This window comes from Eucalyptus grandis, chromosome 6, assembly GCF_016545825.1.
Source record: "Eucalyptus grandis isolate ANBG69807.140 chromosome 6, ASM1654582v1, whole genome shotgun sequence".
In the NCBI taxonomy this organism is placed as follows: Eukaryota; Viridiplantae; Streptophyta; class Magnoliopsida; order Myrtales; family Myrtaceae; genus Eucalyptus; species Eucalyptus grandis.
The window spans coordinates 44,879,308-44,951,396 of record NC_052617.1 but is presented as its reverse complement, the minus strand read 5'-3'; the positions used below and the strand labels follow the sequence as shown (position 1 = coordinate 44,951,396).

Here is a 72,089-nt window from a genome sequence, read left to right as displayed (position 1 = left end):
ATTCTCTTCTCACGTCTCATAATTCATATGATAATGATGTGAATGTATGGCATGCTAGACTTGGTCATATTGGCTAACAACGTATGAATAGACTAGCCAAAGAGGGCTTGTTGGGCAACATTGAAAAAGTCGATTTGCTCATATGTGAGCATTGCCTTGTAGGGAAAACGATAAGGAAACCATTTGGAAAAGGTAAAATAGCCGAATTTCCTCTGCACTTAATCCATCCTGATGTCTGTGGTCCAATGAATGTGAGAGGAAGGCATGGGGCTGTTTATTTCATCACTTTTATAGATGATTATACTCGATTCAGATATGTCTATTTGATTTCTCATAAATCTGAAGCATTAAGTTGTTTCAAAAGGTTTATGAACTTGGTAGAAAATCAATTAGACAAGAAAATAAAAGTATTAAGATCCGATCGAGGTCGAGAATATTTATCTGATGAGTTCAGAAAATTATGTGATGAGAAAGGAATAGAAAGACAATTGTCTATTCCATATACTCCTCAACAAAATGGTGTTGCGGAAAGAAGAAACAGAACCCTGCTGGAAATGGTTAGATCCATGATGACGCATGCTAACTTACCTATCACTTTTTAGAGTGATGCGTTGTTAACTGCTGCCTATATACTTAACCAGGTGCCTTCCAAATCAGTTACTTCCACTCCATATGAGTTATGGACATGTAGAAAATCAAACTTAAGTTTTCTTAAGCCATGGGGTTGTGCTGCCTATACTCATGAGTCCTCTCACAAGTTTGGGAAATTGGTCCCAGAGGAAAGAAGAGTATTTTCATAAGGTACTCCGAACACTCGAAAGGGTATGTGTTCATAGGTGAGCAGGAAAGTGGGAAGTATAACTGAATTTGAATCACGGGATGTCATATTCTTAGAGGATGAATTTCCTAAGAAGGGCGAAATAGGGGAAGATTACTCCCTATTTGAAACCTTGGATCAAGATAATGATATTAGTGGAGTTCGTCCAAGTTGGAGTAATATGAGAAGTGATGAATTGAATTCAACTTATTCTCAATTGCAACCACATGATGAGACGACATCATTATTATCTAATCCTAGTGGGAGCATAATGGGGAATGATGTGCAAAATGTACAATCTCCCATACGGCGAATAAGTCATCAAAGTATTCCCCGTCGATATTTTGACATTGAAGAGGAAAATTTTATGATTGCTCCGCAAGAAGAGGATGAGCCAAGAAATATTAATGAAGCTCTGAATTGCCCTAGTAAGGAAAAATGGATTCATGCAATGGAAGAGGAGATTGAGTCAATGAAGTCAAATCGAGTTTGGGAACTGGTTGATCTTCCAAAAGGACGCAAAGCTATTGGGAACAAGTGGATTCTCAAAATAAAGCGAAAAGCTGATGGCTCGATAGAAAGGCATAAGGCTCGCCTTGTGGCGAAGGGGTATAATCAACAGGAATGAATTGATTATGAAGAAACATTTTCTCCTGTAGTAAGATTTACCTCGATTCGCATTATTCTGGCATTAGTGGCTAGTATGGATCTTGAGTTACATCAAATGGATGTAAAGACTGCTTTCCTCAATGGAGAATTAGAGGAAGAAATATATATGGAACAACATGCTGGTTTCATTAAAGAAGGCCAAGAAGAAAAGGTATGTCGACTTTTGAGATCGATACATGGCCTTAAGCAGTTGTCAAGACAATGGTATATACGTTTTCATAATGCCATAATGGCATATGATTTTACAATGATAGATGAGGATCATTGTGTATATATCAAAATATCCAAATGTCAATTTGTGATCATATCATTATATGTTGATGATATACTAATTGCTAGAAGTAATATGGAGTTTGTTAATACTGTCAAGAGTTGATTGTCTTCCAACTTTGAGATGAAGGATATGGGTGAGGCTGCATATATTCTTGGAGTTAAGATTTCAAGAGATTGTTCGAAGAGATCATTATCTCTTTCGCAAGAAACATATATAAATAAGGTTCTTGAACGATTTTGTATGTAAGATTGTAAACCCATAGACACTCCTATTGCAAAAGGTGAAGGATTGAGCCATAGATTGTGTCCAAGGACTCCACAAGAGAAGGAACAAATGAAACATGTTCCTTATGCTAGTGCCATTGGGAGCTTGATGTACGCTATGATGTGTACAAGACTTGACATATGTTGTGCAGTTGGAATGGTGAGTAGATACCAATCCAACCCAGGTCAAGCACATTGGAAGGCCGTTAAGAGAATACTGAGGTATCTAAAGGGAACTGCTGATTACAAGTTGAATTACCAAGGAAATGATCTGCGACTTGAAGGCTATTTAGATGCTGATTGGGGAGGAGATTTAGATGAAAGAAAATCTACCTCTGGATTTGCTTTCTTACTGAACAATGGCGCCATATCATGGAGCAGTAAGAAGCAAACATGTATAGCCTTGTCCACGATGGAAGCTAAGTTTGTGGCATTGTCAACAGCGGTACAATAAGGAGTTTGGCTTAAGAGATTTTTGGATCATTTAGGTGTCATTGAGAAAGCTGCAAATCCTTTGTTAGTTAACTGTGATAGCCAAGCAGCTATAGCGTACACCAAAGATCCAAAATATCATGGCAAGACCAAACATATAGATACCAGGTATAACTTTGTTAAAGATATGGTTGCACGAAAGGATGTGAACTTACAGTACATATCTACGCATAGAATGGTAGCAGATCCTATGACAAAGCCAATACCTAGAGATGTGTTTTGTGGTCATGTAAAATCTCTAGGATTGCATAGAGTCTGATGTACTGGACTGTAATTTCCCTAATTTGTTCACATTTATGAACTTTTATTTTTTCATTATTAATGCCTATGAATCTTTGTTTGATCTTTATGCATCTTAATGCTCAGTGCATTACTTTAAGTTGAGAAAGTATGTCGGATAGATAAAAGATTATCCCACTCAAACGGGTAATCGCCTCTATTTACTATGTGATAAATATAGATGAGACTGTTTTTAAGTTTATTATCTATGTGATGATCGAGAGCTCAAGCTTAAAATACGTATGTCACCTTAACTGAGTGTTAAGATGAGGACATAATACTTACTATGTCCGAAAGTAATATACCCCACATATTTTACTTTATCTGTCTAAGATGCCGGATGTGAGTTCTAATAAATTTTGTGAATGAGTAGATACGTGAACTCAAGTTAGACATTGGGTATGTCTAAACTATCATCTGTACGGTATTGAAGGTGTAGACATACGCTCCGTGGGAAATGAGTTAATACCGTAATACGTATTTTATACTACGTATGCATGAGATGACCAATAAGGGTGGCAAAAGTTTGATCTCAACTTTTATGCCGTGTGAGACTCTTGAGGAAAAGAGTTCCTCAATTTTAGTGCCCTCATGACTTTTACTTATTCTCAAGATTTCTATTTAGTGTTTGCTATCTTAGGATGTTGCCAATGGTCATGAGTTGATTTGATCTAATGGGACATTTCTAGAAAAGTAAGCTAAACTGAAATTGAGGGTTTGAAGGAAATAGGAAGATCGAATATGGAGAATCACATTCTAAGTTTTGTATTCACTGGTCGACCAATTATGACTGTCTTTGGGATAATCATAATTGTGAATACAATATATATATATATATCATTGTTTAAAAGAGATCAAGAGAGATATAAATGTGATCGATCGATTTAGGGTACTGCATACTAAATCTACTCAGAGTGTGATGCCCATTATGAGCTGCTATATATTCCTAACAGATGTATAGCAACGAGCTCTCAAAGTATGCTGGTCACACGGATTATTCACCGGTATGAATGTTGAAGAGAGGTAAAGAGAATCCTGTTTCAGCCCACCATGTGTGACTGGGAGATTATGGTTTTATTTAATGTGATGGGCCTAAGTTGGCCCTATTGGAGAAATCTTCCTGGAGTATTTTGAAGCTAACAAAACGTTTCTATCAGTCTAGTATGAAGATTTGCAAACTCTACTATTTAAAGTCTGAAGACCTCCGGACTGCTAGACTCAAGACTCAAAGTCTATTCTTATTGACAGTTTCTAATCCGTCGAAGAAGGGCTATCCAGGACTGGATGTTTCGTTAAGGATTTGACCTTATTGACTGGAGAAGATCTCTTGGCTGGATATGACATAACGGAATCCTTTATTGATTCAAAGATTGAGGATCCGATGATTGACGAAGTATACTTGGAATGTTCTACTTATGAAAACCAAGATCCTGATTGTATGGGCGAGCAGAATTGATGGGCTATCGACATGTTCCTTAAATAGCTCGAATAATCTTCCTAATTGATTCTGTCCAATGGGAAGATTGGAAGAATTCCTTTGCTAAGTGCCAACGGGCATGATGGCATAAAGGAGTATAAAAGGAAGACGTTCCAGTTGTTCGAGTGTATACGTGATAGAAGAATTCCAAAGTCTGAAGCTCTTTGTTCTTAGTCAATTCATTTTCTGAGCGAAATCTTGTACACAAAAGAGAGTTCATATTACTGAGAAACCTTGAGGAAGTGTGATATCTACACTGTGGAATCAAGGGAGAACCTTGTTATAACATCTCTTTTGTTCATAGTGAAATCCAGCCGGTGGGCTGTCAGTGCAAAAGAGTGGACGTAGGCTTGGAATAAGCCGAACCACTATAATTTATGTGTTCATTTTCTCTTCCATACTCTCTGCTTTACTTTGATTATAATTCGCCTTGTTAACGAAAGGAGAACTTCCTATCTATTGTCTGCTTAGTATTGCTCTCTTATCTTGAGAAAATATTTTTACACCTATTCACCCCCCTCTATGTGCTTATACTAGCTATCTCAGGCCCGTCCGCCCATGTTTGGCCTAAAAGCCCGGCCCATAAAATTAAGGCCCATGGATGGAGGGATATGATGAAGGGGTGCGTTTTTTTTTTTTTTGAGGGGACGTATATAAGGAAGAAAATAGAGGGAGGAACGCACCTTTTGGCATTTTAAACGTACGTTCCTCCTTCCTCTCTCCCTCCAAAAGAAAAACAGTGGCAAAAAGGCGACGCCAGCTTCCCTTCAAGGCCAATTGACGTCATCGGATCGAACGGGATTAGTTTCTCTTCCTCATATCGACGTCAGTGTTTAATCTGTGGCTAACAAGGTACATTCAATTATGTGATGTGCCTTAGGATCAGTGATGCATGTGTTTTTCCTAAGCTCGTCTTCCGCATTCGTTTTAGGGGTTCGATTTAGTGTCGAATCCGGTTTTTGGGAATCCGACAACCCCAACAGAATCAATAAACCATTTATCTATTGTCAAGTCAAACCCTACAGATAAAAATAAATTATCTAGCAGAGATTCATCGCTAACGATATTAGCTCCTTGATTATCATCTTGCTGCTTCTTTTTATAGGCTTCACATTGAAACCTCCGGTGTCCGATTTTGTGACAAAATCAACACTCATCTTTTGCAACCTATCTCTTACCCCTTGATTGTGATTTGCCACGCCGCTAAATTTTCCTCTACTTTTACTTCTTCCACAGTCCTCCATTGCGAGTGCCGTTGAAGATGTAGATGCAGAAAAATTATCTCCACCTAAGACTTTCCTTCGCATCCCTTCATCCATGATACTACTCACAGCATCATCAAGAGTTAAATCATCATTCACAGTACTCGAAATTCCATGCACTGCGGTATTGTAGATTTCTAGAAGAAAACATAAAAATAATAAAGCTTGGATATTCATATCTAAATTTATGCCTGAGGATTCTAATTGACCCATGACCTGCGTGAAACTATTAATATGCTCTACCACATAATATCTATCAGATAACTTCATATTAACCAGTTTCTTTAGCAAAAATACATGATTTGATGTGGATAGCTTCTCATAAATATTCGTTACAATATATACATGACTTCTTTTGCAGTTTTTGCTTTCATGATGTGGTACCTTGTCTTTTTCATCAACCTTAGACGAATCGCACCTAATGCCTTTCAATCAAAACTTTTTCATCCGGCGTCTACTGTCGGATCCACTTTCGCCATCTCAAGTTTCCACTCAAGAGGTGCATAGAGATTTTTTTGATAAAGATAATCCTCTATTTGTAGTTTCTACCATCCGAAATCCTGCCCATCGAATTTATCGATTCTGATTTTATCTTCTGCCATACTATTTGCTTTCAATCGAACGTCACCGAAAAACCCTCGATATTCTCGATTAGCCAACCCAGGCTCTAATACCAGTTGTTACGAAATCGCATGTCGATTCCAAAAAAATAACACTTGAAAACAATTCACCAGGCATAATATAATAATAAAATAACAGAATTAGAAAAATACGCCAGAAAATTTGTTATCGAAGTTCACCTAAACCTGGGCTACATCTCCGCACAAAGGCACTATGTGAATCCACTAGATTTCGAAAAAAGTTGAAATACAACGATAATCTTCTCTCAAGATCAAGGCGCAAAGAGATTGAGAACCCTCGTAAAGAAAAAAACCTCACTTTTTTCTTCTCTCTTTTCCTTGCCTCTCTATTTTCTTTTTAAGCGTCTTGATGGCTAGCGTCTTACCATCGCTAATATAAAGATACCACTTTTAACCTAAAAGTAAATCTGATTGAAAAGACAAAAAAACCCTTAAAACAAATATTTTGCTTCATCTATAACACTATCATTCTTTAGCAAATTCAAAAATAGGGTAAGCTATCAAATGTTTTTGTTGTGATTAATGCGGAAACTCCAATGAAAATTAAAATTGAGAATAATAAAAGAGCACACAAAGCTATAGATAGGAGGCCACCTCTCACAGGCCGGAATAGGTCATGAGACCGCTTGAGCTCCACCATCGACATCGACATCGACATCAAGCAGAGAGAGAGAGAGAGAGAGAAGGGGGAGCTTGCTATAGGGGCGGTGACGACAGTGGAGTAGCGGATGTTGACACTAGAGGCTGCAAGACTAGAGCAGCGATGGTGAGAGGGAGAGCCCTTGTGTGAGTGAGAGCAACATAAAATATCCACGTGCTGAAATTTGATGCACAAAGCTATAGATAGGACAAGAGAAGAGGATGGCCGCAGTTGTCTCTCAGAGTCCTGAAGGACCAGAACCAGATATATAGCGCTTTCCTAGCATTCAAGCTTAGCCATAATAAATAGATAATTATGGCGAATTCCATAGGGAAAATGCATATCGATGTCACAAGGAGAGTTCTAAAGGCTAAATTCTTGAAAACGAATAATTCCATTGCCTTTTTTTATGTCAGAATTCCATTGCCTAATTAAATTATGAGTTTAATTACTAGGATTTGTCTCGGGGCCACACGTCTCACATGAGAAGAGAGAGGTGGGAAGTTCGAATCTCCACCTTTTTAGGGGAGCTAGGGTGAAGATAATTTAGTTTTGAGTATAGGTTTCGACTTCCATACTCTACAAAAAAAAAAAAAATTCTAAGAGTGAAAGTTAAAGTAAAAGTAGAATATGGCGGACAAAAAAAAAGTTATGAGTCTATTTGGGAAAAAAAAGTACATGGACATATACAAATATGTATATTTTGAGAAAAAAAGATAAGACATGTCAAACTAGATCAACTATTTTTCAGAGGTGCATTTAAATCACAAACTTGTACATTATCTATGGATGTTTAAGATTCAATCCAAAGAATAGTTGGGTCAGACTGACATGTAATCAATTAAAAGTTCAAAGCATATAAAATTAATAGAGAATCAGCAGTTTTTGGACAATGGAAATTGGACGTAAAAGAAATGGTTGTTTAGCAAGATGACTAGTCAAGTCGGGCTGGGGAACTCGATTTTGACCCGGTCCACTGCAGTCTTTAGTATCAGAGAGAAATTGACACCAAAAAAAAGAAAAAATGCCTCTCTCGTCCTTCATTTGGGCCAATGAACTCCTCATGCACTTGGTATCAGAGAGAAATTGACATATGTTTTTCTCTGTTTATGCGTGGGATAATGGCCATGAGCAGCAGCCGGAACAAGAAATCCAGAAGCTGAAGGACGAGATGAAGAGGTTGCTATACGCTGATGCGGACAAGCCGTCCCTGTAACTAGACATGATTCATCAGATACAACGATTAGGCATTGCATACCACTTTGCAAGCGACATTGATCACGTGTTGAAACAACTTAACGAGACATGTCTTGTTTGCAACAATGGAGAGCGGGATATTGACGACCTCTACACGGCCGTCTCCTCTTCCGATTGTTGTGACAACTGAGAGTGCTAGTATGAACAAAATAAAGGAGTTAGGGAAGAGAATAAGAACACAGAAATTATAGTGGTTCGGCTTAATCCAAGCCTACGTCCACTCTCCCACGATAACAGCCTTCTTGGCTGGATTCCACTATGCAATCAACAAGAGATTACAACTCCGAGTGCAAACACTTAGTAGATCACACTATCTCACTAAGTCACTCTCTTGGTATTTCTCTCACGATTACAAACGTTTAAGCTCTCAAGAGACAAGTATATGATCTAAAGTCGCTTAGACTTTGGAATTATAAATTCTACGCTCTGTCTCTTACTTGCTCATCGGTCCATGATCTCCTTAAATACTCCTCCACTTCCAAACTACCGTTGGACAGCATCCCGGAGAATCGTCTTCCAATATACCCATTGGACAGCTCTGTATCTTAGAAGATTTGGTAGCCGTTGAGTGACAAAGGTAGAATCCCAAATTGATTCCGATCGCCCATACAAACGAAATCTTGGTTTCCATAAGTAAAGCTTCTTCGTATAGAAAGATCTTGTCTTCAATCAAATCAATCTTGATGTGGAATCCAAACCAGATCACTAGCCGTTGTATGATTGGGCTTGAGTTACGATTCATCGAATCTGGATGTAAAGTCTGAGTCTTGAGACTTTACGATATGAGTCTTGAGACTTTACAGCCTGGGTCTTTAGACTTTACAATCTGAGTCTGTAGACTTTACAATCTGAGTATGTAGACTTTACAATCTGAGTCTGTACCCAGTTCAGCTTCAGCATAGAGTCTGTCTTCAGACTTTGAGTCTTGAGTCTGACAGTCTTCAGACTTTGAGTCTCGAGTCCTGGGCAGTCTTCGACTTTGATAATATCCTTTACATGTTCTATTATCTGCATGGTCTATTACTCAACCATTAAACATGTTAGTAGCCTTTGATTTATTTTGTCATCTTCAAAACATCATAAGGGATTTCCCTAACAATCTCCCCCTTTTGATGATGACAAAACAATCTCTGAATATGCAGATTTATAAACATGCTTTTAAAAATTTAAATCAAAGGATATCATAAGATAGCAAATAGATTGAGCATGACAATATATAGAAAAATAATCGCAGCTCAATATTATGCAATAAATAATATCAACCAATTAGCACATATGCATATTCATATCTTCTCCCCCTTTTTGTCATAATCAAAAAGCGATAATGGATTCACGTAGAGAATGATAACAAATATCTTGCATGAATCACAATTTCCACAAATCAGCTTTTATAAAGTAAATCGAATATTAAAGATATGCAATATAGCTCACTTTGATTATATCAGTAAATATCCAATAAAAATCACGGATGCATCATAAAATTCACGTACCATTTTTGTCATAATAAAATGATAATATCAATATGAGATTTGTTAATGACAAAAGGTAATAAGAGATGCACTAACCGGATTTTGTAGAATAAATTCTGACACATTTACCTTTCCTTCCATCCATAATAAGATCACGATCAATCAAAAAAGATTTTTCCATAATTGATCAAAGCTCCCCCTCAATTTGTTGCCTTTTGAGGTGATCACGATTCTTTTCCTTTTCTTTTGGATTTGATTTCTCCTCTGGATTTCCTCATCGAATTCTGAGTCTGGTTCGAATCGACTCGATTCCGAGTCTCTGTACGAGTTAGACTTAGATTCTGAATGTTCCATCAAGCATAAATTTTCTTGCTCATCATCTTCTTCTTTTTGTTCTTTTCTGGCCATTCTGCTTTGTATTTTCTTCCATCGAAATATGGTGGCCTTGTGTTGCTTTGCCCTTCCATAAGACTGGTGCCAACATACTAGTCATAAAAGATCTTTAGCTCAAAAGTAAAAACACTTTTATAAACCGAGCACTTGGCTCGATACCAATTGAGAGTGCTAGTATGAACAAAATAAAGGAGTTAGGGAAGAGAATAAGAACACAGAAATTATAGTGGTTCGGCTTAATCCAAGCCTACGTCCACTCTCCCACGATAACAGCCTTCTTGGCTGGATTCCACTATGCAATCAACAAGAGATTACAACTCCGAGTGCAAACACTTAGTAGATCACACTATCTCACTAAGTCACTCTCTTGGTATTTCTCTCACGATTACAAACGTTTAAGCTCTCAAGAGACAAGTATATGATCTAAAGTCGCTTAGACTTTGGAATTATAAATTCTACGCTCTGTCTCTTACTTGCTCATCGGTCCATGATCTCCTTAAATACTCCTCCACTTCCAAACTACCGTTGGACAGCATCCCGGAGAATCGTCTTCCAATATACCCATTGGACAGCTCTGTATCTTAGAAGATTTGGTAGCCGTTGAGTGACAAAGGTAGAATCCCAAATTGATTCCGATCGCCCATACAAACGAAATCTTGGTTTCCATAAGTAAAGCTTCTTCGTATAGAAAGATCTTGTCTTCAATCAAATCAATCTTGATGTGGAATCCAAACCAGATCACTAGCCGTTGTATGATTGGGCTTGAGTTACGATTCATCGAATCGGATGTAAAGTCCGAGTCTTGAGACTTTACGATATGAGTCTTGAGACTTTACAGCCCCGGGTCTTTAGACTTTACAATCTGAGTCTCAGACTTTACAATCTGAGTATGTAGACTTTACAACCGAGTCCGTACCCGGTTCGGCTTCAAGCATAGAGTCTGTCTTCGACTTTGAGTCTTGAGTCTCGACGGTCTTCAGACTTTGAGTCTCGAGTCGGCGTCTTGAGACTTTGATAATATCCTTTACATGTTCTATTATCTGCATGGTCTATTACTCAACCATTAAACATGTTAGTAGCCTTTGATTTATTTTGTCATCTTCAAAACATCATAAGGGATTTCCCTAACAACAACAAGGCTACCAAATTTCATCTGGTGAGTCGCCCTTTTTTTGTTTTTAATTACTCGGCCACAAAAATGACTATTGATATAGTTTGATCTTTTCCCATAGTCCAAAATCTATCCACTTTGCCTTTCTCTACCGTGGACTGAGGTCATTCGACAATCATTCACTTGAAGTCATAGACAAAGTTTTGACCGTAAGGAACTTCATTAATGTGTTAAACTTGAGGCATACTTCGCGTTCTTGACCATATATACACATATCCCTAGGAAACCCTTGAATACAACTAGTTTGCGACTGTTTCTTTTAGAATAATGCTAGAGACATAGAAAGTGATTCCTAGATATAGACCGACTTAATACACACTAAGGGCGCATTTGGCAATTGACCAAATAGTAAAAGTTTCTATTTTTTTGTTTCTGGAAATATATTTAGAACAGAAATCCGTTTAGTAAAATTTTTATTCTCAAAAACAAATTTTTCTTTCGGGAATAGATTTGAAACATAATCAAGGAGTAGAAAAAAGTTGATTCTTTGTTCCTTGGAACAATTCCAGAATCAAAGCCAACCCATTTTTTCTCTTCTCTTCTTTCATCTTGTTCTTCTTCCCTCTCTCTTCTTCTTCCATTGTCGTCGCCGTCAACTGCCGCCATTCGCCGCCGCTAGTTGCCAGCAACCAGTTGGGTGAGATCTTGTGAGCTTGCCAAAGGCTTGCCTAGCTAGGGCAAGGTCCGACAAACTTGCCAGAGGCTCACCGATGGCCAAGCAGGTCTCCCTCGACCACTGGCAAGGCTTGGTCAAGCCCTAGTTAGGTGAGGCTTAGCCAAGCTCACCCAATCGCTGGTGACGCTCAACCTTGCTGAGCCATCGCGAGGTCAACGTCACCCAACCAAGGCCAGGCCTACCTCACGGTGGCCCGATGAGGCTCGGCCAATGAGGTGTGGCCTTGCCGAGGGTCGACGAGGTCTCCGACCAAAGCTTGAAGAATAAGAAGAGAAAGAAAAGTAATAAAATAAAAAGTAATAAAATAATTTAAAAATTAAAGAAAATGATTTAGATTATAAATTTTGAAAATGGTACCAAACACAATTTTGTCCCCGAAGTAGAAATTTTGGACAGTTACCAATTACCTTAAAATGCTTAGAAATTGTTCCCAAGAATAGAATAAATAAATAAATCATTTATGATTACAAGTTATTCCGGAAATAGAATGGTTACCAAACGCACCATAAATGAAATGTCACAGGGTTTTAATATCATGAGGAACAATTCTTATAAAGATCATCATTGGCAAAAAATTCAAGTGATTATTACTACAAGTGGCTTCAACCATAGTTAATATGTTAGTTTTTATTTTTACTATCTATACTTCTGGTAATCAACACATCACCGGAGTTTAAACCGCTCGTGAAGAATCTCTGTACAATAAAAATCGTTATTTCACCGTGATCTATGAGCAAACATCTTCAACAGGTGCAGGGACACCAATGGAAAGTTCAACAAGAAACATGCAAGTGACGTACGGGTTTGCTAAGACCCTATTTGTTAATGTTTCCATTTCTCCTCATCTATATTCTTTTGTACTCCGTAACAAAGTAGCTTCTTGTTTCCAATAACAATTTCTAAAAATAAGTTATTTTTTCTATTATTTTTTTCTTTTCTTCTTCTTTGCCGACCGCCACCTCTTGCTGTCGCTCGTCGACTAGCCAATAGCCGTTGTCCGCTAACTGCCACCACTGGCTGACTGACGATGGCTTGCCACCACCAATTGCCGTCGCCAACCAACCAATGACCGCCAATGATTGCCACTCGCAGGCTAGCTAATCGCCTCTACCGGCCGATCGCCGACTCTATCAGCCGATCACCATCACCGGCCATCATCGATGACTGCCAACGCTGCCGACCACCAAGACTGCCACTAATCGACAGTCAATTGCAGCAGTCAATGGTGATGGCGTTTAGCTATTGGCAGCAACAGTCGACGGTGGTGATAAGGAAGAATAAGAAAAAAATTAAAAGAAATTCTACACTATAAAAAATTTTGTGAATCGTACCAAAGACTTTCATATTCTTTTTCCATTCTAAAAATATAAATTTTGTGTAGTTATCAAACGCGTTCTTTTACTAAGAAATTGTCCTAGAAAAAAAAAGAAAAAAACTATTTCTAAAAAGAAAAAAACTATTTCTGAAAAGAAATTGTTCCCTGCAATAGAAGTGTTACCAAATGGACCTTTAAGTTTGTACACAGCCAGCCATTTGAGTTTGCATGGAGAAGATGTTCTTGATCAAGCGCTTTCTTTCGGTTAACCCATCTTGAATCCATTAAGGAGCAACTAAGCCCTCCTCTCGCAACACAAGTCCGCCATGCCTTAAAGCAAACCATTCGTCGAGGGGTGCCGAGGCTCGAGGCCAGACGATACATCTCCATGTATGAAGCAGAACCTTCGCATGACGAAGTCCTACTATCACTAGCCAAGTCAGATTTCAACCGCTTGCAAAAGCAACACCACAAGGAGTTATTTGATCTTGTGAAGTTGATTAATTGTGCAATCACATGATTAAATTGTTTTAGTGTTTACACTCTATGGAATTTTTATTTTTTTTAATATGAATTTTGCCATTTTACCTGTAGGCGGTGGACGGGTTTAGACTTCAAGAGGAAATTACCATTTGCAAGAGACAGGCTCGTGGAAGGTACTTTTGGATTTTAGGAGTTCATTTTGAGCCCGAATTAGCAGTTGCTAGAAGAATGATGACCAAAGTGATCGCAGTGACTTCAGTTCTTGATGACCTATGTGATGTCTATGGCACCTATGAAGAGCTAGAGCTCTTTACTCAGGCATTTCAAAGGTTAGATTCGCATTTCTGCCTCTTGGTTTGCAGCACACGCGTCTTATTTTATGGATGTGGTTGGATTTATTCTCATACATTTTTCATTGAAGAATGAAACAAATCATACAATTTCTTTTTCATCCAAAAAGAATAAATCAAGCTTTCGATGATCTATTTTCATTTCGAATTTTGAAGGATGTGATTTAGAATGGTATGGTGATAAAACAAATTGATTTGATCGGTACGGAGTATATGGAAGATGAGAGTGAGATCTATTATTAGCACAGATGGAGATCTATTACTAGCCTTCAATTCTCCGTAATTGACGCCCTTTAACCAGAATTCAATCAAATTTCTAATGAAGTGCTAATATAGCGAATATATATATATTCTAGCCGTAACATTATTGTTATTGTTGCTTATCCATTGTGTTGCCATTCGCCGACCAGCTTCCAGTCAAAATCTATTACATACAAAAAAAAATAAAAAAATTAAAAAAATTAAAAGTTTTGTACGTTCAACGACTAAGAAGTCATGACCTGAGTGTAAAATGATCAAAATTAGAATAATAATTGGAAATGCTTCCATTTAGGAAAAACTAATGTGACGTTGAATCAACTCCTTAGTAGGATAACAATCGTAACCCTGGCCAAATATATGATATATAGGTCATCTTCATGTAAGTGCTCATGGCACACTTGTGTTAAACATAATTATAACAGGAAATAATTCATTTTTTAAAACAGTAATCATACATAACTTGATATTAATTAGAGCATTAAAAATTATAAAGCTTTTCCAATTATTTTATAAGTAGTGTTCCTTAGAGAACTAAAATTCCGTTTGTTTTGGTAGAAAATTAATGATTTGGACAAAATTTTCCAGAAATGATCACTTATATTGTTTAAAATAATTAGTCAATGGAAATTATATTCATTATCACCAATAATTTGTCTAAATATTTTTGTTGGTAGCGAAAAATATTTTCCATTCATTCATTTTTGTAAAAATATAAATAATCAATTTAAAAATATATATATATTTCAAATTATTCATTTTTTTGTGAAATAAACGGAATCTAATTAATGAAACCCCTTTTCCATTTTACTAATCAAACTTTCCTATCCCAAAGCTCATGGAGTAATGAAAGATTTAAGTGGCGGAGCTTGATCGTCCCCACCAACGATTAATAGAAATATGGTTGTTGCGATGTAGACACATGCTGAACGGCCAACGGGCTAAGTGAGTCTCTTTTAATGTACAATTCGTCTGGCCAAAGAGAAAAACCAATGCCGTTCGGAAATTGTTACGTGCAGCATGAATTGAGCTTTCCGTTGGATCTATTCCTCGATGCCATATAAACCACGCCCGAAGGTAGATCATTGGGGTTTTTGGAAACATTCACCGGCCAATGGCTATGTAAGGAGAGGAAATTATCCAAAAAATTATAAACTTATTACATAGTGAGCAATTGAGTAAAAATGTCATAGAAGTCTCAAACCTATTATATTTGTGCTAATTTACTCCTAAAACTTTTAGTGGTATTAATTTAGTCATAAACATTTTAATCTAATGTCAATCGGTTCTAAACTTTTGATAAATTTGCCGATTTAATTATTTCGGTAAGTTTGACCGAAAATCATTAATATAGATGATGTCCATCATATATGGTATTATTGGCGCTAAAATAGATAATTTGTTTTAAAATCTTGACATCTTTGAACGAAATTGTTGTGATCAATTTAATGCATTTGAAAGAGAAAGGATTATAATTACTTGACGAGACTAGCCCCCATATAATTACAGAACACACGTCAGTCATACGGTCAGCTCTTTGATCAAGTACCTTGAAGAAGCGGTTGAAGTGCTAGGCGCTTCCATCTCTACTGCAACACGGAACATTCAACAAACTAGACGTGTGCCACTGTTACGCGGAAATGCCATCAATCCATCCGCGCGATAACTGCGTGAAACTGCCATCAGTACAAGTTCAATAATTTCGAAAGCACCATCGTCGGTCTTCACGTTTGCTTTCGAGTCAGGACACAACATGAGAAACACATATTTCCATGTGTGAATGGGGCCATTGTAGCAAACTGTCACTGTCAGTGAATCATCTCTAAATTAACTCATTCGAAATATTATCCTTATTAATCCGTCCAAAACCGAGTTTTATGTTTTGTCCTTTGGCTTATAGAATGCAATTTCTCGGGAAGCCACTCATCTCGGTAGTGTTCTAATATTAACATGCTTGCCTTTAAACTTCTAAAACGAAGCTTGTCCTTACATAGAAAGTCATCTCCGTGAATAGTTTCGGTTTTCACAAATATATCGCATGCATACTCTTTGTATATTTAGTATACAATTCGATTTATTCATATCACATTTACCATTCCAAAATTGCTTATCCTACTCTTTGGCTCTAGCGACCATTCCCCATCCAAATCGGACGGAGTCATTACAAGTGGAGGTTCCTAGCAGTTCTAGCCAATGAATTAGTTGACCGATGATTATTGATACCTAGATTTTTACGTTAAAAAAATGAGTTAAATTTTACCCCAAAAAAAAATAGAATTAAAATTGCATAACCTATAGTTTTAGGAGTATCTATTTTATTTTATTCAATTTTTGCATTGGACCGACGGTGAGCGTTGATTTTACGGCATGAGATTTTTCACATGTAATATACATCAATAGACATATTTTTGGACAGAAAAAAAAGTTTCAAATGGAATATTTGAAGAATACAAAAGAGAATATTGCGTGGGATGCATATATTTCAACAAGCAATATACTCAAGAGATTATGCACAAGCAAAATTGATTTTTATGTGTAATGAAAAAGGAAATAAAATATATCACGAAGATCAAATTCTTGGCCTATAAAAGGAGTCCCGTATGGACAAAGGGATCGGGGGCTCTTCTCCTACGATTTTTTGAGTTCAAAATTCAAGAGAAAATTTTTTTGTGGGAAAGAAAAAAAGTCAAAAGGTTTGCTGAAGAAGGTCAGCGGAGAAAGTACACCAGCAGAGAGAGAGAGAGAGAGAGTGACGTGCGAGTGGACAGGTGAGGTGAGAGAGAGAGAAAAAAAAAAAAAAAAAAAAGAGCAGCGACCGTTCGTCTTCTCCTCTGCACCCGCCGCCCGTCCGCGCCGTCCACCGCGCCCGCACCGGCCGCCGCGCCAGCACCACCTCGCGCCGGCCACCGCGCTTCCGCCGCCGCCGCCCCGCCGGACTCGCCCGCGACGTGCAGCTCCTTTGCCGACGCCCGCTGCTGCTCCCTCACCGCTCCGCCCGCGCCTCAGCCGACCTCCCTCGACGACGCCTGCAGCGCTTCTCGCCGCTCCGCTTGCAGCCCGCCGACGCTCGCCGCGCCACCTCTGCTTCGCCTGCCGAACCCCCGCCGGTCGCCGTCGCCCCGCCAACGCCCGACGCCTGCTGCAGCCGCGACGACCCCGACGCCTCCGCCGCTGCTACTCTCCCTTCGCCGACGTCTCCGCCCGCCGCCTGCAGGACCTCCGCAGCAGCTCGCCTTCGCCGCGCCTCTGCCTGCCGTCCTCCGCTCGGTTGCCGACCTCCGCGCCCTGCTGCGACGCCGGTTTCCCCCCCCCGGCCTCCTGCAGCAGCCCGCGCCGGACGCCACACCTCCGCCGGTCCCCTCGCCGGAGCTCCGACGCCGGCCACCCTCTATCCCAGCAGCCACACCACCTGCAGCAGACTACGACACCGGCAGTTCCAGCCCCCCTTGTCATTCCCAAGTTTCGAGTGCGAGCCGGTTGTGACCCCGATCGCCTTAGGCCTGGATTTGGAAATTCTCTTCAAATTTAGGTAAAATACTCGCATATAATTTATTCACTGCCTAATATACGTCTATTGGTATATAACGTGCACGTTTATAAGTGATGGACTCCCGATTAGGGTTATTTGCCTAATTCGCAACTGCACACCGATTTTTTATGCCATTTATAAGGCTTTAGACTACAATTTATCGATTTTATTAGCGAGATAATCAAGTTTGATTTAGATATTATTCCTTCATCTGAACAATGTATGATATCTTTAATGATTCTGAATGGCTTAATGCTCGTCTCGTCTTGATTGCTTTGTTTATCCCGAACTCTGTGAATTAGATTTGGTTCATCCTTTAGGGTAATTTGCATATTTAGACTAAGCATTTTATTCATTCTGAATTTTCGAAATGAAAATACCAAAAATATAAATTTAGGACGTTAGATTTTCGTTTTATTAATTTAATTTGCATGTTTAATTATTTGACCATTTTAATTTCGAATTTTATATTTAAAAAAACAAACAAAAAAGGAAAGTCTAGAATTATGGCATTCTTTGCATGTCATTGCATATTATAATAAAATTGCACGTAATTTAATTTATTATAAGCTTAGGTAAATTCTTTAGATAGATTGTATCTTAGGTTATGGATTACCAAGTTAAGATAACATTTTAGTTTAAATTAAGATTCGGCCTAACCTAATTCTTAATATAAGCTGGATAATATCTTAATCTGGATAGATAATTTTTACATTTTTCTAATTTTGAATTTCATGTAAAATACCAAAAATCATCTTAGAATAAGTTAATTTCATTCTCCGGAATAGATTGCATACTTATTAAGAAAACACAAAAAATATTATGCGCGCGTCGTATAGAATTAGGTTCATGAAATGCATGTCATTTAGTAATTGTCGCTAAGTCCATTTAGTTAGAAATTGCCCGCCATTAGAATTAGACCATTTGGTTAGATTACATTGCATATAGATTAGATTTTATTAAACATGAAAAAATCCTTATAAAAGATTGAATGACTGTGTGTTAATTAAGAAAAACTCTAGGGCTTTTGATGTAAATTTTGAGTTAACATTGTTACGAGGTAAGTCCTGTAATTTATTCATTGCTTTTCTTGAATGTTAAATTGGTGGTTTGCGCAATCACCTCAATGTTAGGGAGGTAAATTAAAATCAATTCAAGTTGCCTGCAAAATATTTCTTTTTAAATAAAAGAGAAAGATACCGAAAGGGCGTTAGAAAAATATAGAGTAATCAAGTCCCCGAACTCATAAATCTCTAGTTCATAAGATTAAAGTAAATCTCTCGTTACTTTACTTTGATTTCTAATTGACCTACTGAAAATAGATTAGTGGCGACTCCTAATTAAAGAAATTTGCATATAAAAACTTGAACCTAAGTCGCGAATTAATATGGGTCCGAGTTAAGTTTAGATTTAGTAATCTATTAGCCAAACCCTAAGTGGTGCAATCGAGGTTAGGTCGCAACAATGATTAAGTAGAGAAACTAGTGGATGATCAAGTTCATTTGTTTCAGATTGTCTTTCCCAATGCGCCTTCCTAGGGATGACATTTGTGTTATTCATACTTGGTTTTTATGTGTCTTGGCAAGAGGAAATAGTTCACATTCATGAGCATGTATTAACTTTCGCAGTCAGGAGTTCGACTTATCAATAGTAAATTCCGAAAAGTTTTATTTAATGCAATTCTAATACTAAGCCCCCCAAGGCTGAAAGAAATTGGAAAAGAGCGGGAAAAGACAACTATCGTAACTTTCGCACGACATCTATTTTAACACTATTTTTTTTTTACAAATCGCTTTAGTGCCACATCAAAGCAAAAAAAAAAAAAAAACAATTACTTAAATACTTTCGACTACAAATCTGGTAAAAAGTTCTACGCAGTTTTTTAATAAGATGCTGTTGACTACGTGACTTTTTCTTTATGAAAGAAGAAAGTCACATAGATGATGACATGTATCTCTCTAGCAAAAAACCACCCCCAGTTTCTTCATATGTCATCGTCTCCTCGTCATTATGATTATTCATTAATTTGTTGAATCGCATAGAAAATCAAGACGCCACCTTCGTTGGAGCATCCTCGATTTATCCACCACCTTTGTCATTGCAAGAGCTTTTTCGAGCTATGCTGAAGCATCGACCTTAGGTGCGAGATCATCCTCTTTGGTCAACACGATCACCGCCGGTGCCGGTGCTCTCGGTTGCAGAAAGGCTCTCTCTCTCTCTCTCTACTGATACAGACTCATCATCATCACCAACGTTAGCCACCCTTTGTTGCTACAAAGCGCAGAAGTCTTGATTATACTAATAATCATATCTTTGGTTTCTTTTTCGCTTTCCACTGACGCACGCATGCGCATTCTCCATTCCCGTGGAAGCTAAGTTTTGCTATGCCAAGATTACTTAATCAAAAGGACAAGGAGAAATGGAGATTGCATTTGTAGACAGAGAGGTAAAATGAAAAACTAAAAACGAAAGGGCTTATTCTCTCTCTCTCTCTCTCTCTCTCTCTCTCTCTCTCTCTCTCTCTCTCTCTCTCTCTGTGATCCCCAATACAAAAAAGATTACTAAAAGCGAAAAGGCGAAGCTCAATTACCGCAATAACAACACTTAACAACTGTCTCTTCCGTGAGCAATTAGATAGCTCCAACTATAAGTATAACTCCACAAAACACATAGTTGCATTCGTGTCGTCGTTTTGTCTCCTAATTTCAACAAGTGGGGAAGAAAAAGAAGGGAATCTCGAATAATAAGCTATGAATTCTGGAATGTAGCTCATCCCCAATCACCATCTTAAGATCCAACTCTTAATTTTGCCTCAAGTTGCCTCCATTCGAATTAGGGTTTGAAGATGAGGGGGAAAAGTCTCTATCTGTCCTAATTAGGGCTTAAAACAAAGAAGTCTAGCAACACCATTTAGGACATTCATGCTTGCTCAAAGAACCGATAAGTCACATTAGTAAAAAAAAATGTTAAAATTTTACCACATTAGATCACTCGCGTCCCAAATTGATTGTGTCACTTAAGAGTTTTTTTTTTTTTTTACACCAAAGTAACACGTGTTTTGAAATTGAAGCTTGCTAAACCTATATGAAGCTTGCAATTTAAGGTGTCATGGCAACTCTATCTTGGATGAAGCACTTCCTTTTGCTACATCTCACCTTGAATCGATTGATGAAAGCACAATGAGCACAAGTCTTACAAAACAAGTGAGTCATTCTCTAAAACAGCCACTCCACAAGGGATTGCCAAGGCTCGAGGCAAGGCATTATATTCCACTTTACCAAGAAGAGCCTTCACATGATGAAGTTTTGCTCACCTTGGCTAAACTAGATTTCAACTTACTACAAGAGCAAGACTAGAAGGAACTTTGCAAGATTACTAGGTTCATTATCTTCATGTGATAGCATAATCTAAAATAAGCTTTTAGACTATGTTTTAGCAATGCCGGAACTATCGATTATGTTTTAACAATGCTTGAATTATCAATTTTTTTCTTGTGTTTTCCAAAGATTAACTCATCTAGTTTCTATTTACCCTTCTAGATTGTGGTTTTCATAGTCCTTTATAAGTGAAAAAAATCTATGAAAAGTTATCGGCCTAAAGTACTTTCAGTTATGTTCATGTTCGTTTAATCATAAGTGGTGGAAGAAGATTGATGTTTCAAGGAAGTTCCCATTTGCTAGAGACAAGATTGTGGAGTTGTTCTTCTGGATCTTGGGAATATATTTCGAGCTTAAATTTGCTATGGTAAAAAATATACTAACCAAAGTGATCTCCTTGACTTGAATTCTCGACAATATCTATGACGTCTACGGCACATTGGAAGAACTTGCGCTCCTCACCAAAGCAATCCAGAAGTATGGAATCCGCATTCTCTTTCTCACACTTTTGAAGTTGATCAATCTTGCATAGAGCCAAGTGTGTCATTTTCTGGGACTTGAATTCAAGTGGGAAGTTGATGCCATGGATGGATTGCCAGTGTATATGCAAGCTTATTATAAGGAGCTTCTCTAGCTCTATGAATAGATTGGGAATGAATTGGCCACAAAAGAAAGATCACACCTCCTTGTCTATGCAAAAGAAGTCGTAAGCACCATTGGTACACTTTACATACATCAAAGGCAATCTTTAGTTAGTTAGAAACCCAACGTTCTTGTTTATGTTTCCATCGTCAGATGAAGAAGCTAGTGAAAGCATACTTTCACGAAGCCAAATGGTTCCATACCAACTACGTACCAACACTAGAGGAGGACATGTCCCTTCAACTAATAACGACCGGATATGGAATGTTAGCGACTACATCACTTGTGGGAATGATCGATGTGGTCACTGAACATGCTCTTGAATGGTCAGTTGGTGATTGCAAGATTGTAAAGGCTAAAGGCTGCACAAACCATCTATAGGCTCATGGATGACATTGCCTCTCACCAGGTATAATAAAACATAATTATCCTCCAAAAATATGATACTGTTTGATCGACCACCATTTAATCTAGAAACACCCATGTTGTTTGACATACAGTTTGAGCAAAAGAGGGGGCACATAGTCCGCGGTGGAGTTGCTCATGAAATACCATGGCGCCTCGAAGCAAGAAGCTGGGGAGGAACTCCAGAAAGGAGTCATTGATGCATGGAAGGACATCAATGAAGAGTTTCTTCGTCCAACCGCAATCCCAATGCCGATTCTCACACAAATGCTCAATTTCTCAAGGGTGATGGATGTGTTATATAGTGATGGAGATAATTACACCCATTTTGAAACAAAGCTGAAAGATTATGTGACGTTGCTCTTCGTTAGTCCCTTGCCAATGTGAAGTTTGGACCAAACGTTGTCACACCAATTTGGTCATTGCAAATCAATAGTCTATAGGTTATGCCTTTGAAATCCTATTTTTCCTGATGTATGGGGGACAATATTATTACCATTATGTACTTTTAGATTGCCGTGTGTGATAAAACTCATAAATAAACTATGCATATATTGCTAAGTTTGCAAAGTTTGGTGTATCATGTAATTGAAATATTTTGATAATTCCTAACTCTTGGAAAAATTATCCAAAAAGTCCTTAACTTATTTTACAGTGGACAATTCAGTTATGGAACTTTCAATCGTGCTAATTTAGTACTAAACTTTTTAACAATTTGTCAATTTAGTCATAAACCTTTTAATTATATCAATTTAGTTTCAAACCTAATTTGTCAATTTAGTCCTAAATCTTTTAACAATTTTCCGATTAAGTTTGTCTAGCTAATAGTTGTCGAAAATCAGACGATGTTTGTAATTTTTTTAATGTTTTGATCTTTTCCTTCTTTTCTTTTCTTTTCTTTTCTTTTTCTTTTTCCATTTTCTTCTTTATTTCTTTTTGCCAATTGCTAGCCACAAGCGAGGGTCGCCGTCACCTTCGTGAGGACCCCCACCATATGGGCAAGCTCGCTCCTCACCCAACCCTCGCTAGTGGCCGACAATTGGCAAAGGGAAATAAAGAAAAAAAAAAAGAGAAAAGAAAGAAGGAAAAAAAAAAGAGAAAGGAAAGAAAAAAATCAGAAAATTTTAAAAAATTTACAAAAATCATCCATGTTAGCGCCAATCGTTATCGTCAACCATGCCACATAAGACATCTGATGTTGGCTAGATCGTCAAGTCCACGATTTCCAACCAAATTAACCGGAATGACTAAATTGGCATATCATTAAAAGGTCTAGAACTAAATTAGCAAATTATCTAAAAATTTATGACTAAATTGACACAATTTAAATATTTAAGACTGAATGGGCCATCATACGTGGGATTAAAAAAATTTGGGCAATTTTTCCCTTAACTTTTTTATGTCCAGGTTATGTAAGTCTTCATTTATTTACTTCATGAAGGATACATAAATAATTGAACATAGTTCGTGGTTAAACTTGATTCTTCATTTATTTGTTGTATGTATTCTCATTTCGCAATAATAAGTTGTCCGAGCTTTTCTTGCATGGCAAGATCAAGAGTATCGCTTGATCTCGTTGGCCATGGTTAGGGGTGTGCAAAATACCTGGGAACCGCCCGGACCGCCCGGAACCGGACTGGAACCGCCCGAAACCAGCGGTTCTTGAGGGAACCGGTCCGGTTCTCGATTCCAATTTTTCAGAACCGGTGGGTACCGGTCCGGTTCCTGGGTTCCATGGGCGGATCCGCCCACTGACCGGACCGGAACCTTTTTAATATTAAAAAAAAAAATTACTAAAAAAATCCTAGATTAGATCTCATCTCCTCACTCCCTTCGTCTTCGGTTCTCTCTCTTTGTCTCTTCCTCAGTTACTCCTAATCCTATCACCATTTCGATTCCTCCCAGAGTGTCGACGCCGCCGCCGCCGCTCCTCCGCCACTGCTATTCGCCCCCTCGCGTCAGCTGCCACCTGCCATAGCCGCGGAAAATTGTTTCGCGACCGTTCTATGTTGAAAACCCGACCATAGACCTCCTCCCCTCCTTCCCAACTCATAGACCCGACCATTCTATGTTGAAAACCAAAATTGTTTCTCGTCAAGATCGGTTCCACGGTTCCTAGGTGGATCCATGCAACAAATAGGCGGATCCTAGTTCTAATTTTTCGGAACCGATCCTTAGCGGGCGGTTCCTAGTTCTAGGTCGGGAACCGCCCGCCCGGACCATGCACACCCCTAGCCATGGTCAATCACATTGTCTGATAGAACTTCATTGATTCATGTACAAAATGTGGATTTTTTGCGTGCCTGTAAATTTCGATGTCTTTTTTTTTTTTTTTTTGGCCAACAATTTCAATAAGTTCCAAAGTGGCAAAAAACTATTTGTAAAGAATATGACCTGTGGGACTTCTTTTGCAGGTAACTTACCGATAACTTATTAAAGCATTTATAAAATTGCCAATTTTTATAATGATAATTTGCAAATTAGTAATTTTTGCACTAATTTACTAGTTTTTATTTGCATAATGTACCAAGGCTCTCAATAAGCTAACTTTTACATGAAATTACTAACCTAAATTAAAACGGTTTACCAACTTTTGTCAAATTGAACTACTAACTAGTTTAGAGTGTCAACTTTCATTTGAATTACTTACCAATGTTCGATTTTTTTTTAGTAACTTGTCCATTGAGTTACATACCAATAATTCTCTTTTTCTTAATTGACCAAGCCGAATTTCCTTTGTTATGGATTCAAAAATAAGAAAACGCAGCTTGGTTGTTTTTCCTATCTTTTTTCAGAGAACTACCGTCATCCTTTAGCAAAAATAATGGAAGCCACCAAACGTTCTCTTATCAGGGAACTACCAAAACTCCTTTTTCTTTGTCAGATGAAGACATGAATACCGTTCCCAGTCTTATATATAAGGATCTGCGAATGTATTGTGACACGTTAAATCTCATATCAAATTATAAAGGCCCTATAAAGCGATTGATGAATAAGGTGGGAAAAGTGTTTAAAAAGTGCTAAACTTTTTGCGTTTGTGTTATTCTAGTCATAAACATTTTTTTATGCCAATTTAGTCCTAAACATGTTTACTTAGTGCCAATTTAGTTCTTTCTAGCTAATATTGGCTAGATTTTACTGACTAGGTGCCAATCGACTGATGTGGCACTATTGATGCTGACGTGGCCAACTTTTAATAATATTTTAATATTTATTGAATTTTTCCTTTTTCTTTTTTCTTTTTTATTTGTTCCTTCTCCTCCTCCTTCCTCTAGCCGGTCCCCAGACCTCGGCAATCGGCCAGAGGTGATGACCGGTGAGCCTCATTGGCCACTAGTGAGTGGCCACAAGGGCAGCCTCGCGCTGGGTGGTGAGGCTTGTCCTCGCTGGATCTGGTGAGGGTTGAGCCTCGCCCAAGCACAAGGCCGCCCTCACGTCCGGCGAGGCCAACTCGAGGCCACAAGGGCAGCCTTGCCCATGGCTAACAAGGCTCGACCCTCACCAGATTCGGGGAGGGTGAGCCTCACTGCCTAGCACAAGGTTGCCATCATGGCCACTAGCAAGGGCTCAAGCCTCACTAGCCATCGCCTCTGGCCGGTTGCGGCAAGGTCACCATCGCGGCCATTAGCGAGGGCTTGAACCTCATCGGCTGTCCGGTCAGCGACCAACTAGAGGAAGGAGGAAAATAAGGAAAAAGAAAAAGAAAAAAATTATAAAAAATTAAAATATTACTAAAAGTTGCCCACATCAGCATCAATCGTGCCACATCAATCAACTGGTGCCCAGTCAACAAAATCCAGTCAAAATTAGCCGAAAATGACTGAATTGGCACCAAGTAAAAATGTTTATGACTAAATTGGCATCAAAAAGAGCCTTCACATGACAAAGTCTTGCTCTCCCTTGGCTGAATTAGATTTCAACTTACTACAAGAGCAACACCAAAAGGAACTTGCAAGATTCCAAAGTTCATTAATATCATATAATAACAAAATCTAAAATTAGCTTCAAGAATATATCTTAACAATGCCTGAACTCACAATGTTTTTGTTCTATTTTCCAAAGGTTTACTCGTCTAGTTTCAATTTACCCTACTAAATAGTGTTTTTGAACATTCTTTTCACTTTTACTTGAACTTGGGATAATTTTAGAATAAAGGTTTCCCATTAAAAAAAAAATTATACAGCTCATTGACACAATAACTTGTTAGCTATCTACCAAATAAACCATTTTTTGGTTACCAAAAAAATATATTTTTTTGGAAAAGAGGGACACAAATTTCGTTCCTCGTGGGAGAACAAAAAAGAGAAAACCAACAAAGAAGAAAAAAAATGTAACAAATTATCTTAAATCAAGAATAGGCCCCACATTTGACCTTTATCTTTGATGTTTGGGTCTAACATGGTAGATTTGTCTTTTAGTCAAACATGTTCGAGTCGAACATGATAGAAAATGTTCAAGAAAAAGGACTAAATGGGCAATACTATCTCTAGACAACAGCACCAACCGATCTATAATGGTTATGTACTTCTTTGAGGCATCTTCATTGGGAAGTTTGAAGATAGCTATTTAAGAGAAGATGGGAGAAGTACCAAAATGCCCTAATCAAACATGCAACTTATCCTAGAAAAGTCTCTAATTTACTCTAAAATGATGTTTTTGGTATTTTATTTTAAGGAAGCAATCAGATAATTGAGAAGCACTCATCACAAAATAATACTTATCCAATTTGCATCACCGAATATCCCGTCCATTCAAATTTCAAAACGAATAAACCGACCATCTTCAAAGGGTTATGGATAGGATGGTGGCCATTCCACGTGAACAAGAATCGTATCTCAAGGTTGACAGATCAAATTGTGATCCATGTGCACATTATGAATTATCAAATAATCCTATTTTGAGTTATCATAATCTTTCCGATATGCATTAGATAATGAATCATTCAAATATCTCGAGTTGATACCAATCGTTTAGATTATGCAATAAAATCAGATATTCAACTTTGGATAATGATCATCACCTAATTCGAAGATATGTTCCCAAGTCAAGTGGACGGAGGTGCTTCGGACGACGACCAGCGATGGGGGCACGGCTAGGTAGCCCACGGTAGTTTGGTCGCGGTGGATGTGTTGGGATCGATGAGAGATGTCACCGCAGCAAAGGAGTCATAGCCATTCCTGCCTATAAAAATGCAATAAAAACTGTGACTCGACCTAAGGCAAATGACTTATCGCAAGACTCCCACGATCAACCAAAGGACAAAGCAACCACCGCGTTTCCAATCAATCCTCAGTTCACAAATCCTGCATCGAGTACTCAAGTATTCTCTTTTCAAGGAATAAAAATTTGATCGTGAAGTTTAAGCTCCTAAGTACCTTTATGCACACTGAATATAAACGTTAAAGTCAAATAAGCTTTAAGAAAACAATATTCTGCGCAAATTCCAGATTAGTCGTCTACTGAAACAGCGCTTCAACGAAACGAAGGAATTAATACTATGCAAAATCTGGCAAAACAAGGGATGCCAAGCAAAGGCTGTGAATTGAAACCGCGGATTGGTTTGGCGCGGGGGGATGATGGGTGACGCGGCGATGAATTCTGGTCTCGCTCGAAGCACTTGAAGACTCGCCTGGTTTGAAGCGTGGACGGCGTTAAGCGCGACGACAAGGCTTGGCTAAAGCGGCTGAGCAATCACCAGACTGCGGGTGTTCTTTTTTAACGACCGATCTGGACCTCACACCAAGGCCACTGGACGCGATGGTCTCACCGGGAAAACCTACCAAACGAGAGCAAATCTCTCCAGAATTGCTCTATGAACGCCGGGACTTGCCAAGGCGCCGGTAAGTAGCTGGACACGGCTGAGGTGTAGTGAGGCAGGAGGATGAGCGTGACGACCAGGCCTGCTGGACGACTCGCGGGAGCCGTTGGGCGCAGCCGCGTGTAGGCTGGAGGTGTTGGCTTCGCTACAAGAACTCGCTGGGCGCACTAGAAAGCCAGGAGATTTCCCGGCGTCGTATTTATATTTGGAAGGACACCAGGAGGCCTCAACTCGCCGGGAAATAGCCGGATTCTTTACTGGCGCAGATCAGGTGCGAGGTGAGGAGCGGGCGAAGGAGTTCGGCAGCAAAACCCGAGCTGAACTGCAGGACTGTTTCTAGGAGATCACTGGAGGTTGCTGTTCCGGCGTCGGGACTGCTAGAGTTGCTGCTGGTCGGTGGCTGAAGCGTGCTGATCACTTCACTGGGATTTGCTCGAAGTATTGCTATGGTGAAGAGCGGCGGCGAAGGCGAGTCACGGCCGTAGGGGCAGCTTGGCAGCAGGAGGTTCCAGCCTAGAGCGTTGCTGATGAGGGCGGGGCGTCAGCAGCAGCAGCAGCAGCAGGAGGGATGGCGCGACCCTGGTGGACGGCTCTCGGTGGTCGCGGGCTCGTCGGGGCTGGCTCCTTGGGCTGACGTCAGAGTCGCGGATGCTGGTGCTTCATTGGAGTCAACGGAGAAAAGGAAGGACTTGTCGAGGCTGTTGTTTCGCGATCATCTGTCTCATTTGGAATCGCTGAGGCTGTTAGGCGGGCATGACACCCACATTTTTATCGACGTTTTTAAATATCTATTGATCTTACAAAAATGTATAAAAAGATAAAAAGAAAAATGAAGAATAAAAATGGATGAAATGAAAATATAAAAAAAATAAAAAATAAATAATATATATATATATATAATTTGAAAGCTAAGTCATGTGGGCCGGTATGTCCAGCCCACTAAGCAAAAATTTTGGGCCCTCTAAACCCCTCCCTCTATTGGCCCAGCCTACTTTTTAATTCTTTGGGCCCATCTTTTGTTTCTTTCTCTTAGCCCATTACGGAGCCCATCTGAAGCAATTAAGAAAAAGGAGAAGAGGCGCAGCCCTTTTTGGTAGCCCTTCTTATTCACACGAGGGAGGCGTCTGCGACGCAAAACAAAGGGACGGAGTGACGGGCGGGTGACCGAGTGAGCGTGCGTCTTCGAGGGAGGGATGAGCAACGTGCGAGTGATCGAAGCAGACCCAATGGCAACCTTCTAGAACCGTGAGCCGGCGAGGGATAATAGAAAGATTCCGAGGCGTTCTAGAACCGTGAGCCTCCTCGCCAGAGCTCATCGCCGGCCTTCAAGGCTTCCAATCAAGGGCCAAGCCGTGGACTGTTCTCCACTCATTCTTTGTTGAATATCGGGCCAAAGGTGTAGTTCATCATTGGCAGAAATCCAAATCCAGAACTCTTCATAGTCGTTCAAGGCTGTAGGATCGCAGAGGTAGTTGAACTCTTCAGGTTTATAAGGGAAAAATTCAATGAGATCATGGTCGAATTCCAAAAAAGTTTGAAGATAGAACGTAAAGGAAGAAAATCGAATAAGTGTATCCAAAGGTGAACGATTTAGTAATTGATATACTAAAAGGAAATGATGAGAATGTCTAGAGTTCGCTAAAGAGTAATGTGAAAGATCATAAGAATATTCACTGAATAAAAAAGGAAAATAAAGAGCCAGCCATACTCCCAAAAGCCAAAATGGACCAGATAACGTACCATCTTTGGATTTCGTTGAAAGAGATGCATGAGTAAACCCCTATATAACAAAGCCAAAACAAGTGGACCCAGAGCAAACCATTTACATCCGAGGCAATGTGTAGATGGTCCCTTGAAACTTTAAGAGCTAAAGAATACATATTTCGATAGTCAATAGAGCAAAAAGGCAATATGTTTAGTGGAGTCAATGGGACCAAAAGTGCAGCAGAATCAATCAAGGAATTTCCCATGAGCAAGGACACTCTTAGAAATATAAGGTACTTCCAACGGCTCCAAATTTTCTACAGGAATGCCATTCAGCACAAAGCCAGCTATGGTAAAGATATCTAAAAAGAGTGACAGTTTTGGGTCCCCAAGAGAAAAAGAAGCAATTGGTTGATTGGGATAGAAACATATTGCAAAACCCAATAGTCCCCTGTTCAGATCATGGGACAACATACTAACCTCAAGTGTTGTCTCTATCCTTGCTTTTTTCCAAGCAAGCTTAACTCACAGATAATCCTTCATCCGTAAGTACGATGAGTGGAATTCCACTTCAAACAACGGAAAACCACGAAATCGGGAGGGCGCCGAAGTCCAGATGTCCATCGAGAAGAGTGCTGAATAGGAAGTATCTCTTCGTGTTTCATTGGTAAACAAGGCTTGATAGATGGCGGGATGTGTTGATGGTCTAAAAGGCAAGGCCCAAGGAGTAGGCGTTCGTGATGTTCTTCCATAACACTCCATAGTCCAAAACGACAATTATCAGCGTCCTCACTTTGTTCTAGATCATCAAAATTAGCAATGTAACTATCTGGGTGAAATTCGGAGGTATTGGATGCAACGGAAGGAAGATGCTGAAGTAGACGCAGAAAACGAGATGCAAAAGGTTTTAGGGTTTAAGGAAGAAGACAAAAGTAGTATCAAAAGGGAGTCTCTAATGTGTATAATAGAGTTGAAGACGATGGTTCGAAATCGTAGTAATCAATTATCTACAAAAATTCGAAACGACGCATCAAAATAATACAGGAAGTAATGATCTGTATTGACCATTCACAGGAAAAGAAGCATTTAAAGAAAGAAAGGCATGATTGTCACCAGCAAGAAATCGCACATAAGACAAGATATTATGTTTAAAAGAAATAAATTTCAAATTTACTTCTTTTAAAATGAGACATATGTTAACATTCAATATTGACCGTACTATTACATGTTGATCACGAGGGCAAAAAACATGATGGAAGTCAAATGAAATTACACATGTGCGTCAATAGGATTGTAATATATGGTTAACTATCGATGAGCCAGAGGATGAGGATTCAAGGATCGAGAGCAAAGCGAGAAGCCTCCACGTGGTCAATTGTTAAAACGGTAGTTATTAAGTGGCTACCCGAATGATGCTAGTGGTAAGTTTTGGACAAAAACATTCGAAATATACAAAGAAGCATCAAAGAATTTAGGTGTGAAGTCATTGTTGATAAATTAGGACACGATCAAGACAGTTGTAAAAGGAATGAACGGATTGATTGCGAACAAGAAGGAACGTGCTTAAGGTTGGAAGCCGTTATTAGAAATGAATAACTGAGTGGCGGTTACCAAGCTCCTGTAAAAATACCACCAATCATTCAACAAGAACCCCTTGAACAACACATCAAATGTTAGTTCCTTATTGTATTTTAGTTTCCCTAACTATTGTGTTTAGATTTTCGTCGTCGAATAAATTTCAACGAGTGTCTATATTTTAGCGTAACATTGTTGATTAAATTTCGACATTATATTCCTAGTCCAACGTCATTGATTATATTTCGATATTGTGTCATTTATCCAGGTGCATTGTCATCAATTAAGTTTCGACATTGTATCAAATTATCTTAAAGCTTTTTACCAAAAAAAAAATATATATATATATATTTATCTTAAAGCTGTACTATTTATTAGATTTCATCATATAGTTCAAATTGGGTCTCGGCGTTAGTGTCACGCCCCGAACTTTGAGCGCGCGCACATCCCTCGGCAGTTGACTAAAATTTGCGACGTTCCCAGAACGCATCGCTGACCCTTTTTATTTTATGTACATCCAGAAGCGAATTAAATTAAACAAACCTCAAACAACAATCAAACGTGGGATAGTAAAAGCAGGACAACCAATTTTTCTCAAAACACACATTATAAACACACTGAGTTAAACCTACAGTTTCATATACAAATGTTTGACTCAAAAAGAAACCACTAGGCTATCTACACTCTTGACCCTTTAGCCTCGGGCTCTAGATCCTCCATGCCACGGCCCTAAAAATGGTAACCCATGACGGAGTGAGATAAAAATCTTAGTGAGTTAAACCCTAGGCCCCAACTAGGGCGAGAATTCACTCAAAGGCGTTCTAACTATGCACCATCCAGACCTTACCTTGCTTGGGCGTGTCCCCGCACATTAGTACATCACATTAGTACATCTCATATGCACTCATAAACGCAGCATGCATAAACAATAGTTGGAACACTTCATGTCACTCATCAAACAATTCACAAGAGTCCCGATTATAAGGCCAAATCGTTATGACATGTCACATTCCGTACCACATAATTTCTTCCCATAATCAGGCACAGGTAACTCATATTGATGGTGATCCACACCCGATATTCATTCTCAATATTCAAATTCAATACTCAATCTCAATACTCAATACTCAAGATTCTAGAAGTGCCCCCTAACACGAAGTTCCGATATCATGTGGCACTTAGTCCCTAACCACAATAAGCAATATCTCAAGTTACTAGAGGTGGCTCTCACGAAATCAAGTTGTCGTGTAGCACATAGTTCTTGATTATAATAAACAATAGCTCAAGTTACTAGATGTGGCTCCCACGAAGTCAAGCTGTCGTGTAGCACTTAGTTTTTTATTATAATAAACAATAGCTCAAGTTACTAAAGGTGGCTCCCGCGAAGTTAATCTGTCGTGTAGCACTTAGTTCTTGACTATCATAAACAATAGTACAAGGTTCTATAGGTGGCTCATACGATGGTTTGCTATTGTGCACACTTAGTCCTCTACCTGCTAACAATCAATTGATTTTCTCAACACATCTCACCATCTTTCAATAGTTGCTAGGTAAAGCAATAACAATAAATCACAATCACGGCATAACCATTCGCACCTCATCACGCATAACTTCTAAGCATATCACAAAGCAACCACATCACCAAGTATGCACAAATTAACCATTAATTGCACAAACTAATTGTACTATGACAATCAGCATGAAATTCTAACAACTGGTTATCCCGGTATCATTTCGGAAAATAATAAATAATTAAATAAATTACATAATAATTAAATAAATACAATTAAATAATTAAATAAATTGCGATTAATTAAATTGAACTACTTAATTAACCTAACCATGCAGACACATAATCAATCAGGTCAACCTTATCCTCCTTCGTATAGTCAAAACACCAAAACCTCCTTTTTAAAATAAACTTGGCACCCTTTTGTTTTTGTTCAAACTCTTTGAAATAAATTCGTATAAGGTCCCGTATTTAAAACTAACCCGCCAAACTTTGCACGCACCTCATACAAAACCTCATCATTTTATTGAGCACATAAAACTTGGCGTCCAAACCCAACACCATAATTCTTTTCTAATTTCTTTTCCAACCACCCTCTTTTGAAAACAAATCTTAGTAACCCATTCTTCTTCTTTTTTTTTTTTTTTTTGTTCCCAATGTTTAGAAATAAATTCATAGGTGCTCACGTACTCAAAATTAATCCATCAAATTTTGCATGCACCTAGTTTAAAACCCTTTTTTTTTATTGGATAAATAAGTTTTGGTGTCCGGACCCGACACCTCATTTATTTTCTATTTAAAAGTCCAAAGGGTCATCTTTTGCAATAACAATAAACAACTGACAATGAGTAATCAACCTCATGATCTCTCACATCAATTCTCAACATGCCAAAAATCACCCAAGTCACCAAATAAACATCTTCCAACAAGCAAAACACCAAGAACGACAATACAATCACAATCGGTCCTAACCGGCAGAAACCAGGCCACTCGCGCGTCTCCAAGTTTAAATCCAGAAATCTAATCGAATAAGTTCGGAAAATTCTCAAATTTGAATATGTTGTAAAGGACACATAAACGAACATTTTTCATGAGACACCTTGACCTAGATCCTTCTGGATTAAGCCTCGTAAATCACTCAATCCATCCAGTACAAAAAATTGGGTCCGTTTCCAGAAAATCTGCTTTCCAGCACAGTCTGAGATTCTATTTGCAAATAACAAAGTTGAAATCTCATTCTTTTAAATCTTTAAAAATCTTGAGTAAAATATATTCTATAGTTGAAGATATCTAAAACACTTCTCAAGAAAGAATCAACCTCAAAATCATTGCCCATTTCAATCTACAAAAATGACAACGGCGAGAGTTCAGAAATCATAACTGAAGAAACTCCATCGAATTGGACTAATATAACCTCATTAGTGCTAATCTCACTAATTAGATCAACATTAATCCATATTAAGGCTAATCTAACCATTCTAGATTAAAATTAATCCATCTTAAGACTAATCTCACTTAATACTAATCTAATTAAGCTAATTTATGCTAAACTAACCTCCTAAGCGTAATTAACAACCTAACCAAGGATTAGGGAGTTAACTCACCGGAGTAACGAGTCGACGGGTTCACGGCAACGGCGATGCAAAGGTGGTGAAGACTTGTGTCTACGGCGGCTCCAAGGGAGGCTCGGAAAGCGCTGAAAAGCAACCCACAAGTCTCGCGGTTAAGCTAGAAAAACTGGTTCTGCTTCTGCTTCTGCTTGAGAAAGTTGACCTGGTGTGAAGCTTGCTGGTCGGTGGTTGCTTGCGGGGCTGAGGCGGTGGCACGACGAGACGATGGTGCTGTGGCGTGGAGGTGAGGAGCTGCTCGATGGGTGGTGTTGGCACCGGTGAAGTTAGCGTTGGAATTTTGCGTGGAGATGGGAGCAGGTGGGTTGACCGAGGGGTCGCTGGTGGTGGGGTGTTGCTGCAGTGAGATGGACGAGTGGCATGGAGGCTTGAGGTGTTGCGGTTGAGGGGAACAGGCAGTGGTGTGCTGGCGAGGGGATGGAAACGTGTTGGTGGTAGGGGAAGTGATGGTGGAGAGGTGAAGAGAAAGCATGAGGGAGATGGGCAGAAGAAAAATGGAATCGGCAAAAGGAAGAGGAAGTGTACACACATGAGGGAGGAGAGAGGGAAGTCGGCTGGTGGTGGGGGCTTCATGCATGGATTAGAGAGGAAAGAGAGGGAGGGAAAAGAGAGAGAGAAGGGGGAAGAAAGTCAAGATAAACAATGACTTTTAGGCTGTGTTTGGTCGCCGGGATAATAATCAGGATAAAATAAGATAAAGTAGGATATTAAATCATCTGGATAATAAAAGCGGACATATCTAATCCTATCAAGTGTTTGGCGCACTTCAGGATAAGATTAAAAAATAAATATGATATTCAATTAAATTATAAAATTAAAAAATAGAAAATTCAATTAATTAAAGGCCATGGAAAAGCCCTAGATCTAGGAATTGTGGCCACCTCTGGAGTGGCCACCATTGAAAACGGTGAGATGCGAAGATGGGAGAAGAAGTGGAAGAAGAGAGCTGACAATGAATCGGAGAGGCGGAGGCATCCATTTGACGTTGATGCTTATGATATCTTCTCTTTTTGTTAAGTTCTTTCTTTCCGTAAAAAAAATTCTTATCCAATCCAGGCTTATCCCACCCCCTCCCCGGATTTTTATCCAGCGTTTTATCCGAATGTATCCGGATTTATCCGATCCGATGGACATTCCCAAACATTGAATAGGATAATAAATTATCCTATCCAGACTCAAATTCGGACTACCAAATGCATCTTTATAAGGGATAAATATTCTCATTTTCATCGATGCAAACCTCTCTTGTACCAAATAGTCAAGAGACCACTCAATCCAAAATTAGCTTCACAATTCCACAAATAAGCCATTATTGGGCTGCAAATTCTCACTTTTCCTCTTGATCCGAATTTCACTTTTATTTTTTGATTTGTCCGAAATTCAATTTTTCCGCAAAATTCCCAACTCGATGGAATTTTCCCAAAGATGAGATGAGATCCTAAAAATAAATCGTGACACGCTCGAACATTCGATTCCTGAAACCGAATTTAATTTCGTGGTTAAAATCGATCGGACGCGATTTTAGTCCAATCTAACCTACTGGGTACCGACCAAAAAAAAAAAACTATTGGATAGGGATTTTACCGCGGTTATATCCCTTAACGACTTCATCTAATAAATTAGTTAACTCGTAAATGATCAGTTTAGAGAAAAAAAACAAAAAAGACCATAGGTACGTCGGTGAAAAGCCCATTTCGTTTTATCGAAACGGGTCGAAATTCTGAACGTCACAGTTAATAAGTCAATTATCAGGATTGTATAGTGCTGTTTGAAATTGGAAATTCAATCTTTAAATTGCATTTGATATCTTTGTTCGGAATTAGCACATAACCTCCGTCCTTTTTAAACAAAAGCCGATAATAACATTCCGTGAAAGATATTTCGTCTTGAAATCAAAACCGGCTAAATAGCACTACTGCTGAGGATGCCTAGGGTTGCTAGATGGAGACTGCAGAGGTAGCCAGAGGAGTCGCTGGGACAAGTCTGGCCGCGCAAGAACAGCAGCACGTGGCACAGCGTGGACTAGCGATCAACGGCTGCGAACGCGGTGTCGGTTGGAGCACCGAGAGAGGGCCGCGGTTGCGGCTGGCGTCTGTGGGTCGTTGCCGCAAACCTCACAAAACCTGTACGGCACAACTCAAGATTTTCTCCATTAGCTTTCTTTTCTTTTCTGTTTTCCTTTCTCATGAAAACGTGCGAGCGCCCTTTTTTGGTCCTTTCTTTCTTTTACTTCTTTTGTGAACTGCCCCAGAAAGCTTTTCTCCATTTGCTTTCTCATGAAAACGTGCAGACCCCCTTTCTTTTGCTTCTTTTGTGTAAACGTGGATGGAGACCAAAGAGGGAGAGAGGAACAGACCCCTTGCGTCAGTCCATGGAGAAAAGAGCTTAGCTTCTGTCTTTTTACTTCGACTCCGCTCTTTTTCTCTGCCCTACTCGGAACTGTAGCCGAACCCTCCTTTTCCTTTTGGGTGTATAACGGGCAGGCAAGAGAGAGACCCCTCGTTTGTCTTTTGCGGTCATGGCATGTGATTCAAGAACCATCAGCCCTACATTCAATTAATGGGATGTACATACTAAATGTAATATAAAATGCAAATCACGTGAATGATATTTTTGTCTAAGGATTAGATCAACCTCTAATTTTTTTATGCAATAAAGAATAAAATATGATAGTCAAAATTTAAGTGTCAATACTTCTACAAAACACAAAAACAATCAACATCACAAAAATTGTAAAGGCCAGTCACAATCAAAGGTGGAGAAGAGTTTCTTGATGACATGCTGCTTTCAATTAAATCCACGTTAAATCCTAGTGTAGACCTTATTAAATCATAGGTTTACCACCCTATCGCTAGTTTGTTAGTGTTAGGATAACTAAGAAATTGGTTATATATATAAATACTTCTTTTATCTTCCCTCCGCAATCTTTATAACTGAAAAATAAATCATTCCAAAAATTCTAGAAAGATGTGAAATAAAATGTATAACTTAAAAAATAAATCATGCTCCATAAGAAAGAATTCAAAAAAGTTCAAAGAAAAAAAGGAAAAAGGAAGAGTAAAAAGCAAAGTAAAATCACTGCCCAATCTTTTCGGAAGGAAATTTTTAGAATGTAATTAAAGCCCCGTTTCTTCCCAAGCATCTCATTGCATTAAAATACTTCTATGAAATCACTTGCTAATAAATGTTAATTAATATTTTCAACAATATTCCCGCACCATGATATGGCTTAAAGGAACCGTAAAACGTAGTATTTCATCCAACCTTTTCGAAGTTTTCAATAATTTTAACATTGTTTGCTAGTCTCAATCAATTTTAATTAAACCCTCTTGTTTATAAATTTTAAGAATAACTGTATTTAAGTCCTAAAATTTATTATGAAAGTGTAATTGAATTCTAAAATTTTTAAAAAGTGCAATCAAATTTTAAAACCTGTTAAATTTTTCTAATCAACTCTTTTTGTTAACTTCACCAAATTTGGCTAATGAAAAATACTGACGTGACTTTTTTATTATTTTCACATGGTACCGACGTGGCTAAAACAAAGTCCTTTTTATCCAAATCTGATTTTTTACCCAAATTTTTGAAAATATTAGATTAAAAATGAGTTAAATAAATAAATGAAGAGGAAGGAAGGAAACCAAGCAGGGGCTCGTAGAACCCCTATCACCACCGTCCCACCATCATCGGCCCTTGCAATGGCCGACAGCATGCATCGAGCCTCAACTTGTGGCCAATGACCCTCGCTCACAGCAAGTGAGAGCCATTTGGCCCAAGGTCACCAAACCTAGCTAGCCCTTGCCTAGATCTAGTAGGCCCTTGGCCAAATCTGGCCAAGGCCCTGAGGCCCCCACTCACCATCACCCCACAATTGTCGGCTGTTTTCAATAATGGCAAAGCAGCAAGGTTGCTTCCTTCCTCTTAATTTTTTTTTTTTATATATTTAGCTTATTTTTTAATATAATTAAGTAAAATTTCAGTTAAAAAAATCAAACACGTAATTTTAATCTTATCCTTCATATTTTAATCACGTTGGCGCTACGTGAAAGAGAAAGTAATTAACAAAAAAGTGACGTCAACATTTTCATTTGCCAAATTGGACAAAATTAACGAAACAATTACACTTTTTGAAAGTTCTAACTTAATTACACTTCCATAATAAGTTTTAGAACTTTTGGTACACTTATCTCTAATTCTTATTTTGCAAGATAACGATTCAAGAGACTCATTTTTATCGACGAGTGCATTAACGAAAATGATGTAAAAAATTTGGATGGCCTATGGATTATCTAATTTCGACAGGTGCTCTACTCTCTCCACTTGAAATTCGGTTCACGTATATCTAGCCATTTGATTAATCTAGTAAAGGTGGCTCCCAAATATTTGTACTCTCTAACCCACGTGTCAAATTCAAAGCTGAGGGACTTGTTTAGTTGAATAGTCTCGAAACCAACCAGGCTTTCTCTAGTATTATTAATAAAGAAAAATTCCAAAAATTATCCCGTGATTTTTCTATGTATCCTGGATAAATATTTCAAAGACTAATTAATCGAGTATCTTATCTTTAAATCCCTAAAAGTCTACTTTCACTTTAGTTCCGACCAATACGAAATATATGTGGACTATCTCGTTTATGTCTTTACTGACATGAGTAGCATTACAACTCAATCATTACTACCACCTGCCAGTGATAGCAAGTCCATAATCACTTCTAATTTTGCAGCTTGTTGAGTAAACTAAGCTAAACTTGTAAAATTACATATTAATGATTCTTCTTGCGAAATTAGATATGCCAGACACTTTAACCATATTACAGCTTGTGTGAGCTTGTGAGTCATGTTTGTAACAATATCTATAAGTTGCATAAATACCAATAGTTTTAAATAGACGAAATAGACTAAATGGGAAAAACTGCACAAAAAGAAGATTGAGAAAGAATAAAAATGAAAAGAGGGGATATAGAGTTGTTTGAGAGAAAAAGTAAACAAGTGGAGGGAGAGTTCGTGGAAGGATGACTCAGTCCGTTCATGGAACTCTCCTTTCATATAAGGAGAAAAGACACAAATAGTTCTTAGATTTTGATTGAATGTGCAATATCATTCCTAAATTTTTAATTTGTTCAATATGATTTATGAATAATTAATATATGTCCAGTGTAGTCCTTTCATTTGTTCAAATATACTCTCCATTGGATATTATTAAATGATGAGTCAATATGTTCATATTATTATGTATCTACTTAGAAAAAGAAAAAAGAACATGTTAGGGTGTTCACATGTTCATCATTATTTATTGACAATGATTATTATAACATGACCGAGTTGATATCTTACTTACATGATTCACATATAAACTTTTTTTTTTTTTTTTTTTTTGGTTCCACAATTCAAACTTGACGGATAGAAAAATCATATCAATAAATTTCATTAACTTGAATTAACGAAAAGATGAAATTAAATATTTTCATATAATCTAGGGATTGGATTAAATATTTACTAATATTTCATGGACCATTTTTTTTCTTGATCAGATTTATGGATCACTTTGAATAAATTAAAAGTCTAAGGATGACATTCCATATTGAACTAAAGTTCATAAATTATTTATCTCATTTTCCCTTCAAATAAAGGTATCAACAGATCTCTCTAAGTAATGTTAGTCTAGTCTATTAGTCTATTTTAGGAACCCTATGGTAGGACTTTTTAACCAATGTTTATTCAATGCCAGTTGTTGTTACCAAAAGAAAAATGTCACTCTATAGTTGGTAGGAGCATGGAGCTACTTTAACTAGGCATAGGAATGCCGAACCTCCTTGATTTCAAAAGTATCTTTTCAAGAAGAGTTTGTTCATGAATGTTGACAAAAGTGACCAGTGAGAGGTGGCTCATTAGTTTGGCCTGATAATCTCACCCGTCTATGCTTCATCGAAATGTGATTGGTGAAAGAGCTAATATAAACACCTAGAAGGGGGGTGAATAGGTATAAAAATAAATTTATCTAAAGATGCAGCAAAACTATTTTCTTTTTAAACTGAGTGTGTTAGACAATAGATTTCTAATAAAGATTCAGACTCAAATAAGATGTTTTAAAATATAGCAAAACTCAGAAAAATATCAGAGTAAATAGATTAAAGGAGTTTAGAGAAGAGTAAATAAACACAATATTTATAGTGGTTCGGCTTAGATTAAGCATACATCCACTCTCCCACGCTGATAGCCTTCTGGCTGGATTTCACTATGAATTGAAAAAGAATTATAACAATATAACACTGACTACTCAATAAAGAGTTTCTTTTTCTCTCACTAAGTCACTCCTTAGAGTTTCTCTCTCTTTCGAATACACGTACGAGCAATATTGATGAAGAACAAGTAATTTGAGAAGTTTCAGATTTTGGAATTCTAGCTTTCATGCACACTTGCAAATGACCCGAAAAACCTCTTTAAATACTCATCCATGCTTTTATGACCGTTAGCACTATCCAGAGGAATTCTTCTAATCAACCCGTTGGACGGAATCAATAAAAGATATCTTGAGCCGTTTGAAGATTAAGATGAAAGTCTGATGATCCCAATTGCCCATACAATCAGAATCTTGGTTTTCATAAGTAGATTATTTCCAAAAAAACTTATCTTCCAAATTGATTTTACAGATCCGTGATTAATTTCATCAATAATATCCAAAAAGGTAAGTGAGATTTTCAACTAGAACGCTAGATATATTTTTGTTCGTACTGAGTCCTTGAAGGAAGAACAATAATCCTGAGTCTGATTATTTTTTTTTTCTTCACTTGAGTTTAGTCTGGGACTTCGTCAAGGTGAGGTAGACTTCTAATGTAAGATAGGCTTTGATAAACTTCCACAAAAGTTCGGTATTCCTCATAATGAGAATAAGTCAACTTCAAAATATAATAGGAGTTTTCTCAACAATTGGTTGGTCTAAAAAAAAGTACAAATACTGTGGTCACGAACATGATGTCTATAAACAATACCCTTCAAGTATTGATGTTTTGCAACGCAGACAAAACCTCTCCTCTCTCTTCCGTTTGTGCATTGGGCACACGTAAGAAGAAAGAGAGAATATGTCGCAGGTCTCAGCAACTCCATGCGCTCCCCCGAATAAAGGAACAGGCCATGTGATCGAACGTCGGTCGGCGGGTTATCACCCCAGCGTATGGGGGGACTACTTCCTTAAATATGATTCTCCCTCCAACTCAGTGGTTAGAAATCCTTTTGTTATCTTCTTCTTTTGTTTTCTCGCAATTGCACTTTGTAGACTTACTTCGATTTCCTTCAGTTCCACCACATCTCTTATATGGTAACAATCGGCCTCATATAAATACATGTTCCCTTCTCCACACAAAAAAACAAAGTTGAAAATCATTAATAGATAAAAGAAGGTTGAAAAATAACGATAATCCTTGTAACTTCACCGGCCTCAGTATGTCCTCTGCGACAAGGAACATCTCATCATGGCATTCAACCCCCTCCTCTCATATGGTCGTTGTTCTCATGGGTTCAATTCTGCATGTCATGTGAATGAGCATATAACATCGAAATACCTAATTAGGGTACACAGAGGTGGCCATCGAGATTAAATTTATTTTGTAAAGCCCACGTATTTCATGCTTGCTTTTATTTGAAACACCGTGCAATATATTTGCAGAAGTTCAAATTCCTCGGAAGAGTGGAGGGACAAATTGAGAAACTAAAAGGAGAGGTGAAGAAGATGCTGACTGATATCATGGATAAGCCCTTAAAAAAGCTTCACTTGATCGATCAAATCCAACGCTTGGGAATTGTGTACCATTTTGAACGTGAAATAGATGAGCAATTAGAACAAATTCACAAAAGTTACTCTCGACTTGATCATGAAGATTTTAAGGTGGATGACCTTCACATAGTCGCTCTTATCTTTCGATTGCTGCGACAACATGGTTACAATATTTCATCAGGTACGTCTCATATGTAATGCACCAATCCAATAAGATATCTATTAAAATCCTCCTATTGCTCAATCGCATTTCACAAGTGCAAGAAATATAGAACATTAACCAAGCGTGTATCCCTTCCCTAATTTCTAATCACTTGCATCGTTTTTCCACGTTGGTTGATTCACAGAGGTCTTTGACAAATTCAAAGATAGCAAAGGGAACTTCCGAGAGTCGCTCATAATCGATGTGCGCGGATTGCTGAGCCTTTATGAAGCTTGCCATTTAAGGTGTCATGGCGATTCAATCTTGGACGAAGCACTTCCATTTGCTACAACTCACCTTGAATCGATCAATGAAAGCAAAGTGAGCGCTAATCTTGCGAAACAAGTGAGTCATGCTCTAAAGCAGCCACTTCGCAAGGGATTGCCAAGGCTCGAGGCGAGCTGCTATATTCCACTCTACCAAGAAGAGCCTTCACATGATGAAGTTTTGCTTAGCCTGGCCAAACTAGATTTCAACTTACTGCAAGAGCAACACCAGAAGGAACTTGCCAAGATTACTAGGTTCAGTACCATCATTTAACTATATGATCAAAAATTGGCTTCTACACTATGTTTTTAAAATGACCCAACTATCAATTATGTTTTAGCAATGCCCGAACTATCGATTTTTCTTCTTGTGTTTTTCCAAGATTAACTCATCTATCTTCAATTTACCTTTTTGAATAGTGCTTGTCAAAGTCCTTTATGAGTGAAAAAAAGGAGTATAGCTATGCGAATTTGTTGGGCTAAAGTACTTTCAGTTATGCTCATGTTCATTTAATCATAGGTGGTGGAAGAATATAGATGTTCCAAGAAAGTTCTCATTCGCTAGAGACAGGATTGTGGAGTTGTTCTTCTGGACCACAGGAATATATTTCGAGCCGGAATTTGCCATGGCTAGAGAGATACTCACCAAAGTGATCTCCCTCGCTTCCATTATGGACGATATCTACGATGTCTATGGCACATTGGAAGAACTTGCACTCCTCAATGAAGCAATCCAAAAGTACGGAATCCACATTCTCTTTCTCAAATTTTTGAATTTGATCAACTTTGTATAGAGTTAAGTGTGTCACTTTCTGCAACTTGAATTCAGGTGGGATTTTGATGCCATGGATGGATTACCAGAGTATATGCAAGCTTATTTCAAGGAGTTTTTCCAGCTATATGAATATATTGGGAATCAATTGGCCGCAAAAGGAAGATCGTACCGCCTTATCTACGCAAAAGAAGTGGTAAGCATCATCGATAAACTTTACATGCATCGAAGGCAATCTTTAGTTAGAAATATGAAATTCTTGTGCATGTTTAATTTCTCAGATGAAGAAGCTAGTGGGAGCATACTTTCAGGAAGCCAAATGGTTCCATACCAACTATATACCAACACTAGAAGAGTACATGCCGCTTCAACTAATAACGACTGGCTATGGAATGTTATCGACTACATCACTTGTAGGAATGGGCGATGTGGTCACAGAACATGTTCTTAAATGGTCGGTCAGTGATTGCAAGAGCGTGAAGGCTACACAAACCATCTGTAGGCTCATGGATGATGTTTCCTCTCACGAGGTATAATAAAGACATAATTATCCTCCATCATTCTAATAAAAATTAGATCCCACCACCACTTATTCTAATTACACCAATGTTGTTTGACATACAGTTTGAGCAAAAGAGGGGGCACGTAGTATCCGCGGTGGAGTTGCTCATGAAATACCGTGGCGTCTCAGAACAGGAAGCTGCGGAGGAACTCCAGAAAGGAGTCATTGATGCATGGAAGGACACCAATGAAGAGTTTCTTCGTCCAACCGCAGTCCCAATGTCGGTTCTCACACGAATGCTCAATTTCTCGCGTGTGATAGATGTGTTATATAGCGATGGAGATAATTACACCCATTCTAAAACCAAGCTCAAAGATTATGTGACATCGCTCTTCCTCAATCCCTTGCTGATGTAAAGTTTGGACCAAATGTTATCACACCAATTTGGTCATTGTAAATCAATAGTCTATTGATTATGCCTTTGAAACCCTACTTTAGGAACTCTATGGTAGGACCTTTTAACCAATGTTTATTAAATGCCAGTTGTTGTTACCAAAAGAAAAATGTCACTCTGCAGTTGGTAGCAGCATGGAGCTACTTTAACCAGGCATAGTGCCGAACCTCCTTGATTTAAGAAGTATCTTTTCAAGAAGAGTTTGTCCATGAATGTTGACAAAAGTGACCGGTGAGAGGTGGCTCATTAGTTTGGCCTGATAATCTCACCCTTCTATGCTTCATCGAAATGTGATTGGTTGGTCTCAAAAAAAGTACAAATACTGTGGTCACGAACATGATGTCTATAAATTATACCCTTCAAGTATTGATGTTTTGCAACGCAGACAAAACCTCTCCTCTCTCTTCCGTTTGTGCATTGGGCACACGTAAGAAAAAAGAGAGAATATGTCGCAGGTCTCAGCAACTCCATGCGCTCCTTCGAATAAAGGAACAGGCCATGTGATCGAACGCCGGTCGGCGGGTTATCACCCCAGCGTATGGGGGGATTATTTCCTTAAATATGATTCTCCCTCCAACTCAGTGGTTAGAAATCCTTCTGTTATCTTCTTCTTTTGTTTTCTCACAATTGCATATCGTAGACTTACTTCGATTTCCTTCAGTTCCACCACATCTCTTGTATGATAACAATCGGCCTCATATAAATACATGTTCCCTTCTCCACGCAAAAAAACGAAGTTGAAAATCATAAATAGATACAAGAAGGTTGAAAAACAACGATAATACTTGTAACTTCACCGGCCTCAGTATGTCCTCTGCGACAAGAAACATCTCATCATGGCATTCAACACCCCCTTCTTCTCTCTCGTATTGTCGTTGTTCTCACGGGTGACATTTAACCCCCTCCTCTCATATGGTCGTTGTTCTCATGGGTTAAATTTCGCATGTCATGTGAATGAGCGTATAACATCGAAATACCTATATAGGGTACACAGACTGGGCCATCAAGATTAAATTTATTTTGTGAACTATACGTATTTTATGCTTGCTTTTATTTGAAATACCGTGCAATATATTTGCAGAAGTTCAAATTCCTCGGAAGAGTGGAGGGACAAATTGAGGAACTAAAAGGAGAGGTGAAGAAGATGCTGACTGATATCATGGATAAGCCCTTACAAAAGCTTCACTTGATCGATCAAATCCAACGCTTGGGAATTGAGTACCATTTTGAACGTGAAATAGATGAGCAATTAGAACAAATCCACAAAAGTTACTCTCGACTTGATCATGAAGATTTTAAGGTGGATGACCTTCACATAGTCGCTCTTATCTTTCGATTGCTGCGACAACATGGTTACAATATTTCATCGGGTATGTCTTATATGTAATGCACCAATCCAATAAGATACCTATTATTGCTCAATCGAATTTCACACGTGCAAGAAAATATAGAACATTAACCAAGCGTGTATCCCTTCACTAATTTCTAATCACTTGCATCGTTTTTCCATGTTGGTTGATTCACAGAGGTCTTTGACAAATTCAAAGATAGCGGAGGGAACTTCCGAGAGTCGCTCATAAGCGATCTGCTCGGATTGCTGAGCCTATATGAAGCTTGCCATTTAAGGTGTCATGGCGATTCAATCTTGGATGAAGCACTTCTTTTGCTACAACTCACCTTGAATCGATCAATGAAAGCAAAGTGAGCACTAATCTTGCGAAACAAGTGAGTCATGCTCTAAAGCAGCCACTTCGCAAGGGATTGCCGAGGCTCGAGGCGAGGCACTATATTCCACTCTACCAAGAAGAGCCTTCACATGATGAAGTTTTGCTCACCTTGGCTAAACTAGATTTCAACTTGCTACAAGAGCAACACCAGAAGGAACTTGCCAAGATTACTAGGTTCATTAACTTCATTTGATTGTATATAAAAAATTAGCTTCTACACTATGTTTTTAAAATGCCCCAACTATTGATTATGTTTTAGCAATGCCCGAATTATGGACTTTTCTTGTTGTCTTTTCCAAAGGTTAACTCATCTCGTTTCAATTTACCTTTCTGAATGGTGCTTTTCAAAGTCCTTTACAAGTGAAAAATGGAGTATAACTATGCAAATATGTTGGGCTAAAGTACTTTAAGTTATGCTAAGGTTCATTTAATCATAGGTGGTGGAAGAATATAGATGTCCCGAGAAAGTTCCTATTTGCTAGAGACAGGCTTGTGGAGTTGTTCTTCTGGACCACAGGAGTATATTTTGAGCCAGAATTCGCCATGGCCAGAGACATACTAACCAAAGTGATATCCCTCACTTCCATTATCGATGATGTCTATGATGTCTATGGCACACTGCTTGGAAGAACTTGCACTCTTCAACGAAGCAGTCCAGAAGTACAATATCCGCATTCTCTTTCTCAAACTTTTGAATTTGATCAACTTTGTATAGAGTTAAGTGTGTCACTTTCTAGAACTTGAATTCAGGTGGGATGTTGATGCCATGGATGGATTACCAGAGTATATGCAAGCTCTTTTCAAGGAGTTTCTCCAGCTTTATGAATATATTGGGAATGAATTGGCCACAAAAGGAAGATCATACTACCTTGTCTATGCAAAAGAAGTCGTAAGCATCAGGGCTAAACTTTACTTGCATTGAAGGCAATCTTTAGTTAGAAATCTGAAATTCTTGTGTATGTTTAATTTCTCAGATGAAGAAGCTAGTGAGTGCATACTTTCAAGAAGCCAAATGGTTCCATACCAACTACATACCAACACTAGAAGAGTACATGTCGCTTCAACTAATAACAAGTGGCTATGAAATGTTAGCGACTACGTCACTTATGGGAATGGGCAATGTGGTCACAGAACATGCTCTTAAATGGTCGATCGGTGATTGCAAGATTGGGAAGGCTGCACAAACCATCGGTAGGCTCATGGATGACATTGTCTCTCACGAGGTATAATAAAGACATAATTATCCTCCATCATATCAAATAGAAATTAGATCCCACCACCACTTAATCTAATTACACCAATGTCGTTTGACATACAGTTTGAGCAAAAGAGGGGCCACGTAGTATCTGCAGTGGAGTTGCTCATAAAATATCGTGGTGTCTCGGAGCAGGAAGCTGTGGAGGAACTCCAGAAACGAGTCATTGATGCATGGAAGGACACCAATGAAGAGTTTCTCCGTCCAACTGCGGTCCCAATGCCGATTCTCACGCGAGTGCTCAATTTATCGCGGGTGGTTGATGTGTTATATAGCGATGGGGATAATTACACCCATTCTGAAACCAAGCTCAAAGATTATGTGACATCGCTCTTCGTCAATCCCTTGCCGATGTGAGGTTTGGACCAAACGTTGTCACACTAATTTGGTCATTGTAAAGCAATAGCGTATTAATTATGCCTTTGAAACCTTATTTTTCCTGGATGTATGAGGTAAAATATCATTATCGGTATGTACTTTCAGATTGATGTGCGTAATAAGACCCGTAATTAAAGGGTGCATATGGGTATTGTGTTGCTAAGTTTGCAAGTCTAGCGTATCACGTAATTGTAATATATTAATAATTATAACTGTTTTGTCCAAAATGTTCTAAACCTATTGTATGACGGCTAATTCATTCTAAACATTTCAATTGTGTCGATTTACTACTAAACCTTTTGATGATTATCAATTTAGTCCTAAACGTTCAATCACGGCAATTTAATCCAAATTTTTTTTAACAATTTATCAATTTAGTCATTCGCGGTAATTTTGGCCATAGATCATCGAAAGGTTTAGGACTAAATTGGCAAATCGTCTAAAATTTTAGAACTAAATTGGCATAATTGAAAAGTTTAGAATTAAATTAGCCAATTGTCAAAAAGTTCAAGATTAAATTGACACATTTAAAAATTTTAGGTCAAAATTGACCGCCGTAAAATAGGTTTAGGGCTTTCTGAACAATTTTCCCCCTAACACTTTCACATCAAGATTCATTTATTTGCTTCAAAGAATACACAAATAATTGAACATATTTCGTGGTTAAACTTGATTCTTCATTTCTTTGCCGTATGTATCCTCATTTGGCAATAATAAAAAGATAAAAAGCAAAATGAAGAATAAAAATGGATGAAATGAAAATAAAAAAATAAATAATATATATAATTTGAAAGCGAAGTCATGTGGGCCGGTATGTCCAGCCCACTAAGCAAAATTTTTGGCCCTTTACACCCCTCCCTCTATTAGCCCAGCCTATTTTTTAATTCTTTGGGCCCATCTTTTGTTTCTTTCTCTTAGCCCATTACGGAGCCCATCTGAAACAATTAAGAAAAAGGAGATGAGGCCCAGCCCTTTTTGGTGGCCCTTCTTATTCACACGAGGGAGGTATCTGCGACGCAAAACAAAGGGACAGACCGACGTGCGGGCGACCGAGTGAGCGTGCGTCTGCGAGTGAGGGATAAGCAACGAGCAAGCGACCGAAGCAGACCCAATGGAAACCTTCTAGAACCGTGAGCTGGCGATGGATAACAGAAAGATTCCGAGGCGTTCTGGAACCGTGAGCCTCCTCGCCAGAGCTCATCGCCGGCCTTCAAGGCTTCCGATCAAGGGCCAAGCCATGGACTGTTCTCCGCTCATTCGCTGTTGAATATCAGGCAATCCAAATCCAACTCTTGATAGTTGTTCAAAGAGGTAGGATCACAAAGGTAGTTGAACGCTTCAGGTCTATAAGGGAAAAATTCAATGAGATCACGGTTGAATTCCAAAAGAGTTTGAAGATAGAATGTAAAGGAAGAAAATCGAATAGGTGTATCCGAAGGTGAATGACTTAGTAATCCATATACTAAAGGGAGATGAGAATGTCTAGAGTTCGCTAAAGAGTAATGTGAAATATCATGAGAATATTCCCTGAATAAAAAAGGAAAATAAAGAGCCAGCCATACTTGCAAAAGCCAAAATCGACCAGACAACGTACTATCTTAGGATTTCGTTGAAAGAGATGCATGAGTAAACCCCTATATAACGAAGCCAAAACAAGTGGACCTAGAGCAGACCATTTACATCCGAGGCAATGTTTAGATGGTCCCTTGAAACTTTAAGAGCTAAAGAATACATATTTCGATAGTCAATAGAGCAAAAAGACAATATGTTTAGTGGAGTCAATGGGACCAAAAGTGCAGCAGAATCAATCAAGGTATTTCCCATGAGCAAGGACACTTAGAAATATAAGGTACTTCCAACGGTTCCAAATTTTCTACAGGAATGCCATTCAGCACAAAGCCAGCTACGGTAAAGATATCTAAAAAGAGTGACAGTTTTGGGTCCCCAAGAGAAAAATAAGCAATTGGTTGATTGGGATAAAAACATATTGCAAAACCCAATAGTCCCCTGTTCAGATCATGGGACAACATACTAACCTCAAGTGTTGTCTCTATCCTTGCTTTTTTCCAAGCAAGCTTAACTCACAGATTATCCTTCATCCGTAAGTACGATGAGTGGAATTCCACTTCAAACAACGGAAAACCACGAAATCGGAAGGGCGCCGAAGTCCAGATGTCCATCGAGAAGAGTGCTGAATAGGAAGTATCTCTTCGCGTTTCATTGGTAAACAAGGCTTGAGAGATGGCGGGATGTGTTGATGGTCTAAAAGGCAAGGCCCAAGGAGTAGGCGTTCGTGATGTTCTTCCATAACACTCCAGAGTCAAAAACGACAATTATCAGCGTCCTCACTTTGTTCTAGATCATCAAAATTAGCAATGTAACTATCTGGGTGAAATTTGGAGGTATTGGATGCAATGGAAGGAAGATGCGGAAGTAGACGTAGAATAACGAGATGCAAAAGGTTTTAGGGTTTAAGGAAGAAGACAAAAGTAGTATTAAAAGGGAGTCTCTAATGTGTATAATAGGGTTGAAGACGATGGTTCGAAATCGCAGTAAACAATTATCTACAAAAATTCAAAACGACGCATCAAAATAATACAGGAAGTAATGATCTGTATTGGCCAAGCACAGGAAAAGAAGTGTTTAAAGAAAGAAATGCATGATTGTCACCGCAGGAAATCGCACATAAGACAAGGTATTTTCTTTAAGTAAATAAATTTCAAATTTACTTCTTTTAAAATGGGACATATGTTAACATTCAATATTGACCGTACTATCACCTGTTGATCACGAGGGCGAAAAACATGATGGAAGTCAAATGAAATTACACATGTGCGTCAATAGGATTGTAATATATGGTTAACTATCGATGAGCCAGATGATGAGGATTCAGGGATCGAGAGCAAAGCGAGAAGCCTCCACGTGGTCAATTGTTAAAATAAAACGATAGATATTAAGTGGCTACCCGAATGATGCCAGCAGTAAGTTTTGGACAAAAACATTCGAAATATACAAAGAAGCATCAAAGAAGTTAGGTGTGAAGTCATTGTTGATCAATTAGGACACGAGCAAGACAATTGTAAAAGGAATGAGCGGACTGATTGCGAACAAGAAGGAACATACTTAAGCTTGGAAGCCATTATCATAAATGAATAACTGAGCGGCGGTTACCAAGCTCCTGTAAAAATACCACCAATCATCCAATAAGAACCCCCTGAACAACACATCAAATGTTATTTCCTTATTGTATTTTAGTTTTCCCTAGCTGTTGTGTTTAGATTTCCGTCGTCAATTAAATTTCAGCGAGTGTCTATATCTTAGCACGACATTGTTGATTAAATTTCGACATTGTATTCCTCGTCCAGCGTCGTTGATTATATTTCCACATTGTGTCATCTATCCAAGTGCATTGTCGCCGATTAAGTTCCGACATTGTATCAAATTACCTTAAAGCTGTACTATTGATTAGATTCCTCATATAGTTCAAATTGGGTCTCAGCGTTAGTAAGTCAATTATCAAGATTGTATAGTGCTGTTTAAAAATGGAAATTCAATCTTTAAATTGCATTTGATATCTCTGTTCGGAATTAGCTCATAACCTCCGTCCTTTTTAAACAAAAGCCGAGAATAACACTCGGTGAAATTTTTTTCGTCGCGAAATCAAAACCGGCTAAACAGCACTACTGCTGAAGATGCCTAGGGTTGCTAGATGGAGACTGCAGAGGTAGCCGGAGGAGTCGCTGGGACAAGTCTGGCCGCGCAAGAACAGCAGCACGTGGCACAGCGTGGACTAGCGATCAACGGTTGCGAACGCGGTGTCGGTTGGAGCACCGCGAGAGGGCCGCGGTTGCGGATGGCGTCTGTGGGTCGTTGCCGCAAACCTCACAAAACCTGTACGGCACAACTCAAGATTTTCTCCATTAGCTTTCTTTTCTTTTCTGTTTTCCTTTCTCATGAAAACGTGCGAGCGCCCTTTTTGGTCCTTTCTTTCTTTTACTTCTTTTGTGAACTGCCCCAGAAAGCTTTTCTCCATTTGCTTTCTCATGAAAACGTGCAGACCCCTTTTCTTTTCCTTCCTTTCTTTTGCTTCTTTTGTGTAAACGTGGATGGAGACCAAAGAGGGAGAGAGGAACAGACCCCTTGCGTCAGTCCATGGAGAAAAGAGCTTAGCTTCTGTCTTTTTACTTCGACTCCGCTCTTTTTCTCTGCCCTACTCGGAACTGTAGCCGAACCCTCCTTTTCCTTTTGGGTGTATAACGGGCAGGCAAGAGAGAGACCCCTCGTTTGTCTTTTGCGGTCATGGCATGTGATTCATGAACCATCAGCCCTACATTCAATTAATGGGATGTACATACTAAATGTAATATAAAATGCAAATCATGTGAATGATATTTTTATCTAAGGATTAGATCAACCTCTAATTTTTTTATGCAATAAAGAATAAAATATGATAGTCAAAATTTAAGTGTCAATACTTCTACAAAACACAAAAACAATCAACATCACAGAAATTGTAAAGGCCAGTCACAATCAAAGGTGGAGAAGAGTTTCTTGATGACATGCTGCTTTCAATTAAATCCACATTAAATCCTAGTGTAGACCTTATTAAATCATAGGTTTACCACCCTATCGCTAGTTTGTTAGTGTTAGGATAACTAAGATATTGGTTATATATATATAAAAAAAAATACTTCTTTTATCTTCCCTCCGCAATCTTTATAACTGAAAAAATAAATCATTCCAAAAGATTTTAGAAAGATGTGAAATAAAATGCCGTATAACTTAACATGTTATCATTGGATTTCCTAAGGGTTTCAAGTGCTCCATATTAGATGATAGCCGAACTTTAATTATCACTTTACCAAAAAAAGTTCAAAGAAAAAAAGGAAAAAGGAAGAGTAAAAAGCAAAGTAAAATCACTGCCCAGTGCACCTAGCGTTTCGGAAGGACATTTTTAGAATGTAATTAAAGCCCCGTTTCTTCCCAAGCATCTCATTGCATTAAAATACTTCTATGAAATCACTTGCTAATAAATGTTAATTAATATTTTCAACAATATTCCCGCACCATGATATGGCTTAAAGGAACCGTAAAACGTAGTATTTCATCCAACCTTTTCGAAGTTTTCAATAATTTTAACATTGTTTGCTAGTCTCAATCAATTTTAATTAAACCCTCTTGTTTATAAATTTTAGGAATAACTGTATTTAAGTCCTAAAATTTATTATGAAAGTGTAATTGAATTCTAAAATTTTTAAAAAGTGCAATTAAATTTTAAAACCTGTTAAATTTTTCTAATCAACTCTTTTTGTTAACTTCACCAAATTTGGCTAATGAAAAATACTGACGTGACTTTTTTATTATTTTCACATGGTACTGACGTGGCTAAAACAAAGTCCTTTTTATCCAAATCTGATTTTTTACCCAAATTTTTTGAAAATATTAGATTAAAAATGAGTTAAATAAATAAATGAAGAGGAAGGAAGGAAACCAAGCAGGGGCTCGTAGAACCCCTATCACCACCGTCCCACCATCATCGGCCCTTGCAATGGCCGACAGCATGCATCGAGCCTCAACTTGTGGCCATGACCCTCGCTCACAGCAAGTGAGAGCCATTTGGCCCAAGGTCACCAAACCTAGCTAGCCCTTGCCTAGATCTAGTAGGCCCTTGGCCAAATCTGGCCAAGGCCCTGAGGCCCCCACTCACCATCACCCCACAATTGTCGGCTGTTTTCAATAATGGCAAAGCAGCAAGGTTGCTTCCTTCCTCTTAATTTTTTTAAATATATTTAGCTTATTTTTAATATAATTAAATAAAATTTCAGTTAAAAAAAAATCAAACACGTAATTTTAATCTTATCCTTCATATTTTAATCACGTCGGCGCTACGTGAAAGAGAAAGTAATTAACAAAAAAGTCACGTCAACATTTTCATTTGCCAAATTGGACAAAATTAACGAAACGATTAAATTACACTTTTTGAAAGTTCTAACTTAATTACACTTCCATAATAAGTTTTAGAACTTTTGGTACACTTATCTCTAATTCTTATTTTGCAAGATAACGATTCAAGAGACTCATTTTTATCGATGAGTGCATTAACGAAAATGATGTAAAAAAATTTGGATGGCCTATGGATTATCTAATTTCGACAGGTGCTCTACTCTCTCCACTTGAAATTCGGTTCACGTATATCTAGCCATTTGATTAATCTAGTAAAGGTGGCTCCCAAATATTTGTACTCTCTAACCCACGTGTCAACTTCAAAGCTGAGGGACTTGTTTAGTTGAATTGTCTCGAAACCAACCAGGCTTTCTCTAGTATTATTAATAAAGAAAAATTCCAAAAATTATCCCGTGATTTTTCTATGTATCCTGGATAAATATTTCAAAGACTAATTAATCGAGTATCTTATCTTTAAATCCCTAAAAGTATACTTTCACTTTAGTTCCGACCAATACGAAATATATGTGGACTATCTCGTTTATGTCTTTACTGACATGAGTAGCATTACAGCTCAATCATTACTACCACCTGCCAGTGATAGCAAGTCCATAATCACTTCTAATTTTGCAGCTTGTTGAGTAAACTAAGCTAAACTTGTAAAATTACATATTAATGATTCTTCTTGCGAAATTAGATATGCCAGACACTTTAACCATATTACAGCTTGTGTGAGCTTGTGAGTCATGTTTGTAACAATATCTATAAGTTGCATAAATACCAATAGTTTTAAATAGACGAAATAGACTAAATGGGAAAAACTGCACAAAAAGAAGATTGAGAAAGAATAAAAATGAAAAGAGGGGATATAGAGTTGTTTGAGAGAAAAAGTAAACAGGTGGAGGCAGAGTTCGTGGAAGGATGACTCAGTCCGTCCATGGAACTCTCCTTTCATATAAGGAGAAAAGACACAAATAGTTCTTAGATTTTGATTGAATGTGCAATATCATTCCTAAATTTTTAATTTGTTCAATATGATTTATGAATAATTAATATATGTCCAGTGTAGTCCTTTCATTTGTTCAAATATACTCTCCATTGGATATTATTAAATGATGAGTCAATATGTTCATATTATTATGTATCTACTTAGAAAAAGAAAAAAGAACATGTTAGGGCGTTCGCATGTTCATCATTATTTATTGACAATGATTATTATAACATCACCGAGATTGATATCTTACTTACATGATCCACATATAAACTTTTCTTTTCTTTTTTTGGTTCCACAATTCAAACTTGACAGATAGGAAAATCATATCAACAAATTTCATCAACTTGAATTAACGAAAAGATGAAATTAAATATTTTCATATAATCTAGGGATTGGATTAAATATTTACTAATATTTCATGGATAATTTTTTTTCTTGATCAGATTTATGGATCACTTTGAATAAATTAAAAGTCTTAGGACGACATTCCATATTAAACTAAAGTTCATAAATTATTTATCTCATTTTCCCTTCAAATAAAGGTATCAACAGATCTCTCTAAGTAATGTCAGTCTAGTCTATTAGTCTATTTTAGGAACCCTATGGTAGGACTTTTTAACCAATGTTTATTCAATGCCAGTTGTTGTTACCAAAAGAAAAATGTGATTTTGCTAGTATGAGTACCTAGAGGGGGGTGAATAGGTATATAAAAGATTTTTCTTCAACAATCGCACAATACTAGACAGTTGATGGATTTTAGACAAACGATAATCAAAGTAAGACTGAGAGAAGAGAAAATTGAACACGCGGTTTATAGTGGTTCGGCTTATATCAAGCCTACGTCCACTCTTCTTCACTGACAGCCTATTGGAGCACAGCTTTGCCTTGATTCCACAGTGTAGATGGTCTACCACACCTCCTCAAGATTTCTCACAAATATAGACTCTCTTTTATATACAAGTATTCACTCAAAGGAATTGTCTAAACAAAAAGGAGTTTCAGACTTTGGAATTCTTCTATCGCGCACACCTTGAACAGCTAAGACCGTCTTCCTTATATACTCCTTTATGCCATCATACCCGTTGGCACTTACCAAAGGAATTCCTCCAATCTACCCGTTGGACGGAATCAATTAGGAAGATTGTTCAAGCTATTAAAGGAACGTGTTGATAGCCCATCAATCCTGTTCGCCCATACAATCAGGATCTCGGTTTCCATAAGTAGAACCTTCCAATAATATTTAGACAATCACTGGATCTTTAATTATCGAGTCAATCTTCGATCAATCAAAGGACTTCGTTATGTCTTCTCCAGCCACGAGATCTTCTCCGGTTGATAAGGTTAAATCCTTAACGAAACATCCAGTTCCGGGATAACCTTTCTTCAACGGATTAGAGACTGTCAATGAGGATAGACTTTGAGTCTTGAGTCTGGGGCTGTCCGGAGGTCTTCGACTTTAAATAACGAGTCTACAAGCCTTCGGACTAGATCGATAGAAACGTTTTGTCAACTTCAAAACACTTCAAGAAGATTTCTCCAACAATCTCCCCTTTTTTTTATGGTGACAAAACTTTCCTGCAGATTTGGATAACTTTGACCTGCAAAACATTTCTCAAACACATATGCATATCTTATAGAGATAAATGGCTAAAAGAATAACACTAGAATCTGCAACCACAGAAAATAGGTTAGTCTAGAATATGATAAAGCCATCCATAAGATATCAATACTAGTTAATAGAAGCAGTCAAGTCCAAGTCTAGTTCAGTTCTCATCCAGACACAAAACAAAGTCAAACAGAGTTTAAACAACAAAACAATCCAACAAACAGTTAAAAGTTTAATGATTGAAAGTTTTTGTTCAAATCTTGCATCTCTCCCCCTTTTGTCATCATTAAAAAGGATGAGATGAAGTCAAGATTGCTTGGGAACGCGGACAAGCTGGAAATCTTCCATAGACTGAACGATGCCTTCCAGCCTTTTAAAGTCTTCCTTTAGTTGTGCAATCTCCTCACTCTTGGCATTGGCCTAATTCTGAACAGAGAGGGCTTGCATCTTATCATTCAATGAACAAGAAGAAGCTTGACCTTCATTCTTCAAGCTTTGAACCTCGCATCCCAAGGCATAAATTTGACCTCGCATCTCCAAGAGAATATCCATGATTCTGCGAAAATCTACTCCATTATCAGTCTGAGTACTTGCTTCGACTCGATCTGATGGAGTAAATGCAGACGATGGTAGATCAACATAATCTCACAGGTTTGGCGATGAAACTTCATGACCTTCCTCTGGAAATTGAGATGCATAAACATCCTCTAGGTCTACAGGTGAGCAACTGACTCCTTCACTTGCATCAGGATATGAAGACTTCACTCCTTTCTCCTGATCTCCCCCTATTTTCATGCCTACAGGTGGAGAAGAGTGTTCCTCAAGTTCTCCTTCTTCTCTTCTTTCTTCTTCATGTCTTTCCTCCTCTGCTTCTTTTTCAGCTTCTCTTTCTTCTTCTTCCTTCTCCTCTGCTTCTTTCGTCATTTGTTCCGATTCTTTTTGTGGAACAGGACGACTTAAATTCTTCAAAGCCAATGCAGAGATGGTGATGTCTTCCTCATCATCTTCATCCTCAACGAGGAGAGCTCTTCTTCTCTTGGATGAAACAACCATGGGCTCCTTCCCTTTTCTTTTAGCTGCAAAAGAGATTTGATGAGATTTGGCAGGAGTCTTCTCCTTGAATTTCTCCAACTCCTTGCTCAGTTCCTTCAGACGCATTTTGGTCACCATTTTCAGTCCTACCACCATATGATCACATGGTCGAACACAAAAGATTTGTGGAGGCTGAATATTCAGATATCTGAATAACTTCGTAACAAGGCTTGGGTAAAGGAGTTGACCTCTGTCCTTCATCATTGCTCTATACATGTGAAACATAACAGTGTGAGGGAGAGAAAACCTTTTTCCAAAGAGAATGGCATACATCAGCTTGGCCTCTGAACTTGAAACATCAGTCTTGGAAGTTGATTTCGGTCGGAGGCAATTAATCACAATCTTGTGAAGCAAGATGTTGAATGCACCCATCCTTAAGTAGGTGATCTTTTCATCTGTTCTCCCGTCCTTCACCGGTTCAAGTGTGGCCCGAGCAATGGAAACTTTGATTGGTTGATATCTTCCTATTTCAACTTCTAACACATCTGTCAGCATATTCATATCTACAACATAGTCTTGGTCTTTAACGCTGAAAGAGAATCTATTCGCATCCAAAAAGCTAAGATTTGAATAGAAATATGCAGTTAATTCAGCATAGGCCTCTGTAGTGTCAGAGCAGAACTTTTCAAGTTGAAGATAACTGAACTTTTCCCTTAAGTTCACGTTCACAGCATCCAGAAAGTCAAAATCCACACTCCTAGGGTTTATTACCCCACGCTTCAGCAATTTCGAGTACAGATCCTTTTGCTCCTTCGATCTAAACAAGTCTCCCATTTTTCCTTGATTTTCAACCACAACACCTATTTTTGATTGAAATTGACTGTACAATTTGTCATCATCATTCCCATCTACAGGATTCGACCCCTAGTCACGAGGATCACTTGGGGTATTTGCAAGGGTTTCCTCAGCCACCCCTTTACGAGCAATTCCCAAACTTTCCATTTTTCGCAGAAAGATATATTCGTTCCCATGTCCTTTGTCTTTAAGAAAATCATTAATATAGTTCAAAGGAGTACGAATTCCTTTTAAAGCACGATATAGCTGGTAAATATAAGCGGGCTTTTGAACTCTTACAGGGTATGCATCTTCGATGATTTCTTCCTGTTGTTGATGATCAACGCCTTGAGGACTAGATGGAGGAGAATGACGCCGCCGAGAATGTTGTGGGCTCGCTTGCTGTTCCGGGAGTCACTTCTTCAAGTAAGATCGAAGTGTGTAGGCCCCTCACTCATTCGTCGTGGTCCCCCGCTTGCGATTCTCGAAGACTTTCTTGAAGATGACATCTTTCTCGTTTTGGAAGATTCCTTGCTTGACTTTCCTAGGAAAGATGACAACTTTTGAAGATTAAACAAAGAAGACAAACGGGAATGGAGGATCGATGCTTTCTAGGGTTTTTGAGAGTAAAGTGAAGAGGAATCGACAATGCACGATCGGTTAAAAAGAGGGATAAACGAACCGTCACAAAAGAAATAAAAAATGCCTTTTCAAAATAACTGTCTTTTTCCGCAAAAATAGCCATTTCAAAAATAACTTCCTTTTTGAAAATGAAACGATGCAATATTTATGTCAATTAAATATAGCAACAATTTAAACACAGTCTGACTATCGTACATTTTCAAGATGAGATTAAGGAGAGAAAGACTTACGTTTAATGGGTCGTACCAAGACTATCTTTCGATAAAGTCTTGTAAGTCTCCGAGTCCGAAAGTCTTTAGACTTTGATATCCTCATACCTCAAAATGTTGAGTCCGGAACGTATAGATTCAAATTGATTTTTCTCCAAAGGCTTTGTGAATATATCCGCCGTTGATTCTTTGAGTCAACATATTGAATTGAAACATCTCCATTTTGAACATGGTCTCTAATAAAGTGATGTCGAATCTCTATATGCTTTGCTCTTGAATGGAGAATTGGATTTTGGTGAGGTTGATAGCGCTGGTGTTGTCGCAATTAATCTCCGTGCATGAGTCTTCAATTTCAAAGTCTCTTAGTTGTTGTTTTATCCATAGAATTTGCGAACAGCAGACTTCCAAGGGCTACATACTATGCTTCGTTGTTGAAAGAGACACGTGCTTTGTTTCCTTGAAAACCAAGACACCGTCCCGCTTCCAAGCAACTGGCAAGTTCCCGAAGTGCTCTTTCTATCAACTCTGCAACCGGCCAGATCTGCGTCTGAATATCCCAGAAGATTAAAGTCTCCATTCTTAGGATACCAAAGACCGATGCTTGATGATGAAGCAATGTATTTAATGATGCGTTTCGCAGCACCGAGATGGGATTCTCTAGGATCCGATTGAAACCTAGCACGGATGCAAACACTCAACAAAATGTCGTCTAGAAGCGGTAAGATAAAGAAGTGAACCAATTATGCTCCTCTGCATGCCTTTTGATCAACTTTCTTCTCTTCTTCATCTTTGTCTATCTTTAAAGAACTTGACATTGGTATGTCGGTCTTTTGCACTTTTCCAATCCAAACCTTTTGACAAGATCATTAACATATTTTTCTTGATAAATAAAAGTTCGTTCCTTCAATTGTTTTACTTGAAGACCAAGAAAGAATGTTAACTCTCCCATCATACTCATTTCAAACTCATCCTGCATAGACTTAGAAAATTTCTTGCACAGATTTTCATTAGAGGATCCAAAAATAATGTCATCCACATATATTTGAACAAATAAGAAACTTTTGTTTTCCTTTTTTGATAAATAAAGTCGTATCTACTTTACCTTTGACAAAACCATTTTGTATTAAGAACTTACTTAATCTGTCGTACCAAGCCCGAGATGCTTGCTTTAAACCATACAAAGCCTTTTTTAGTCTGAAGACTGAGTCTGGCTTCTTTGGGTCTTCAAAACCTGGTGGTTGTTCCACATAAACTTCCTCATGGATAAATCCATTTAGGAAGGCGCTTTTGACGTCCATTTGGAATAACTGAAATTCTTATAACAAGCAAACGCAAGTAATAGTCGAATAGCTTCTAACCTTGCTACTTGGAGCGTAAGTCTCATCATAGTCTATTCCTTCTTCTTGCGTATATCCCTTGGCCACGAGTCTTGCTTTGTTTCGTACGACTTTTCCTTTCTCATTCATCTTGTTTCGAACACCCATTTAGCTCTAATAACAGTTTTACCTTTTGGTTTGGATGTCAATTCCCAGACATCATTAATGTTGAACTGTCTGAGCTCTTCTTGCATAGCTTCAATCCATCTTTCATCAGATAAAGCTTCTTCTATGCTCTTTGGTTCAATTTCAGAAACGAGAGCCACAAAGACTAGACTCTTCTCGCCTTTTGGATCTCGGTGCGAATTCCTTCATTAATTTCGCCGATTATAAGATCTTTGGGATGACTGGACTTATGCTTCCAGTTACTTGTTGATTTGTCTGGTTGATGATCTCTCTCTTTGTTTAGATCTTCACGAACAACCTGATGCTGGTTTTCCAGAGTCTGAGATGCTTCTTGAGTTGTAAGCTTTGGAAGGTCTGGAACAGGTTCAGACTCTTCATGATGAGTCGACTTGATTCATCTTGCGTTGAGTCTTGAAATCGACATTCATTGACTCCTCCACGGGATCGACTCTTCTTGTTATAGACTCGAAGGCTTTGCTTGATGTAGAATATCCAAGGAAGATACCTTCATCCGATCTTTCTTCAAACTTACCAACTCGATCTTTTGCATTCTTTAATATAAAACATTTGCAACCGAATACATGAAAGTATGAAACAATAGGCTTCTTATCTTTGAATAACTCATAAGGGGTTTTCTCTAGAATAGGTCTTAAGAAGACTCTATTGATGATATAGCAAGCTGTTGAAACACTTCAGCCCAAAATCGTGAAGAAATCTTACTTTCAATTAAAAGAGTTCTAGCCATTTCTTGAAGAGATCTGTTCTTTCTTTCCACAACTCCATTTTGCTGAGTATATGGAGAGGAGAACACATGCTTAAGGCCAGATTCATCACAAAATTTTGTAAAATCTTGATTTTCAAATTCACCTCCATGATCTGTTCTTATACTAGAGATAATACATCATTTTTCATTTTGAACATTTTTAGCAAATTTTTCAAAATAAGAGAAGGTTTCAGACTTACTTGCAAGGAAATATACCCAAGTAAAACGGGAGTAATCATCTACAATTACTAGGCAATATTTCTTACCTCCAATACTCTGTGTTCTGGTTGGTCCAAAGAGATTCATATGCAGCAACTGTAGTACATGATTAGTAGAGACATGATTTATTGGCTTAAATGAATTTCTTACCTGCTTTCCCAGAATGCATGGAGTGCATGGATCAGTCTTTTGATAAGGTAATTTAGGTAGACCTCGAACAAGCTGCTTTGATGAGATTTTGGCTAATTGCTTCATGTTGACATGACCAAGCTTTTTGTGCCATAAGCTTGCTTCGTCTTGAATTGAGATAAAACATTGCGATTCACATCCAGAAGATAGATGTTTCCATGTCTTCGACCCATGAAAGACTGAGTAGAGTCTTTACTGATTCCAGAACATATTCCTTCTTGAAAGAAGATCTTGAAACCAGTATCACACAATTGACTAATGCCGAGAAGATTGTAATTGAGTCCTTCCACTAAGGAAACATTACTTATTGTGAGATTTCCAATTTTCACAGTTCCAAATCCCACAATACTTCATTTGTTGTTTCCTCCAAATGAAACTTTTCCACCATTTACTTGAGCAAGCTTAATAAAACAATTTGAGTCTCCTGTCATGTGTCTTGAGCATCCGCTGTCAAGATACAACTTTACCTTTATCTTGACGGTGACCTGCATTTAAAATAAAGTCTCAAGCTTTCTTTGGTACCCAAACTTTCTTGGATCCTTTGGTGTTAGTAACATAAGTATTAGCCCATATTTTCTTAAAGGTTTCCAAACCTTAGGACACTCTTTTTCAAAGTGATCCGGACTGTTGCATTTTGAACATCTTAGAGCATTTCTACCTACAGATTTTACAAAAAATTTCTTGAAATGATTTTTATAAGTCTCTCTTGAGAGTCTTTTCTTAATTCTTTCTTTTACTTTAGGAAAATCAATCAGGGAATTGTTTCTCTTGTCATACCTAGACCGGACTTATTGAAGTAAGGTCTTTGAGTTGAAAGAATTTTTTCAAGTTTTTCAGACCCTATTGAAAATTTCTTTGAAATATTTGATAAGTCTGTTTTTAAAAGAGCATTTTCTTTTAAAATATTATCTTTATTTTCTTTAAGAGTGGAAACAGTCAAGTCTAGAATTATAACTCTTTCTACTAAAACATTTTCCTTTTGTTTTAGAGATGAGTTTTCCTTTTCAGTTCGGAAATTCTTTTGAGAGAAGTCTTAAGACTAAAACACAGTTCATCAATGTATTTAGAAACTTTGACAGGAATTTTAAAATTACTTGCCTCAAATTCACTGTCCGAGTCGATCCAGTCTAAGTCCGATTGTGCCATCGACATAGATTGTCATATTCATTGTCACTTTCTTCACACTCTGTATCACTCCCGGTTTCGGCTTTGAGAGCTTTTCGAAATTTTTCAGCTTTTCCTTTCTTCTTCTTCAGAAGAGGATAGTTGGGTCTGATGTGTCCCTTTTTCTTACATTCAAAGCAGACTACATCTTTGTTTGGTTCTCATCATCACCGTAGACTTGGTCTCGCTGTCTTTGAAAGCTTTGTTTCTTTGAGTTGAACCTTCTATTCAGTTTTCTGAATCTTCTTATCATGAGAGTAAGCTCCCCATCGTCCATATCATCTTCAGAATCTGTATCATCAGAATCATCATTTGATTTTAATGCAATGGATTTCTTACCTTTTGGATCTTCATCTTCATTGATCCGTTCCACTTCATAAGAGTGAAGAGTTCCAATCAGCTCGTCGACAGATAGTGGCATAATTCTTTGCGTCTCTCTTATCGAAGTCTTTATGTGATTCCAATCCTTGGAGAGTCCACGCAGTAGCTTGTTTACCTTCATGGGATCATAAATTGGTTGACCTTGATTTCCAAGACCATTCACAATATCTGTAAAACAACTAAACATGTCAGTTATAGATTCTCCTGGTTTCATTCTGAAGGCTTCGTATTGACCGAGAAGAATGTTGATTCTTGTTTCCTTCACTCGATCTGTTCCTTCATAGGTGATATGCAATCTGTCCCAAACTTCTTTTGCTGTAACACAAGAAGATATTCTATTATATTCAGTTGGTGACAAAGCACAATATAAGGAGTAAATTGCTTTTGCATCGAGTGCTTGTCTCTTGATTATCTCTTCCGAGTCATTCCGCTAGTCTCATCGGTTTCTTTCCCTTTTCGTAGACCGATGCAAAGTGGTAGGAGTAATTCTTTTTCTACAACGTCCCATTCCGAGGATCCTTTGATCGTAGGAAAGCTTTCATCTTGTTCTTCCGATGTTGTAATCCTTTCCATCAAAGTAGGGTGGTCTGGTATTGCTTTGCCCTTCCATCGCCACGGTGCTAGCATACTAGCCATGGATCTTTAACTCAAGTAAAACACTTCAAACAAAGTGAGTACACATGTGCTCGATACCAATTGATATTGCTAGTATGAGTACCTAGAGGGGGGTGAATAGGTATATAAAAGATTTTTCTTCAACAATCGCACAATACTAGACAGTTGATGGATTTTAGACAAACGATAATCAAAGTAAGAATGAGAGAAGAGAAAATTGAACACGCGGTTTATAGTGGTTCGGCTTATATCAAGCCTACGTCCACTCTTCTTCACTGACAGCCTATTGGCTGGATTCCACTATGAACAAAAGAGAAGTTACAGCACAGATTTGCCTTGATTCCACAAAGTGTAGATGTTCTACCACACCTCCTCAAGATTTCTCACAAATATAGACTCTCTTTTGTATACAAGTATTCGCTCAAAGGAATTGTCTAAACAAAAAGAGTTTCAGACTTTGGAATTCTTCTATCGCGCACACCTTGAACAACTAAGACCGTCTTCCTTATATACTCCTTTATGCCATCATACCCGTTGGCACTTACCAAAGGAATTCCTCCAATCTACCCGTTAGACGGAATCAATTAGGAAGATTGTTCAAGCTATTAAAGGAACGTGTTGATAGCCCATCAATCTGTTCGCCCATACAATCGGGATCTCGATTTCCATAAGTAGAACCTTCCAATAATATTTAGACAATCACCAGATCTTTAATTATCGAGTCAATCTTCGATCAATCAAAGGACTCCGTTATGTCTTCTCCAGCCACAAGATCTTCTCCAGTTGATAAGGTTAAATCCTTAACGAAACATCCAGTTCTGGATAACCTTTCTTCAACGGATTAGAGACTGTCAATGAGGATAGACTTTGAGTCTTGAGTCTGGCTGTCCGGGAGGTCTTCAGACTTTAAATAACAGAGTCTGCAAGCCTTCAGACTAGACTGATAGAAACGTTTTGTCAACTTCAAAACACTTCAAGAAGATTTCTCCAACAAAATGTCACTCTATAGTTGGTAGGAGCATGGAGCTACTTTAACTAGGCATAGGAATGCCGAACCTGCTTGATTTCAAAAGTATCTTTTCAAGAAGAGTTTGTTCATGAATGTTGACAAAAGTGATAGGTGAGAGGTGGCTCATTAGTTTGGCCGGATAATCTCACCCGTCTATGCTTCATTGAAATGTGATTGGTGAAAGAGCTAGTGTAAACACCTAGAAGGGGGTGAATAGGTATAAAAATAAATTTATCTAAAGATGCAGCAAAACTATTTTCTTTTTTAAAGCGAGTGTGTTAGACAATAGATTTCTAATAAAGATTCAGACTCAAATAAGATGTTTTAAAATATAGCAAAACTCAGAAAAATATCGAGTAAATAGATTAAAGGAGTTTAGAGAAGAGAAAATAAACACAATATTTATAGTGGTTCGGCTTAGATTAAGCATACATCCACTCTCCCACGCTGATAGCCTTCTGGCTGGATTTCACTATGAATTGAAAAAGAATTATAACAATATAACACTGACTACTCAATAAAGAGTTTCTTTTTCTCTCACTAAGTCACTCCTTAGAGTTTCTCTCTCTTTCGAATACACGTATGAGCAATATTGATGAAGAACAAGTAATTTGAGAAGTTTCAGATTTTGGAATTCTAGCTTTCATGCACACTTGCAAATGACCCGAAAAACCTCTTTAAATACTCATCCATGCTTTTATGACCGTTAGCACTATCCAAAGGAATTCTTCCAATCAACCCGTTGGATGGAATCAATAAAAGATATCTTGAGCCGTTTGAAGATTAAGATGAAACTCTGATGATCCCAGTTGCCCATACAATCAGAATCTTGGTTTTCATAAGTAGATTATTTCCAAAAAAACTTATCTTCCAAATTGATTTTACAGATCCGTGAAATAGATGAGCAATTAGAACAAATCCACAAAAGTTACTCTCGACTTGATCATGAAGATTTTAAGGTGGATGACCTTCACATAGTCGCTCTTATCTTTCAATTGCTGCGACAACATGGTTACAATATTTCATCGGGTATGTCTTATATGTAATGCACCAATCCAATAAGATACCTATTATTGCTCAATCGAATTTCACACGTGCAAGAAAATATAGAACATTAACCAAGCGTGTATCCCTTCCTAATTTCTAATCACTTGCATCGTTTTTCCATGTTGGTTGATTCACAGAGGTCTTTGACAAATTCAAAGATAGCGGAGGGAACTTCCGAGAGTCGCTCATAAGCGATCTGCTCGGATTGCTGAGCCTATATGAAGCTTGCCATTTAAGGTGTCATGGCGATTCAATCTTGGATGAAGCACTTCTTTTTGCTACAACTCACCTTGAATCAATCAATGAAAGCAAAGTGAGCACTAATCTTGCGAAACAAGTGAGTCATGCTCTAAAGCAGCCACTTCGCAAGGGATTGCCGAGGCTGGAGGCGAGGCACTATATTCCACTCTACCAAGAAGAGCCTTCACATGATGAAGTTTTACTCACCTTGGCTAAACTAGATTTCAACTTGCTACAAGAGCAACACCAGAAGGAACTTGCCAAGATTACTAGGTTCATTAACTTCATTTGATTGTATATAAAAAATTAGCTTCTACACTATGTTTTTAAAATGCCCCAACTATTGATTATGTTTTAGCAATGCCCGAATTATGGACTTTTCTTGTTGTCTTTTCCAAAGGTTAACTCATCTCGTTTCAATTTACCTTTCGAATGGTGCTTTTCAAAGTCCTTTACAAGTGAAAATGGAGTATAACTATGCAAATATGTTGGGCTAAAGTACTTTAAGTTATGCTAAGGTTCATTTAATCATAGGTGGTGGAAGAATATAGATGTTCCGAGAAAGTTCCTATTTGCTAGAGACAGGCTTGTGGAGTTGTTCTTCTGGACCACGGGAGTATATTTTGAGCCAGAATTCGCCGTGGCCAGAGACATACTAACCAAAGTGATATCCCTCACTTCCATTATCGATGATGTCTATGATGTCTATGGCACACTGGAAGAACTTGCACTCTTCAACGAAGCAGTCCAGAAGTACAATATTCGCATTCTCTTTCTCAAACTTTTGAATTTGATCAACTTTGTATAGAGTTAAGTGTGTCACTTTCTAGAACTTGAATTCAGGTGGGATGTTGATGCCATGGATGGATTACCAGAGTATATGCAAGCTCTTTTCAAGGAGTTTCTCCAGCTTTATGAATATATTGGGAATGAATTGGCCACAAAAGGAAGATCATACTACCTTGTCTATGCAAAAGAAGTCGTAAGCATCATGGCTAAACTTTACTTGCATTGAAGGCAATCTTTAGTTAGAAATCTGAAATTCTTGTGTATGTTTAATTTCTCAGATGAAGAATCTAGTGAGTGCATACTTTCAAGAAGCCAAATGGTTCCATACCAACTACATACCAACACTAGAAGAGTACATGTCGCTTCAACTAATAACAAGTGGCTATGAAATGTTAGCGACTACGTCACTTATGGGAATGGGCAATGTGGTCACAGAACATGCTCTTAAATGGTCGATCAGTGATTGCAAGATTGGGAAGGCTGCACAAACCATCGGTAGGCTCATGGATGACATTGTCTCTCACGAGGTATAATAAAGACATAATTATCCTCCATCATATCAAATAGAAATTAGATCCCACCACCACTTAATCTAATTACACCAATGTCGTTTGACATACAGTTTGAGCAAAAGAGGGGCCATGTAGTATATGCAGTGGAGTTGCTCATAAAATATCGTGGTGTCTCGGAGCAGGAAGCTGTGGAGGAACTCCAGAAACGAGTCATTGATGCATGGAAGGACACCAATGAAGAGTTTCTCCGTCCAACTGCGATCCCAATGCCGATTCTCACGCGAGTGCTCAATTTATCGCGGGTGGTTGATGTGTTATATAGCGATGGGGATAATTACACCCATTCTGGAACCAAGCTTAAAGATTATGTGACATCACTCTTCGTCAATCCCTTGCCGATGTGAGGTTTGGACCAAAGGTTGTCACACTAATTTGGTCATTGTAAAGCAATAACGTATTAATTATGCCTTTGAAACCTTATTTTTCCTGGATGTATGAGGTAAAATATCATTATCGGTATGTACTTTCAGATTGATGTGCGTAATAAGACCCGTAATTAAAGGGTGCATATGGGTATTGTGTTGCTAAGTTTGCAAGTCTAGCGTATCACGTAATTGTAATATATTAATAATTATAACCGTTTTGTCCAAAATGTTCTAAACCTATTGTATGGCGGCTAATTCATTCTAAACATTTCAATTGTGTCAATTTACTACTAAACCTTTTGATGATTATCAATTTAGTCCTAAACGTTCAATCACGGCAATTTAATCCAAATTTTTTTTAACAATTTATCAATTTAGTCATTTGCGGTAATTTTGGCCATAGATCATCGAAAGGTTTAGGACTAAATTTGCAAATCGTCTAAAATTTTAGAACTAAATTGGCATAATTGAAAAGTTTAGAATTAAATTAGCCAATTGTCAAAAAGTTCGAGATTAAATTGACACAGTTAAAAAATTTAGGTCAAAATTGACTGTCGTAAAATAGGTTTAGGGCTTTCTAAACAATTTTCCCCCTAACACTTTCACATCAAGATTCATTTATTTGCTTCAAAGAATACACAAATAATTGAACATATTTCGTGGTTAAACTTGATTCTTCATTTCTTTGCCGTATGTATCCTCATTTGGCAATAATAAAAAGATAAAAAGCAAAATGAAGAATAAAAATGGATGAAATGAAAATATAAAAAAATAAATAATATATATAATTTGAAAGCGAAGTCATGTGGGCCGGTATGTCCAGCCCACTAAGCAAAATTTTTGGCCCTTTACACCCCTCCCTCTATTAGCCCAGCCTATTTTTTAATTCTTTGGGCCCATCTTTTGTTTCTTTCTCTTAGCCCATTACGGAGCCCATCTGAAACAATTAAGAAAAAGGAGAAGAGGCCCAGCCCTTTTTGGTAGCCCTTCTTATTCACACGAGGGAGGTGTCTGCGACGCAAAACAAAGGGACAGACCGACGTGCGGGTGACCGAGTGAGCGTGCGTCTGCGAGTGAGGGATAAGCAACGAGCAAGCGACCGAAGCAGACCCAATGGAAACCTTCTAGAACCGTGAGCTGGCGAGGGATAACAGAAAGATTCCGAGGCGTTCTGGAACCGTGAGCCTCCTCGCCAGAGCTCATCGCCGGCCTTCAAGGCTTCCGATCAAGGGCCAAGCCACGGACTGTTCTGCGCTCATTCGTTGTTGAATATCAGGCAATCCAAATCCAGAACTCTTGATAGTTGTTCAAAGCGGTAGGATCACAAAGGTAGTTGAACTCTTCAGGTCTATAAGGGAAAATTTTGATGAGATCATGGTTGAATTCCAAAAGAGTTTGAAGATAGAATGTAAAGGAAGAAAATCGAATAGGTGTATCCGAAGTAGAATGACTTAGTAATCCATATACTAAAGGGAGATGAGAATGTCTAGAGTTCGCTAAAGAGTAGTGTGAAATATCATGAGAATATTCCCTGAATAAAAAAGGAAAATAAAGAGCCAGCCATACTTGCAAAAGCCAAAATGGACAGGACAACGTACTATCTTTGGATTTCGTTGAGTAAACCCCTACATAACGAAGCCGAAACAAGTGGACTCAGAGCAGACCATTTACATCCGAGGCAATGTTTAGATGGTCCCTTGAAACTTTAAGAGCTAAAGAATACATATTTTGATAGTCAATAGAGCAAAAAGACAATATGTTTAGTGGAGTCAATTGGACCAAAAGTGCAGCAGAATCAATCAAGGTATTTCCCATGAGCAAGGACACTTAGAAATATAAGGTACTTCCAACGGTTCCAAATTTTCTACAGGAATGCCATTCAGCACAAAGCCAGCTACGGTAAAGATATCTAAAAGAGTGACAGTTTTGGGTCCCCAAGAGAAAAATTGGTTGATTGGGATAAAAACATATTGCAAAACCCAATAGTCTCCTGTTCAGATCATGGGACAACATACTAACCTCAAGTGTTGTCTATATCCTTGCTTTTTTCCAAGCAAGCTTAACTCACAGATAATCCTTCATCCGTAAGTACGATGAGTGGAATTCCACTTCAAACAACGGAAAACCACGAAATCGGAAGGGCGCCGAAGTCCAGATGTCCATCGAGAAGAGTGATGAATAGGAAGTATCTCTTCGCGTTTCATTGGCAAACAAGGCTTGAGAGATGGCGGGATGTGTTGATGGTCTAAAAGGCAAGGACCGAGGAGTAGGCGTTCGTGATGTTCTTCCATAACACTCCAAAGTCAAGAACGACAATTATCAGCGTCCTCACTTTGTTCTAGATCATCAAAATTAGCAATGTAACTATCTGGGTGAAATTTGGAGGTATTGGTTGCAATGGAAGGAAGATGTTGAAGTAGACGTAGATAACGAGATGCAAAAGGTTTTAGGGTTTAAGGAAGAAGACAAAAGTAGTATTAAAAGGGAGTCTCTAATGTGTATAATAGGGTTGAAGACGATGGTTCGAAATCGCAGTAAACAATTATCTACAAAAATTCAAAACGACGCATCAAAATAATATAGGAAGTAATGATCTGTATTGGCCAAGCACAAGAAAAGAAGCGTTTAAAGAAAGAAAGGCATGATTGTCACGGCAGGAAATCACACATAAGACAAGATATTTTCTTTAAAATAAATAAATTTCAAATTTACTTCTTTTAAAATGGGACATATGTTAACATTCAATATTGACTGTACTATCACCTGTTGATCACGAGGGCGAAAAATATGATGGAAGTCAAATGAAATTACACATGTGCGTCAATAGGATTGTAATATATGGTTAACTATCGATGAGCCAAAGGATGAGGATTCAAGGATTGAGAGCAAAGCGAGAAGCCTCCACGTGGTCAATTGTTAAAATAAAACGACAGATATTAAGTGGCTACCCGAATGATGCCGGCGGTAACTTTTACACAAAAACATTCGAAATATACAAAGAGGCATCAAAGAATTTAGGTGTGAAGTCATTGTTGATAAATTAGGACATGAGCAAGACAGTTGTAAAAGGAACGAGCGGATTGATTGCGAACAAGAAGGAACGTGCTTAAGTTTATAAGCCGTTACCAGAAATGAATAACTGAGTGGCGGTTACCAAGCTCTTGTAAAAATACCACCAATCATCCAACAAGAACCCCTAAACAACAAATCAAATGTTATTTCCTTTTCGTATTTTAGTTTTCCCTAGCTGTTGTGTTTAGATTTCCGTCGTTGATTAAATTTCAGCGAGTGCCTATATCTTAGCACAACATTGTTGATTAAATTTCGACATTGTATTCCTAGTCCAGCAGTCGTGGATTATATATCGATATTGTGTCATCTATCCAGGTGCATTGTGTCGCTGATTAAATTCCAACATTGTATCAAATTATCTTAAAGCTGTACTATTGATTAGATTCAATCATATAGTTCAAATTGGGTCTCAGCATTAGTAAGTCAATTATCGGGATTGTATAGTGCTGTTTAAAATTGGAAATTCAATCTTTAAATTGCATTTGATATCTCTGTTCAGAATTAGCTCATAACCTCCGTCCTTTTTAAACAAAAGCCGAGAATAACACTCGGTGAAATATTTTTCGTCGCGAAATCAAAACCGGCTAAACAGCACTACTGCTGAAGATGCCTAGGGTTGCTAGATGGAGACTGCAGAGGTAGCCGGAGGAGTCGCTGGGACAAGTCTGGCCGCGCAAGAACAGCAGCACGTGGCACAGCGTGGACTAGCGATCAACGGTTGCGAACGCGGTGTCGGTTGGAGCACCGCGAGAGGGCCGCGGTTGCGGCTGGCGTCTGTGGGTCGTTGCCGCAAACCTCACAAAACCCGTACGGCACAACTGAAGATTTTCTCCATTAGCTTTCTTTTTATTTCTGTTTTCCTTTCTCATGAAAACGTGCGAGCGCCCTTTTTTTTGTCCTTTCTTTCTTTTACTTCTTTTGTGAAGTGCCCCAGAAAGCTTTTCTCCATTTGCTTTCTCATGAAAACGTGCAGACCCCTTTTCTTTTCCTTCCTTTCTTTTGCTTCTTTTGTGTAAACGTGGATGGAGACCAAAGAGGGAGAGAGGAACAGACCCCCTTGCGTCAGTCCATGGAGAAAAGAGCTTAGCTTCTGTCTTTTTACTTCGACTCCGCTCTTTTTCTCTGCACTACTCGGAAATGTAGCCGAACCCTCCTTTTCCTTTTGGGTGTATAACGGGCAGGCAAGAGAGAGACCCCTCGTT

At 38.3% G+C, this 72,089-nt stretch overlaps 4 protein-coding genes across 9 annotated transcripts; 3 read left to right on the top strand and 1 right to left on the bottom strand.

Moving 5' to 3' along the window:
* Positions 1-28,869: 28,869 nt before the first annotated feature.
* Positions 28,870-35,085, bottom strand: LOC108960602 (extensin-like). 6 transcript variants are annotated; one of them, XR_005551929.1, is made up of 4 exons: positions 34,520-35,085; positions 34,351-34,442; positions 30,142-30,460; positions 28,870-29,409 (listed from the first exon to the last, which is right to left on the bottom strand). XR_005551929.1 is itself a non-coding variant. In XM_039315094.1 (3 exons), the coding sequence occupies exons 1-3, from the start codon at positions 34,945-34,947 to the stop codon at positions 30,368-30,370; spliced, it is 570 nt and encodes a 189-aa protein (XP_039171028.1). In that variant the 5' UTR covers positions 34,948-35,085; the 3' UTR covers positions 28,870-30,367. The 6 variants fall into 6 exon arrangements, 4 of the variants coding, with proteins under 4 accessions (XP_039171028.1, XP_018731874.2, XP_018731876.2 ...); XR_005551928.1 differs by having other exon boundaries at positions 28,870-29,436; positions 34,520-35,084; XM_039315094.1 differs by having other exon boundaries at positions 28,870-30,417.
* Positions 35,086-41,383: 6,298 nt separating this feature from the next.
* LOC104450191 ((-)-germacrene D synthase) lies at positions 41,384-44,523 on the top strand. The gene is made up of 7 exons (XM_010064641.3): positions 41,384-41,590; positions 42,037-42,325; positions 42,492-42,867; positions 43,133-43,351; positions 43,442-43,580; positions 43,666-43,914; positions 44,009-44,523. The coding sequence occupies exons 1-7, from the start codon at positions 41,453-41,455 to the stop codon at positions 44,300-44,302; spliced, it is 1,704 nt and encodes a 567-aa protein (XP_010062943.2). The 5' UTR covers positions 41,384-41,452; the 3' UTR covers positions 44,303-44,523.
* Positions 44,524-44,690: 167 nt separating this feature from the next.
* Positions 44,691-67,794, top strand: LOC104450193 ((-)-germacrene D synthase). The gene is made up of 8 exons (XM_039315093.1): positions 44,691-44,924; positions 45,422-45,581; positions 65,703-65,831; positions 65,987-66,362; positions 66,624-66,842; positions 66,933-67,071; positions 67,157-67,405; positions 67,501-67,794. Exons 1-8 carry the CDS (start codon positions 44,787-44,789, stop codon positions 67,792-67,794), a joined length of 1,704 nt encoding a protein of 567 aa, XP_039171027.1. The 5' UTR covers positions 44,691-44,786.
* LOC120294692 ((-)-germacrene D synthase-like) lies at positions 46,953-47,843 on the top strand. The gene is made up of 3 exons (XM_039315095.1): positions 46,953-46,956; positions 47,042-47,290; positions 47,386-47,843. Exons 2-3 carry the CDS (start codon positions 47,042-47,044, stop codon positions 47,677-47,679), a joined length of 543 nt encoding a protein of 180 aa, XP_039171029.1. The 5' UTR covers positions 46,953-46,956; the 3' UTR covers positions 47,680-47,843.
* Positions 67,795-72,089: the final 4,295 nt, after the last annotated feature.

Coding starts and splice junctions, on each gene's coding strand:
- LOC120294692 (XM_039315095.1), top strand. CDS start 47,042: ATGAAGAAGCTAGTGAGTGCATACTTTCAAGAAGCCAAATGGTTCCAT. Junction 47,291..47,385: donor ATGACATTGTCTCTCACGAG/GTATAATAAAGA, acceptor TTTGACATACAG/TTTGAGCAAAAGAGGGGCCA.
- LOC108960602 (XM_018876329.2), bottom strand. CDS start 34,947: ATGAAGCCCCCACCACCAGCCGACTTCCCTCTCTCCTCCCTCATGTGT. Junction 34,443..34,519: donor ACCAGCAAGCTTCACACCAG/GTCAACTTTCTC, acceptor GTTGCTTTTCAG/CGCTTTCCGAGCCTCCCTTG. Junction 30,461..34,350: donor CCCGTCGACTCGTTACTCCG/GTGAGTTAACTC, acceptor TTGATGATCTAG/AACAAAGTGAGGACGCTGAT.
- LOC104450193 (XM_039315093.1), top strand. CDS start 44,787: ATGTCGCAGGTCTCAGCAACTCCATGCGCTCCTTCGAATAAAGGAACA. Junction 65,832..65,986: donor TGGTTACAATATTTCATCGG/GTATGTCTTATA, acceptor GTTGATTCACAG/AGGTCTTTGACAAATTCAAA. Junction 67,072..67,156: donor TTGTCTATGCAAAAGAAGTC/GTAAGCATCATG, acceptor TTAATTTCTCAG/ATGAAGAATCTAGTGAGTGC.
- LOC104450191 (XM_010064641.3), top strand. CDS start 41,453: ATGTCGCAGGTCTCAGCAACTCCATGCGCTCCCCCGAATAAAGGAACA. Junction 41,591..42,036: donor ATTCTCCCTCCAACTCAGTG/GTTAGAAATCCT, acceptor ATATATTTGCAG/AAGTTCAAATTCCTCGGAAG. Junction 43,581..43,665: donor TTATCTACGCAAAAGAAGTG/GTAAGCATCATC, acceptor TTAATTTCTCAG/ATGAAGAAGCTAGTGGGAGC.